The 67921-nt window shown below is 53.2% G+C and overlaps 4 protein-coding genes across 9 annotated transcripts; 2 read left to right on the top strand and 2 right to left on the bottom strand.

The window, feature by feature from the left end:
* The first annotated feature begins 13300 nt into the window (after positions 1 to 13300).
* TULP1 (TUB like protein 1) lies at positions 13301 to 25346 on the top strand. The gene is made up of 15 exons (XM_045074849.1): positions 13301 to 13311; positions 13588 to 13771; positions 14173 to 14299; positions 14568 to 14723; positions 15304 to 15453; positions 16191 to 16292; positions 16367 to 16486; positions 16778 to 16896; positions 19504 to 19509; positions 19613 to 19783; positions 19966 to 20078; positions 20964 to 21078; positions 21183 to 21281; positions 23303 to 23474; positions 25074 to 25346. The coding sequence occupies exons 1-15, from the start codon at positions 13301 to 13303 to the stop codon at positions 25205 to 25207; spliced, it is 1779 nt and encodes a 592-aa protein (XP_044930784.1). The 3' UTR covers positions 25208 to 25346.
* Positions 25347 to 26247: 901 nt separating this feature from the next.
* TEAD3 (TEA domain transcription factor 3) lies at positions 26248 to 46790 on the top strand. Of its 4 annotated transcripts, none has more exons than XM_045074761.1 (13): positions 26248 to 26348; positions 35577 to 35828; positions 37558 to 37622; positions 41074 to 41136; positions 41944 to 41955; positions 42535 to 42672; positions 42795 to 42844; positions 43387 to 43448; positions 44017 to 44150; positions 44333 to 44506; positions 44739 to 44879; positions 44957 to 45109; positions 45326 to 46790. In XM_045074761.1, the coding sequence occupies exons 2-13, from the start codon at positions 35822 to 35824 to the stop codon at positions 45437 to 45439; spliced, it is 1113 nt and encodes a 370-aa protein (XP_044930696.1). In that variant the 5' UTR covers positions 26248 to 26348; positions 35577 to 35821; the 3' UTR covers positions 45440 to 46790. The 4 variants fall into 4 exon arrangements, with proteins under 4 accessions (XP_044930696.1, XP_044930697.1, XP_044930695.1 ...); XM_045074762.1 differs by lacking the exon at positions 41074 to 41136 and adding an exon at positions 40833 to 40895 and having other exon boundaries at positions 26250 to 26348; positions 44047 to 44150; XM_045074760.1 differs by lacking the exon at positions 41074 to 41136 and adding an exon at positions 40833 to 40895 and having other exon boundaries at positions 26250 to 26348.
* Positions 46791 to 51142: 4352 nt separating this feature from the next.
* Positions 51143 to 53660, bottom strand: RPL10A (ribosomal protein L10a). The gene is made up of 6 exons (XM_045074765.1): positions 53511 to 53660; positions 53111 to 53185; positions 52955 to 53035; positions 52447 to 52595; positions 51651 to 51823; positions 51143 to 51346 (listed from the first exon to the last, which is right to left on the bottom strand). The coding sequence occupies exons 1-6, from the start codon at positions 53513 to 53515 to the stop codon at positions 51176 to 51178; spliced, it is 654 nt and encodes a 217-aa protein (XP_044930700.1). The 5' UTR covers positions 53516 to 53660; the 3' UTR covers positions 51143 to 51175.
* An 847-nt stretch (positions 53661 to 54507) lies between these two features.
* FANCE (FA complementation group E) lies at positions 54508 to 67116 on the bottom strand. 3 transcript variants are annotated; one of them, XM_045074758.1, is made up of 10 exons: positions 66652 to 67116; positions 62463 to 63087; positions 61841 to 61885; positions 61504 to 61563; positions 61078 to 61221; positions 60550 to 60673; positions 60263 to 60341; positions 58605 to 58671; positions 56627 to 56752; positions 54508 to 55136 (listed from the first exon to the last, which is right to left on the bottom strand). In XM_045074758.1, the coding sequence occupies exons 1-10, from the start codon at positions 66897 to 66899 to the stop codon at positions 55035 to 55037; spliced, it is 1620 nt and encodes a 539-aa protein (XP_044930693.1). In that variant the 5' UTR covers positions 66900 to 67116; the 3' UTR covers positions 54508 to 55034. The 3 variants fall into 3 exon arrangements, 2 of the variants coding, with proteins under 2 accessions (XP_044930693.1, XP_044930694.1); XM_045074759.1 differs by having other exon boundaries at positions 55077 to 55206; XR_006605189.1 differs by lacking the exon at positions 60263 to 60341 and having other exon boundaries at positions 55114 to 55136.
* Positions 67117 to 67921: the final 805 nt, after the last annotated feature.

The raw sequence follows: 67921 nt of genomic DNA, 5'->3' as shown, positions 1-67921 counted from the left end.
CCTCATAGTTGTGAACAGGATGTTCAGAGTCCCTTACCTCATGGAGCTTGCCATCCACAGCTGGAGAGATGAGTCCACAACCCAGAGAAGCGCGGAGAACTGCCCAAGAGTTCAGTCTTTTCTTGAAGGCCTCCCAGAGACGGTGCTGTTTTTCAGTGATTCTCCAATTTGAGTGGGCATGAGAATCCCCCAGAGGGGTGCTAGAATGCTGATCGCTGCCCACCCCCATCCCCCTGCGCCCCAGCTGCTGAGAGTCAGTGGTAAGGTCTGAGAACGAGCATTTCCAGTATGTTCCCAAGTGACGCTGATGCTGCTGGGCCAGGGACCCCACTTTGAAAACCACTACTTAGCCAAGAGGATTAATTTAAAGACTGAGGAATTCAGGCCCCACAGATGGCTCTGATTGTCCAAGGAACTTTTAAAATGCCATCTGTCCAAGCCCCACTGCACAATAATTAACTCAGAATTTCTGGGAGATAACGCCAATCATCAGTGTTTTAAAACAAAACTCCTGAGTGGGGTGCCTGGCTGGTTCAGTTGGAAGAGCATGCAACTCTTGATCTCAGGATCATGAGTTTGAGCCCCATATTGGATATAGAGATTACAAAAAAAATGAATAAATTAGTAAATGCACTTTAAAAAAACACTGAATGATTCCAATTCATGGTTGGACACCATGGCCCCCAAAGTTACCCAAACAGCCTGGCCCCAAGCTCTAAGGATATCCAACTCTCCCAGTTGATCTCCGCTTGGGAACCACTGCATCAGATGCTAACCTTAGAACCAGCCATATCCCAGAACCCCTAAGTGCCCATTTCTCAGTGTACCAGACACGTCCAGTGACCCCAAGGCCAACCCTGGCACTCTTCCCATTTCTGACCTGAAATCCAACCCTGGTCTAAATTGCAGCCCCAAGCCTCACTCCAGCCTGACTCTCACCATGATCAAATCCCAAAACTGCTAGTTAAACTAACGCCAACCTCACAACCTTCCTAAAACTTGATGTCCAGACCCAGTCCTTCAGATGCTGTCATTGAGCCAAGACTTAACTACGCATCCTCACTTCTGCTGTCTCCTTCGTGTGTTCTAACTTACTCTCCACAGCCTCTCTGGACATCCAGTTCCTGTCAGCCTGTATCCTATTCAACAACTTTCAAAAGCATCCTAGCATCCACCAATACCCGCTAGCACTAAATGTCATTTTTAGTACAACCCAAACATAACTTTCCACTTGGAACCATTAGCGTTAAGTTTAATTACAAGTAATAGACAATCTCCATGTTGGGGCACCTGAGTGGCTCACTTGGTTAAGCATCTGACTTCAGCTCAGGTCCTAATCTCAGGGTCCTAGGATTGAGCCCTGGTGTCTGGCATCTGTGATTTAACACGGAATCTACTGTCCCTCTGCCCCTGCCATCCTCCCTCATGTCCCTTCCCCTGCTTGTGCTCTCTCTCACAAATAAATAAAGAAATAAAATCTTAAAAAAATAAAATCTCCATGTCACAGTGACTTAAACAAGATGAGTTTCTTTTCTTGTCCTCTCTCTCTCAAATCAAGGCTTCTAGCTGGTGGCTCCACAGTCACAGCTCACTTTCTCAAAGTTACCTCATGGTTCAAAATAGCTGCGAGAGCTCCAGCCATTAGGCCCTCTTGCCAACCCAAGGGAAGGAAAAAATAACCAAGTACGGTACACACCCCCCATAAGAACACTTTGAGGCAGTGGCATGCACATTGCCACTTACATCCTAACGGCCAGAATTTGGCCCCATGGCCACATGATTGTAAAGAAAGCTGGGAAATGTGTTTTTCTGGGTATCCTTATGCTTAGCTACAAATCAGAGGCTTATTGTTAAGGAAGAAGACATATTAGAGGACAAGTAGATGCTCCCAGACAATTATCTGTCCCTCCCTAGAAGGACCTCAGTTTTGAATCTCATATCACCAGACTACACCATTTTATTTTATTTTTTATTTATTTTCAGCGTAACAGTATTCATTGTTTTTGCACCACACCCAGTGCTCCATGCATTCCGTGCTCTCTCCAATATCCACCACCTGGTTCCCCCAACCTGCCACCCCCCGCCCCTTCAAAACCCTCAGATTGTTTTTCAGAGTCCACAGTCTCTCATGGTTCACCTCCCCTTATCAATTTCCCTCAACTCCCTTCTCCTCTCCATCTCCCCTTGTCCTCCATGCTATTTGTTATGCTCCACAAGTGAAACCAGATGATAATTGACTCTCTCTGCTTGACTTATTTCACTCAGCATAATCTCTTCCAATCCCGTCCATGTTGCTACAGAAGTTGGCTATTCATCCTTTCTGATGGAGGCGTAATACTCCATAGTGTATATGGACCACATCTTCCTTACCCATTCGTCTGTTGAAGGGCATCTTGGTTCTTTCCACAGTTTGGTGACCGTGGCCATTGCTCCTATAAACATTGGGGTACAGATGGCCCTTCTTTTCACTACATCAGTATCTTTGGGGTAAATACCCAGTAGTGCAATTGCAGGGTCCTAGGGAAGCTCTATTTTTAATTTCTTGAGGAATCTCCACACTGTTCTCCAAAGAGGCTGCACCAACTTGCATTCCCACCAACAGTGTAAGAGGGTTCCCCTTTCTCCACATCCCCTCCAACACATGTTGTTTCCTGTCTTGCTAATTTTGGCCATTCTAACAGGTGTAAGGTGGTATCTCAATGTGTTTTTAATTTGAATCTCCCCAGGGCACCTGGGTGGCTCAGTGGGTTAAGCCACTGCCTTCAGCTCAGGTCATGATCTCAGGGTCCTGGAATTGAGTCCCTCATCGGCCTCTCTGCTCAGCAGGGAGCCTGCTTCTCTCTCTCTCTCTCTCTCTCCTCTCTCCCTCCTGCCTCTCCTCTACTTGTGATCTCTCTCTGTCAAAATAAATAAATAAAATCTTCAATTTGAATCTCCCTGATGGCTAGTGACAGATACACCATTCTTTGAAGATTTGGTTCCTGCCTCACTGACATTCCCCTATGTCCCTGTGCTAATTCTTGGTCATTTCCATATCTAAGTAAACCTTTCCAATGCCCACCCCAGCCTGTCTCTTGGCCTCCTTTCCTTTCTCAACTTGCCCTCCGCCACTGGAGTGTATCATCACCATGTCACCGCTGACCCTGGGGATCTCCATCTCATCCCCCCGACTTTCTTTTTTTTTTTTTTAATTAATTTATTTTTTCAGTGTAACAGTATTCATTGTTTTTGCACCACACCCAGTGCTCCATGCAATCCGTGCCCTCTCTAATACTCACCACCTGGTCCCCCCAACCTCCCACCCATCCCCCCCACTTTCTGACCCAGCTCACTTCCTCTGGCCCCCCCAACTCCCACTATCTTTCAACTTCACCAGAAGCTACATATACTGGAGGATCTGTCACCTTTCCCTGTTCCTTTAGCTTACAAATATGTTATTTCTCCTAATTTAAAACACTTCCCACTCCAATCAGCTCCCCCACGAGGTACCACCCCATTTCCCCGCTGCCCTGGCCCTCCCCACTTTCTTTCTTCCCACTCAGTCCAAGCTGCCCCCACCCAACTCCTCCAGCAATGCCTGCACCACCAGCAACCTCCATGGTGGGACAGCCACCAGCCAGCTTCCTTGCTCACCTACCGCAGCCATACCTGTCGCCTGCCTGGGACAGCCCTGGTTTATGTCTGTTGCACCAGTGTGATTATGAATAGCTCCGCCTCTACTCCCAGGTGTATGGGCCTCCACAATAAATGAGCCCTTCCTCTCAGCTGCACCTGACACGATTGCTTGCTCCCCCTCTCACACTGCAGCGTTTCCTCCTCCCTCCCTGGCTTTTCCTCCTCAGCCTCCCTGTTTGGTCCCTCCTCATGTCCCGGCACCTTCTAACATTGTGGTGCCCCTGTGCTCAGTCCTTAGACCCCCTCTGCTCTATCTTCACTTGTTCCCTCAGTCATTCCAGCCGGGTGTTTGACTGTAACTATGATAAACGGGGCTGTGATTCCCAATGTCATATCTCTAGCCCAGACCTTGTGTCCAGCTGCCCTGTGACATCACACAGGCCCATCCAATGGGCACTTCACTTTTTAAAAATTCTTATTTATTCATTTGCATAATCCCTACACCTAACATGGAGCTAGAACTCATGACCTTTAAATCCAGAGTCACAGGTTCTTCCAACTGAGTGAGCCAGGTGCCCTTTAATTGGCACTTTTTCTTTTTCTATTTTTTTTTTTAGATTTTAGTTATTGGGACACCTGGGTGGCTCCGTTGTTAAGCGGATGCCTTTGGCTCAGGTCATGATCCCAGGGTCATGGGATCAAGCCCCACATTGGGCTCCCTGCTCAGAGGGAAGCCTGCTTCTCCCTCTCCCACTCCCCCTGTTTGTGCTCCCTCTCTCGCTGTGTCTCTTTCTGTAAATTAAACAAATAAAATCTTTTTTTTAAATTTATTTTATTTATCTGAGAGAGAGAGAGAGAGAGCACAAGTAGGGGGAGGGGCAGAAGGAGAAGCAGACCCCCCCCACACAGAGTGGGAAGTCTGATGCAGGGCTTGATCCCTGGACTCTGGGATCACAACCTGAGCTGAAGGCAGACGCTTAACCCACTGAGCCACCCAGGCGCCCTTCAATTGGTACTTAAAACTGAACGCATCCAACACTAGACTCCCGACCTCCCACACATGACACTCCAAGGTCCTTCTCACCTAGTCAATGGAATCTCCAGGCCTCGAGTTGCTCAAGCCAAAGCCTGAGTGCCACCCTCACCCTACAACCCCAAAAGTAATGAGCTAGGGTAGCCTGTCTTGCCCCCCACCTTCTCACCTGGCCACTGCCTGGTGAACTGCTGGCCTCCTTGCCTCCCCAACCCTCCTGAATGTTAATAAGAGTGGTCTTATTAAAATTTGCTCAAAACCCTCCAATGTTCCCCGGTTCTCACTAAGTAGAGCTAAATGTTACCTTAATTCCCTTGCTCTTCGGCCTCCATTACACCCTAACTATCTCTATGACCTTGTCTACTGCTCTCCCCTTCACCCACTCTCTTCCAGCCTTACTGTTCCTCAAATGTGGCTGAGCACCTTCCTACCTCAGGGCCTTTGCACATGCTGTTTCATCTGTCTGAAATGCTCTGCCTCCAGATACTGATGCAGCTCACCTGTCACCTCTTCAGATCTTTATTCAGATGTCACCTTCCCAATGATACCTTTCCTGATCACTCTAGTATTCAATCCCTGCTCCCCTCATACTTTTAACCTTTCCCCCCTTTTTCTGCTTTTATTTTCTGTATCACATTCTTTCATTTTTCTTTTCTTTTCTTTTCTTTTCTTTTATAGAGGTAGAGAGAGAGAGAGACTCTTAATCTCCATGTAGGCCCAGCATGGAACCCGATGTGCGGCTCAATCTCACAATGTGGAGATCATGACCTGAGCCAAAATCAAGAGTTAGGTGCTTCACCCACTGACCCACGCAGATGCCCCTGTCTCACCTTTTAACACACTGTATAATAGGTTAGAATGTCAGCATTACGAGGTCAGGGGGTTGGCACATTCTGTTCACTAACACATGTCAAATACCCAGAACAGTGCTTGGCACACAGTATAGTCTCAATGAATAGTTATTGAATGAACTCTCATTCTGGACCCCTGATTCTGCTGGGGGCCATACGGCATGACCCGTTGAGCCCTTAAGGCCCAGATGTACAACAATTCTGCAAAAAGCCATGAAGTCCCGCAATAACATCATTGTCACACTAGACTTTCTAGAGTGGATGTCAGTGCCCTGTTTCATTCTCTGCCCTCCCCACCCCCCATTCCACCACCTCTGCCGCCAAGCAACACTTCTCCCTCAGGCTGTGAGCTCCACCCTGATGAAAACTGAACGTGAACCCCATTTTCAGCTTCTGCAGCTAGCACCCAGTAGGCACCTAGAGCTTCACTCAGCAAACACCCCAAAAGCTCCTCTGTGAGGGCGCCTGGGTGGCTCAGTGGGTTAAAGCCTTTGCCTTCGGCTCAGGTCATGATCCCAGGGTCCTAGGATCGAGCCCTGCATTGGGCTTCTCTGCTCAGTGGGGAGCCTGCTTCCTCCTCTCTCTCTCTGCCTGCCTCTCTGCCTACCTCTCTCTGTCAAATAAATAAATAAAATCTTTAAAAAAAAAAAAAAAAAAAAATAGCTCCTCTGTGGGCCCCCGTGGTGTTCTTCCAGGGCTCTGAGCTCCGAAGGCTGGTCTGCGTCCTACTCACTCACAGTCCACCTGTGAAACTCTGGACGCTGACTTAGCCTTTCTGAACCTCTGTCCCCTTATCTGAAAAGCAGTGCTATGGCTAGGACCCCGGCACTGGAAGTCTAGGGTTCACTGAGAGAAACTTTTTTGGGGGAACAGTCTGCCAGGAGCCACATGACACTGACAGAACCTTGATGGATGAAAGAAGTCCCAGACAACTTCAGCAAAATACAGCTGGCAGGGGTGCCTGGGCAGCTCAGTCGGTTGAGCGTCTGCCTTTGGCTTGTCATGATCCCAGAGTCCTGGGATGGAGCCCCACATCAGGCTTCCTGCTTGGGCTATGAGTCTACCTCTGCCTCTCCCCATGCTTGTCTTCTGTCTTTCACTTGCTCTCTCTCTCAAATAAATAAAATAAAATCTTAAAAAAAAAAAAAAGTAAAGCTGGCAAAAAGTGGTCATTTCAAAGCTCAGGCCTGTTTTCTATTTTGCCAGAGCCTGGACACACCTTCAGGCCGTGGGGTTCCCAGGTTTCTGATAAGCCTGCCTGAGTGGATCCTTTCCTGGTGCACATCTACCTCGACCCGTCAAGAAGTTGAGGTCAGGGGCAAGATATTTTAAGCCAGAGGGAAAGCTTGCCCCAGGTACCTCAGGTGGGATGTGGTGAACCAGGACTATTTCTGGGTAAAATCTCTAGCTCTTAACCACTGCTTCAGACTTTCCCAAGATGCCCTCTTTTCACCACTGCACCGCCTACACTGACCCAAAATTCCCTGGGTTTGAGCCCCTCAGAGACTTGGGCTTCCCATTGGTCCATCTGTGAAATGAAGATAAACCGATATTCAGTGACATCAACAGGGCACCTTCTCTGCGCTCAGCACTGTGCCAAGCGCCTACACGTATCAGTCCATTCAATTCTGGAAACTTCCCTAATGCCACGTACCATGATTGTCACCACTTTACTGGCTAGAAAACTGGGCCACAGGGAGGTGAAACCACGTGCCCAGCCACCTCTCAAAGTTTCCACAGGGACTAGAGATAACACAAGTAAATATCGGGCACAGAGTGGGTGTTTAGTCAACAGTATGGCCCCACATTACTTGGGCAAGTCGTTTAGCTTCTCTGAGCTGAAGCCAGGCAAGCCCTACTGTGAGGATGAACTGTGCTTGGCATGTGGTAGGAGTCACTATTTATCAGCGTCCCCAGCTGGTGGTGGTGGTGAATTTCTGTCTTCTGAAGGTAGATTTAATTTTAGGGGCACCTGGGTGGCTCATTTGGTTAAGCACCCAACTTGATCTCAGGGTCGTGTGTTCGAGTCCCATGTTGAGCTCCACACTGGGTATGGAGTCTACAGAAAGAAAAAAAAAAAGAAGACCTAATTTTAGAAAATGGCTAAAATTCATGTGGAATTGAATCTGGTGACTAATGCCAATGATCAGGCTAAAAACTGTCATTTTTAGACCAAAACAAGGTGTAATTAGGGAGACTTGAGACTGTGTTTCTTTGGAGTAAGGCCTGTTGCAATGGTGTTAGGTCAGAAGGTATTAGAAGTTATCCGTATTCCTGATCTTATTTTTATTCCTAAACTGACCCTCATTTTACTTATTTTTTAAAATTTTTATTTATTTATTTGACACAGAGAGAGAGAGCAAGCACATGGATGGGGAGGGGTAGACAGAGCAGGAGAAGCAGGCTCCTTGCTGGGGGTCCTGGGACCATGACCTGAGTAGAAGGCAGACACCCAACAGACTGAGCCACCCAGGCGCCCTCCCAGACCTTCATTTTAACCAAAATCTTGATCCTCAATCCTGAATCCAGACCTGACCCAAATCTGAATATTTATATACTGTCTCTAAATTCCCCACACATGCTCACCAAATCTAGCATCACCAAGACCCAGACATTTCCTTTCATTTTTTTTCCGAGTTCCACTTTGCTACTTTCTGTTCCTCTCATGATCTGGACCTGCATTAATTTTTAATATACTTTTAAAAGATTTTGTTTATTTATTTGACAGAGAGAGAGAGATCACAAGTAGGCAGAGAGGCAGGCAGAGATGGGGGGGGGGGGGGGAGCAGGTTCCCTGCCGAGCAGAGAGCCCAATGTGGGCCTCAATCCCAGGATCCTGAGATCATGACCCAAGCCCAAGGCAGAGGCTTAACCCACTAAGCCACCCAGGCGACCTCTTGAAGGATTTTTAAAAACATAATTGCAGGAGCGTGGGTGGCTCAGGTTGTGATCTCAGAGTCCTCGGATTCCCATGATGGGCTCTCTTCTGGAGGGAGATCTTGCCTCTCCCTCTGCCTCTGCTGCTCCCCTGCTTGTGTGCTCTCTCTCTCTGTCAAATAAATAAAATCTTTAAAAATATATAATTGCATTCAAAGCATACAAAATATGAATACATTCTCCTCAAAAGTAGGAATAAAAATGTAAAACAAAAACAAACAAACAAAAAAACAGCCTTTTCAGGGACACCTAGGTAACTCAGTTGGTTAAGCACCAGACTCTGGATTTCAGCTCCAGTCACAATCTCAGGGTCATGAGATCAAGTCCCCTGCCAGGCTCCCCAGTCAGCATGGAGTCTGGTTGAGATTTTGTCCCTCCCTCTCTTTTTGCCCCTCCCTCCATTTTCTCTCCCTCTCTCTAAAATAAATGAATAAAAACACTTTTAAAAACAAAATTAACTCGGGATGCCTGGGTGACTCAGTTGGTTGGGTATCTGCCTTTGGCTCAGGTCATGATCCCAGTGTCCAGGAACAAGCCCCTTATGCGGCGGCTCCCTGCTCAGCAGAGAGTCTGCTTCTCCCTCTCCCTCTGCCCCTTCCTCCAGCTTGTTCTCTCTTTCTTTCTCAAATAAATAAATAAACCCTTTAATAAATTAAGGAAAGAAACCTTAAAAAAAAAAAAACGATTTTATTTATTTATTTGACAGACAGAGATCACAAGTGCAGAGAGGCAGGCCAAAAGAGGGGATTGGGGGAAGCAGGCTCCCCACTGAGCAGACAGCCTGATGCGGGGCTTGATCCCAGGATCCTGGGATCATGACCTGAGCTGAAGGCAGAGGCTTTAACCCACTGAGCCACCCAGGTGCCCCTAAAGAAAGAAACCTTTTTAATAAAGTTATTTTTCACATGCTTTCAAAAGTGACTTTCCTCACATTCAAAATTATGTATTAAAATTTAAAGGCAAATATGTTTTCTAATTAATAAGTGGCAAAATGTAGGGATACCTGGGTGGTTCAGTGGGTTGAGCCTCTGCCTTCGGCTCAGGTGGTGGTCTTGGGGTCCTGGGATGGAGCCCCCACATCGGGATCTCTGCTCAGCAGGGAGCCTGCTTCCCCCTCTCCCTCTGCCTGCCTCTCTGCCTACTTGTGATCTCTCTCTGCCAAATAAATAAATAAAATCTTTTAAAAATATATTTTAAAAAATAAGTAGCAAAATGTAATTGAATTTAAATAGTTTCAGACATTTTAATTCCATCTTATTATATATGTTTAGGAAAACAGAACTGTTCCCAAAACAGCATCTGATGCGTCAATCTGAGGAACAGCAATCGCATCTCACACATTGTCCTGACCTACATATATACAAATTTAAGAGTCAATATGAATTGTTTTTAATATTATAAAACGTTCCTCAGTCGCCACGTGCACCTTTAAGATTACCAGTGCTGATTCAGGAGAACCTTCAGAACGTGAAAAGAAGCACAAGAACCCGAGGCTTTACTACTTGAGAACCTATCACATCCCTGCAACCTGAGAGAAGAGGTCTGAGAAATGCATTCATCTTTTCTTTCACTTGGAAGCGCCTGCTGTTCACACCGGCCCACACTCCAAAGCCATGTCCTCTGACCTGGGTGGTCACCCAACCCACCTTCAGTCCAGCGCAGACAGCTCTGGTTTGGAGAACAGGGAGCAAGATATGAGGCCCCCCTGACCCCCGCCCGACACCTCCAACACCCCCCAACACCTGACTCCTCCCCCCTCCTCCTTAGAACACAGATATGTCAGTTTCCACTTCACCTGATCAGATCAGCCCTGAGCCTCAGGTGCCCTCTGGTTCCTAGTCATGTGTTTGTCTGGGCTTTTTGATCCTCAGGAACCCTCTAAAGGATGGTCTTGGGGGCCTGGTCAAGGGGTGCCCCTGCCCTATTATGCAAAGTGCTTTGGTTGCTTGGAAATTTTTGCACAAGCTGTGCCTTATGCCTGGAATGTTCTCATTCCTAGTCTCTGAAAGCCTTCAGGTCTCCGTTTGTTTTAGTATATATTTATTAACTAAACTCTGCCACCAAAATAGAGTCCAAATGCGTGATCCCAAGATCAAGAGTGGCACACTTTACTGACTGAGCCAGCCAGGAACCCTGTCAGGGCTCAGCTTAAAGATTCTCTTCTTGGGGGGCACCTGGGTGGCTCAGTGGGTTAAGCCTCTGCCCTCAGCTCAGGTCATGATCCCAGGGTCCTGGGATCGAGCCCCATATTGGGCTCCCAGCTCTGCAGGGAATCTGCTTCTCCCTCTGACCTTCTCCCCCCTCATGCTCTCTCTCACTCTTTCTCTCTCTCTCAAATAAATAAATAAATAAATAAATAAATAAAATCTTTTTTTTAAATGTTTCCTTCTTGGTGGCTTAGTCAGTTGAGCATCTGACTTCAGCTCAGGTCATGATCCCAAGGTTCTGGGATCGGGCCCTACATGGGGCTCCCTGCTCGATGGGGAGGCTCCTTCTCCTTCTCCCTATGCTGTTCCACCCACTTGTGCGTGAGCTCTGTGTGTGTGTGTGTGTGAAATAAATAAAATCTCTGAAAGGAAAAAACTTTCTTCTCAGACAGTCTTGGGTTAAGGGTCTGCCTTCCGCTCAGGTCGTGATCCCAGGCTCTCTACTCATCACGGAGCCCTGCTTCTCTCTCTGCCTCTGCTGCTCCCCCTGCTTGTGCTGTCTTTCCCTGTCAGATAAATAAATAAAATCTTATCAATCAATCGATCAATCAGTCCCGCCTGGATCCCACCTGCTGTTCTCACGGAATCCAGTTATTTTCGTTCTTGGTATTAAGTACCATTAATAACAGCGAGATCACACATCAATGAATTAGTGTACTTATGTCTTTACTCTGTGTCTTCCTCAGAAGAAGGTCAGCTCCGTGAGGCAGGGACCACATCCTTTTGCCCGTCACTGTATGACCTGGACTTAGCATACTGCTTGGCACAAAGTCAGTATGTTCTGGAAATATTCGTTGACCGACTCTCAGCCATGAGTTTCCTTACCTTTGATATCAGGGTGTTAATGTCTGACTTATAAACATTCTTGTGAGGGTGGGGAGAGAAGGGGAGCAGCGAGACTGACACACAGGGGCTGGTCAATAAATGCTGCTATTATTACTATTATTACTACTACTACTACTATTATTACTGTTATTGTTACTATGTATTCTGAGGCCAAAGAGGATCGAGGAATCTTGGAGGTGGCAACTTGAGGCCTATTTAGAATGGGACAGGTTTCTTGGAATAAGCTGGGCATTCCAGATGGGAACAGCTTAAGCAAAGGTGTGGAAGAGAGAGAATATAAAGGCTTTATGCACACCAATGTGACTGGATGAATAGTAGGGCTGGGGATAGCCCTGCAGTTAGAAAGGCAGACTGGGGACAGACCAGAGAGAGTCTTGTATACCAACCCAGCCCATTTCAATTCGATCCTTAGGCAGCAGGGAGCCACTGAAAGTTTTTGAGCAGAGGTGTCAGCTGAAGAAGGGGTATTTTAGGAAGACTGATTAGGGCCCATCTGGATCAAGTGGACCAAGCAATGAAAAACAAAAAGCCTGTTTCATTCATAGCCCTTCTCTAACCCTTGTGATGGCGTAAAACATGCAAGGGTTAGGAGTAAAAGCTCTGACAGGAGTCAGATCTGGATTCACGAAGTGACCTTACAATCTGGCTGAACTTGAGCACTCCCTGAGCACTCACGTCACCTCCCTGAGCCTCAGTTCGTCCATCTGTAAAATAGAGATAATCATCTCTACCCTGCTTATCTCACTGGTTCCTGGTGTGATTTGAATGAAATAAAAAACTCATTAACTCACTGAAAAAATGAACCCCACTCATGTATCAAGTCGTGTTGCAAATGCTGAAGAGACAGGGATGAAATGGGACTGCAGTGAAAAGAGGCACATAATTCCCAATTATTGAGTGCCCACTGCATGCTCCTTTCTACCTGTCATCTCAGAGTCTGTCACAATGCCGGGCTGGAACTCACGACCCTGAGAAACCAAGAGTCGGAGGCTTAACTGACTGAGCCACCCAGATGCCCCTCATCTCAATGAATCTAACAGTATCCTTACCAGGTCGAGCCCATTTTATAAAAGAGGAACTCGAGGCTCAGAGGACTAAGTAAGTCACCGAAGGGCCTTTAGGCCTTAAGTGACAGAGCTCAGGTTGCGGGCTCAGGGCTGACCCAATGGGTGAACCCTGCCTCCTAGCACTAAACCTTTGAACACATCTGGCTATTTCCAACTTCCAGGCCTCTATCTTGTTCCCTTACCAGGTGACATATCCCACTTTTATTTTTGCCTGTGTAACTCCTTATTCACCATCTTTTAAATTTTAGATGGGGCTTCAGGAAGCCCCAGGACAGCTGACTGGGACCCCTCCTCTGGGCTTCCTCAGCATTTAACTAAACTTCTCCCATGATATTAATCACATCAACACTATATCCTTGGGGGGCACCGGGCAGGCTGAGTTGGTGGATCGCGTGACTCTTGATCTCTGGGTCATGAATGGCTCTTGAGTGGGGTCATGAGTTTGTGTCCCACCTTGGGCATAGCGATTACTTAAAAACAAACAAAAAACTATACCCCTGGTCTCTAAACTTTTTAAAAAGCATGTTCTCTATCAGTAAAAAAAAAAAAATCTTAAGTGTACACCCATAATTAGGCATTATACTGTGTATACACCTGCTTCTGTCAGTCCATGTATACTAAATATCAGCAAACATTGGTTCTTGTTTTTTATGAAAAAAAAAAAAAAAGATAAATACAGGATCTACCTAATATTTTCTTCCCACACCCCACTGACCCCTGACAAATGACAAAGTGATACGTTAAATGGAGGCTGGGTAGGGGATGGTGGGACTGGTGGTCTGGGAACTTGGGAGTTCAGCCTTTTCCCCGCAGGGGGCTGGACCTGGGGTGGGGGGAGTCCTGGGCTGCCTCCCCCCCTCCCCAGCTGCCACCCTCTTGAGCCAGCGGGAGGTGGGGTGAAGTTGAGCCTGGATTAGCGAGGGAGGGCAGGGAGGCTTCCTGGAGCCGCAGGGTGGGCAGAGAAGGGGTGCGGATAGAGGAAGGCACCATGCCCCTGCAGGACGACACCCTCCGAGAGGTGTGGGCCTCAGACAGGTCCGGAAGTGCCCCCCCCACCACCTCAACCTACCTGAACCCTGGGGAACCCTGGAGGGCCCAGAGGGAGGGGCGGGGGGGGCGCAGAACAGGGGTGTAAAACAGACTGATTCCTTTGCTAACATCAGTGGACACGAGGAGGAAAGCCAGAGCCCGGAGGTCCAGCCGCGCCTTAAGCAGGTACGCGCCACCCCTGCTTGGAAAGGAGGCAGGGAGAACCCGCCATTGCGTGTAAACCCACGCAAGGGAGGGGATCTGGGAGTGGATCACGTCCTCCTCAGCAGCGTCTGAGGTTGCTTCCTTCCTTGTAATCTTTTTTTTTTTTTTTTTTTTTTTTTTTTTTTTTTTTTGGGAAGGGGTGTTTTGGGGCATGGGATATCCAGGGGAAGAACTGGGACTTTGTGGTTTGGACGTAGCCATGATGCATGGGAGAGGGTCACCGTTCCCCACCCCAAGACGACGACTGCGGTTCCCCTCCCGATAATCCGCGGTTATTTCTGGCGGCTCAAGGGATTAGAGGGTCACGGACCTCAGAGCCCCCCTTTCCTTCTTCTCCTCCTTCTTGACCCCCCACTCCGCAGCGACCCGTCAAGGGGCAGAAGTTGAGGAAGAAGAGGACGGAGGCCCCGGAGTCCCCGGGCCCTAAGGGATCCAAGCCCCGGAGACCTGGAGGCGGGCTGGGCACCGAGCCCGGGAGCGCTCTCCAGGGTGAGGGACGCGGGAGGGGTGCGGCTGTCCTGGAATCCTGGGGGTGGGGGCAGTGGGGGGGGGGGGACCTGGAGGGGTGGCAGCGGGCTGGGGTTGAAGCGGTTAGGGGCTAGGAGGGATGTATGAAAACCAGGGGATGGGGTGCGAAAGTGTAAAGAGCGCCCAGGGGGACCCTCACGGAGAGGAACCCGAGGAGGACAGGGTCCGGGGCTCGGGCGCCGTTGGAGGAGGGGGTCCGACCCTGCCTGACCCCGGCCTCTCGGCTCAGCCGGGCGGAGGGGGAAGCCGCGGGAGGATCCGGCCCCGCAGCCCCCAGAGGCCCGGCCGCCGCGCACCGTCTACGCCAAGTTCCTCAGGGACCCCGAGGTCAAGCGCGACCCGCGGGAAACCTTCCTGGTAGCGCGAGCCCCGGACGCGGCTGACGGTGAGACAGGGGCCGGCGGGGAGGCCGGGAGGCGGGCACTGGGGATAAGGAGCTAGGTGGCCACACGGGAACCGCGACAGGGAGGCGGAAAACTCGGGGGAAAAACCTCCCCTGCTCTGGCCTTCTCTTAGAGTCAGAAAAGAACCTAATTCTCTTGTTCTTTACTCTGTTTTCCAGATGGGGAAACTGAGGCACAGAGCAGTTAAGAGTTTTGCCTTTAACTACAGCTAGGGGCCAGAGGTAGCCCAGATGGGTCTGGCTGGAGGTCAGAAAGGGACAAGGCCAGGGAGAAGCAGAGGGTCCTGGAGGGGACAGAGAAAGCCTTACAGAGAAGGGCATTTCCCCCAGAACAGGATTGTGAAGGCCCTTGCATTCCCCCAACCCCAGCTGACTCCCCTGAACACCTTAGGGTGTCACCCCCAGGGTTTGAGGAAGGTGCTGGAACTGTGTTCCTCCTCCTGTTCCTGTTCCAGAAGGGGAGCCTCCCCCACCATAACCACTTCCCAACAATCTGGGGGGACTGGGCTCCCAGATAACGGGGCCTATGCCAGCCCCCATTATGAGAAGTTTCTACCTATAGAGGATGAGGAGGAATCAGACAAGGACCAGAAAGAGGAAGAGGAGGCAGAGGAAAAGAAACGGAAAACCCCTCTGCCACCCAAAAAGCCTCCTAAAGAGAAGACTTCTGCGGGTATCAAGGAGAGGAAGGCCAAGGCCCAGGGACAGAAGGGTGAGTGCTGAGGGTACAGAGGGCACCCACAGACTCGGAAAAGTAGCCTTGTCCTTCAGGGCTAGGCGAGAGTTGAGACATCAGGAAGTTACCCAGTACCTGGATGCAAGAGTTTCTTTCTCTGGTGTCTTCCCCGTGATGGTCCTTAAGTACCTAGATCACGATGTATCAACCACCCTCCTCCCCCCGCCGCCCCCCTGCCTGCCCAGGAGGCTCTGTGAGCCAGGGAGGAGGGAGGATTTTAGTTTTTTTTGGTAACTCAATATAAATTATTGTTATAATTTTCATAAAAGTATCAAAGTGATTACGGTGCAAATCAGTCAATGAAATAAATGCTGTCATGGCTCCCTGGCCTGGGCTACAGGTACTGCAGGCTGATCTAAAGGGGAAGAGGGAGCTAGGACCTTGGGCCTCTGTGGGAGCGACAGTGCGCTGTCTGTAGCACCTGCTGGAGGAAGTCTCCTGGGGGAGATGGGGTGGGAGCTGGGAATCAGAGGCTCAGTTAGAAGGCCTGGCATTCATTCATTCACTCATTCATTCTGTAATGCCTATGAAGTTCCTGGTATTTGTCCTGCTCTTTATGGACTCGGGATTAAAGCACAACAAGCAGAAGACAAATCCTGGGACCTTGTCAGGCCTTTAGCCTCCCTGGGGACTGAAGGAATGATGAGTGGGTTGGAAGGCGGCCTTCAGGTTCAACAGGCTCTTCTTTGTCTAACCCCTCCTTCCATATCCAGGGGACCTGGGAAGCCCTGTCCCCCCAGCCAAACCTCTGCGCCTTAAGAAGAAGGAGGCACCAGCGGGGGAGGGGCCCAGGATGAGAAGGACGAAGAAGAAAGGTGAGACTGGTCTCCGAAGGAACAGGGGACTCTGGGTGTGGTGGACTGTGTCTCCTTCACATCCACCCACACAGGATCTGGGGAGACTGACAGGGACCCCTCAGGGAGCCCGGCCAGAGTGAGAAAGAAGACTCCAGCAGCCTTGTTTCTGGTCCGGGAAGAACGCTCAGCTGATAAAGCTCCAAAGAAGAAAGGTGGGTGGCTGTGGGCTCGTGTACCCTGACGTCGAGAGGCCGTCCTGGAGGTTGGGAGCCAGGACACAGGGATCAGGGTCGGGTGAGGAGCAGGTTCTGGGGTCAGACAACTTGACGGCCATCTTGCTCTGCACTTGAACAGCTGTGTGGCCTCAGTCAGGCCTTTCTGAGTCTCTGATAACAGTAACACGGGAATACTCTCTTGTATTTGTGGGGAGGGTCCATTAAGATGTGGGGGTTAGTGCTCCGCAGGGTCAGGGGCTTACAGGCTTGCTCCCCCTCCATGCCCAGGCACTTCCAAAGGCCCAGAAGAGGCCCAGAAGGAGGACGAGGAAGAGGCGGAAGAAGGGGCAGCCGTGGGGACCAAGAACAGCAATCAGAAGGGCAAAGCGAAAGGAAAAGCCAAAAAGGTTGGGATCCAGAGGGGAAGGGGGCTGAGGCCCCTTCAGGGAGCAGGGGCCTAGGTTTGGGGGACTAGAGGATGGAACCTCATGGAGTGGGGGCACAGGGCTGGGGTTAGAATCTTGGTTCCCTCCCTGATAACATGATAGGAGGACAAAGGGCACCAGACTTGTGAGAACAGAGAAGGCGGCTGAGGGGTCACTGGGCTGGGATAGGCTCCCTGAGGGCCTGATGTTATCTGGGCTCTAAGCCCTCCCCTCTGCGGCCTAACCAGCAGCCCCAGCCAGAGATGCTCACACAGCTGCCACACGAAGGGACCAGACTGGTAGACCACACAGGCAGAGCATGTTCACTGAGTTGTTAAAATGTTCTCACACTACTGCTCTGGGGCCCCAAGTGTTTTCCGCTAGCACACCCGGGATGGCCCAACCTTCTGGCAGCTGAAGGGTTAACAGGCCCACCAGGGTCCATTCAGACCCAGGGGCATTCTCAGGGGCAGAACAGTTTACTAACTATTTTGAATATTGCTCTTCCTCACAAAAAGGACTCAGGCACCAACATGGACAAGCTGGAGTTAAGCAGGAGAGGGGGGTCAAACTGGAGAGAGAAAGGGATGAAAGGCTTTGAGAAACTGGTTTCCACAAGTGGAGAGATCATGCTGAGGGTAGGGCTAGGATCTGAGCCATGTGGGTTTATTGGTTCATTCAGGAGTGGTCAGGTCTTATGGGACTGACTCACATTAGTCAACCTTACCAGATTCCGATATATATACTGAAAGGCCAGTTTCTTATCTCCCACAGGGAATATAACCGCAGTGCTACCTCCTATACAGTAGGCCCTAGAAATTCACAGCTGTGGAACTGTTTGAGTAAGCTCTGGCTTTCTCCACATCACATTCCAAACATAGTCTTACATTTCCCAAGTTTCTTCAGGAGCAGCTCAGAGTGGAGAGGAGATGCTCCCTGGCCCCACGGGCTACCGGCCTGCTCACCAACATCAGCCTCACTTCACATGCAATCCAAACCTGCCCTTGGCAAAAATGGCCAACCGCAGCCTATCAGGGATTCCTCGTGGCTTTCCTATAGCCCCTTCTCTTCCCTAGTGGGAAAGTTGGGGTTGGAATCTTGGCTCTCCCTCTTAGGAGAGGGATAGAACATGAGGGCGGAGGACACTAGGTTTGTGGGGTCACCAGGCTGGGCCTAGGCCACCCTAAGGGGGAATGCCACCAAACTGTGATTCAGAGTTTTTCTATGAGCGAGATAAGCTTTTTTATTCATTCATTGTCTGACCTCTGTATTGCCATCTGACAAAGCACCCCCAAAACTTAGTGCCTTAAGAAAACAAACATTTCTTTTCTTAGTTTCTGGAATTCAGGAATCTAGGAGGGGCCTAGCAAGATACTCTGGGCTTGGGGGGTCTGTCCCTACATTGCTGTCAAGATGTCAGTTGGGTCAGCAGTCACTCGGAAAGCTTGGCCGGAAAGAGAGGATCCACTTTGAAAATGGTTCTCTGTCATGGTTGTTGGCCGGGGCCCTCTCCATAGGGTGGCTTGAATGGTCTAATGACATAGCAGCCAACTTCACCCAGGGCTTAAGAGTGGCCCAAGGGAGACAGCAAGGAGAGGCCACCATATCTTCTATGACCAGGCCTTAGAAATTACCCCCCATCACTTGGGCTATATTCCATTGGTCAGAGAGACCAAACTCTGATAAGATGTAGAAGGGGGACTACATGACGTGTAAATACCAGGAGGCGGGGATCACTGGGCCTCATCTTGGAGGCTGGCTACTACAGTCATTGATATTTACCAGACACTGTAATGATAGCAGTGGCTAATACTCTAGAACACAGCAGTTCATACCTTTGGCCCCACCTCAGTTCACCCCTTGAGACAGTGTCCACACGGAAGTTCTTTCTAAAGCTCTGGTTCTAACAGGTACCATTTAAAGCCCAGTTCCAGGGCACCTGGGTGGCTCAGTGGGTTAAACCTCTGCCTTTGGCTCAGGTCATGATCTCAGGGTCCTGGGATCGAGCCCCACATTGGGCTCTCTGCTTAGCGGGTAGCCCACTTACTCCTCTCTCTGCCTGCCTCTCTGCCTACTTGTGATCTCTCTCTGTCAAATAAATAAATAAAATCTTAAAAAAAAAATAAATGAAGCCCAGTTCTACTTCTTACTAACTGTGTGAACTTGGGCAAATTGCTTAACCTCTCTGAGCCTCAACTTCCTCAGTAAATTTGGACAACAACTTCAGTAGTTACCTAAGGGAATTGAATTAGTTAATATTTAGAAGATACTTAGAGCAATGCCCAGCGCATTGGTAGACTTTATATGAGTGTTTGTTAAATACAGAGATGAAGTAAGGTCTCTCCCGGGTATCCAGCCCCAACCTCTGCATTTCTCTGGTGAAAAAACTGAGTCATATGGTGTTTCAAGTGAAAGATGACCGAGTTAGTGGTGGAACCAGGATTTGAACCCAAGCTGTCTTGCTCCAGAGCCCAGGCTCTTAACCAGAAGCCAAACAAAATAATAATAAAATGCCAAACTCCCCAGAGCCTGGGGAAGCGTGGGGGCCCAACCCACCGTAGCTGGCCCATGTGTTCTCTTCCCACACAGAAAGCGGTGAGTTGTCCTGCCTGTCCTGCCTGTGTCCCAGTACTGGGGACCTGCTGAGAGCAGGGGAGCCAGTGCTTCCGGGCCTGATACACGCTCTGCCCCAAACCAGAAGGAGGAGAGAGCCCCATCCCCACCCATGGAAGTGGATGAGCCCCGGGAGTTTGTGCTCCAGCCTGCGCCCCAGGGCCGGACAGTACGCTGCAGGCTGACCCGGGACAAGAAGGGCATGGATCGGGGCCTGTATCCCTCCTACTTCCTGCACCTGGACACCGAGAAGAAGGTGGGTAGGGGGGAGGCGGCAGGGGAGACAGACTGTAGGTCTCAGCACCCAGGCTCGGGGAGCGGGGGCGGAGGGGGGTGCCTAGAGCCAAAATGCCAGGGAGTGGGTGGAGTCCAACACAAACAGGCCTTCCTTTCCCTCTCACACGCCTCCTTCCTTCACCTGTGTCCCCCTCTCCCCAGGTGTTTCTCCTGGCTGGCAGGAAACGGAAACGTAGCAAGACGGCCAATTACCTCATCTCCAGTGACCCCACCAATCTGTCCCGAGGAGGGGAGAATTTCATCGGGAAGCTGAGGTGGGGCTGGGAGGCCCGGGGCCATAAGAATGCCACGGCGAGTCGCTTCTGTCTCCCTGTGCCTGGCAGTGTCCGCCACAGTGGGCACTCTAAAAATGTCCCCTGCCCCAGGGCTTCCCACACGTGAATGTGCACAGATCACTTGGAAGCGTTGTTAAAATGGCCCAGTGGGTCTGGGTGTGGGGCAAGACTCTTCATTCCTAACAAGCCCCCAGGTGATGCCCAGGCTGCTGGACCAAGGACCTCACTTGACATAGGTCATAAAGTCCATGAGGGCAGGGATGGTCGGTGCCTGTTTGGTTCGTGGCTGAATTCCCAGCACCTGGTACATAGTAGCAACTCAATAAAACATTGACTAAGTGAATGCATAAACAAATATCCAGCACCTACCCTGTGCTGTGTCCCCCCATATATCTCATCTAATCCTCACTGCACATCTGAGAGGTAAGGGCAAGGGGACCCCCGAGTCATGCCTTATTTCTTATATTTATATACTTAACAAATGCTTATGAAAGGCCTACCTATGTGTCAGGCATCGTTCTAACTTCCAAATATGAATCCATTCAGTCCCCTTCTTGACCAAGTGAGTTAGATACTGCCATTAGGCCCATTTTACAGAAGGGAAAGTTGAGGCTCAGAGTTTAGCCTGCCTAGGGTCACGCAGTAAGAGATGGAGCTGAGATCTGAAGGTTGTCCAGTGTCCTCCCAGATCCAGCTTCTAAAAAGACCTCATGAGGAGCCCCTGGGACAGGGGACAAGAGTTATTCTGTCCTAAGACACCCACACCCTTGACACAGGAAGCTCTCCAAACTGTCGGTGAGGAAGGGTCTTGGAGCAGGGGTGTGGAATCCCCCAGCCCCGCCCCCAGCTCCGCCCTGTTTGCAGGTCCAATCTCCTGGGCAACCGCTTTACCGTCTTTGACAATGGGCAGAACCCGCATCGTGGAGGAGGCAGCACTAATGTAGGAAGCCTTCGGCAGGAACTGGCAGCTGTGATCTATGTGAGAATCCCCCTGGGCGCACCCCGCAGGTCACTCCCCTTCACAGGGGGTGGGTGGAGTCCAACACCTGTTAGGGGCCGGCATAACAGGCATCTCCCTCTCAGGAAACCAATGTCCTGGGCTTCCGGGGACCCCGGCGCATGACGGTCATCATTCCTGGCATGAATTCGGACAACGAGAGGGTCCCCATCCGGCCACGAAATGTGAGCCCAGCACCTCCCTGACGCCTCTCCCTGAGGATCCTGCTCCCATGTGACCCACCCATGACCCACTCCTGGGGTGCTGGGGGGGTTGCCGAGGGGCTCAGGTTGCCCATACCCAACTTCCTGGGCACATACATTCATTCTGGAAACTCATGGGATTAATTAGGGGGTTTTGTAATTGAATTCACTGAAACAAATACAATGTTTTTTTTTTTTTTCCAGTATGTATACCACACCATCCATTCATATATTCACTCACTGAATGAATTGCACATTGTGTATATTGTACTATCCACCTTCAGTGTATAATGAGTGCTGATTATGAATCTAGGCAACTGGAAGACATCAGTGAGTAAAAAAGATCTGCCTTCATGAAGCTGGCATTCTAGGGGAGGAGACGGACCAGACCGTAGGCAATAATTGTGCAAATAAGTAAATTGTGTAGAATGTTAGAAAGTCACAAGTAATATGGAAGAAAGAAAAAGAGTGGGCCTCATTGAAAAGGTGATGTTTAAGCAAAGACCTGAAGGAGGTGAGGGAGCAAGCTGACGGATACCTGGGGAAAGAGCACCCAGGCAGAGGGAAGAGCCAGTGCAAAGGCCCTGAGGCAGGATGGTGCCTGGTGGGTCTGAGGTGAGAGGTGAGGGTTGAGTTGCAGATAGGGCCTGTATAACTGGTTTGTACTCACAGAAACAGGAAGCCACAGCAGGGTTTTCAGGAGTGACTTGATTTGCCTTTTATTTTAAAAAGCAAAGGTTGCTTGTTTGTGTGTGAGGTCTAAGGTAATAGGGAGTGATAGCCCAGGGAGAGGTGGCCTCTGCAGTGTCAGACCCTCCCTCTGCTCCTTGGCACTATGGGTCAGTGAGCTCAGGACTGCAGAGACAGGATGACTGGCCTGCTCCATACCTGTAGTGATGTCACTACTTACAATGAAAAATAACACCGTCAGCTGATCACTCATCCTTCCATGCTGGCAAGTCACACACTGTAATCAGAGGTTCAGCCAACCCATGAGGCATGAGGCATGAAAGGCTCTAGTCTCTAGGACCTGTGGGGTCCCACAGCCACTCCTTCCGGGCCTGGACTAAACACACAAAAGCTCCAGAGACAGTGCCTCCCAGGTGTGTTTGGGCTTGGTGAGAACTCCCCAGGGCCGTTCCGGGTAACTTCATCATTTTACCGTCCATCAGAGCAATCCGACATTTACTGAGAGCATTCACTCTGGGCTGTTAACTGATCTGAATAACATGCCATGCACTATTACCTTCCTTAATCCTCACAAGACCCTGTTGTGCGGGAAACTGAGGCACGGAGCTGTCAATAAAATATGATGCCTTCCCTTTAAGTATCTAATTCTGCTTATGACAGTGTAGTGGGAGAAACAGTAAGAGCAAGGTGTTATGGAGGGAGCCTCCAGCTAAGACATCTAAATCGGACACCAGGTCAGGGAGGCTTCTCAGAAGTCATGATCTTGAACCGACTCACTCTAAGCCATGATGGGACCAGTGCCAAGGGAACTGGGGAAAGAAGCATCTGAGGAGCGCTATCCCATAGACACCACTCCTTCCTTTGAGAAACTCTCTTCTGGGACATCTTATTTTAACCACTCCATCTGTCCGTTCACCTGTCCATCTCCCCACGCGCAACTGTGAGCTCCTCAGCGAACCTAGCCTGTTTGGTGCCTTCTTGTGATCAGGTGCCAGCATGCGGCTGTTCCGAAGGCCCACTGGGGGGGTCAAGCGCATGGACGCCTACTGGGGGCCAAGTGCTACTTCCCTTCCCTCCACTTTGACATCCCACAGCGAAACCCCATTCTCACAGAGCTCCACCCTGCCCACAAGGACACCACAGAGACCAAGTGTCCTTTCGGGGATCCCCTGAATGGATGTCGATGTCCAGGCTGCATACCAGCACACACATGCGAAGGCAGGCCCAGGTCCCCAGGCCCCCTCCCCTTGGTCCTGAGATATCTCGGCCACCCCTAACTGTCCTCTCCCTAACACTCTACTTTGGCACCCCAGGCTAGCGATGGATTGCTGGTGCGCTGGCAGAACAAGACACTGGAGAGCCTCATTGAGCTGCACAACAAGCCACCTATCTGGAACGAAGACAGCGGCTCCTACACACTCAACTTCCAAGGCCGAGTCACACAAGCCTCGGTCAAGAACTTCCAGATTATCCATGCCGATGACCGTGAGTATTTGAGGCCCCAAGCTGGGTTGTTCCCCACCACCTCCAGGACCCTGACCCTCCCTCTGGCCTTTCCCCACCACCTGGCTGCCTCTCTCTCTCTCTCTCTCTCTCTCTCTCTCACACACACACACACACACACACACACACACAAGCGTGAGCGGGTGTGCACAAAGCTGTCCTTGATCTCTGGAGCCAGAACATCTAAGAAAGTCACTCCCTCCTGCATGGACATTGACAGCATGCTCCCAGGAACCTCCGATATTCCAAGCAGTTGTCTTGGGGCTCTCTGTCCCAGGCCTTCTTTCTAGCATTGACTAGAGCCTGGTGTGGATACTGGGATATTCTGGGTAAGAAAGACTATGCTGAAGGGACAGTTAGTCTGGTGGAGCTTGAGAACCACTCAAAGAGGCTGCTGAGGCTCAGAGAAGGCAGCGCCTTCCCCAGAGTCTTTCAGCAACTCCAAAAGGTCCCACTGGCCATGAGAATTTATTTCACAGATACACAGAGCCTCCTATGTGCTAGGCACTGTTCTCTAGACTTTACAGTTATTGAATCATTAAATCTTTCAACAACCCTGTCCCCCCAATACCTGAGGAAGGTATTATTATTGTCCCTACTTGGCAGATGAGAAAACTGAGGCTCAGAGAGGGACAGCTGGCATGAGAACCCAGGTGGTCTACTTCTAGGGCCCCAGGCCCCAATCGCTTCAAGATGGCTGCCTTGCAGGGCTAGGAATTATTCATCAAGCATCTTTGAATGCCTACTCTGTTGTCCTCAAGTAAGGTCAAAGGCCTGCCCTCAAGGAGTTAGGGAAACAAGATATGCCCAGAACACAAGTAAGTAAAAATGTCCCTGTTACAGGCCTGGGGGACAGGTTCCCACTAGGGTGAAGAAGTTTGGGGTGGAAAGGTACCTCCCAAGGGACTATGGGTTCCCAGGATTGGCTGACACCGAGCAACTTCTCCATCCCCCACTCCATCCTAGGGATGTGTCCCCAGTGTCACCTGTCCCAAGGCCTTAGGAAACTGCTCTCCAGATCACATTTCTGGTGGAGCCTGGTCTACAGAGATCAGGGGTATTTTTAGCAACTTCCTGTTCCTATGGATGCTGGGGGAGGTGTTGGGACTGGGGATGGGATCCTGGACCAGATATCGGATGGAACTGAGTGGAGCCACTCAATAAGATAGAGACTCAGGGGCCAGTGAAGGGATAGAGCCTGGCAGTCTAAGACGGGACTTTGGGGCTCGGGATCGAAGAAGGAATGAGGCCGCAGCCACTGGAAAAGGACTCTAGGCTGGGGGGAGTGTGACAGGTTCCTGTATTTAAGTGCCTGTCGTACACATAGCCCTGGGTGCCAGAAGATAAGGCAGGGTCCCTGCCCTCAGGGGCTTACAGTCAGAAGGCTGGTCAAGCTGCAGGTGGGGCCAGATGGGTCAGATAAGAAGGGGTGGATGGGTGGAGGGTGAATAATTGAGATGGAGGCTGAGGATTAGGGCCCCAAAGCAGAGGAGGGAGACTTCTCCCAAAGGTGAGGACACTGCCTGCCAGGATTGGGACCCCAGGAAATCTTGCCCCCCGCTTCTCTGTCTGTGTCCATAGCGGACTACATCGTACTGCAGTTCGGTCGCGTGGCGGAGGACGCCTTCACTCTAGACTACCGCTACCCACTGTGCGCCCTGCAGGCCTTTGCCATCGCCCTCTCCAGTTTCGACGGGAAGCTGGCCTGCGAGTGACCCCGGCAACCCCCAGCGCCCGCCAAGGATGGGGGAAGGATTCAGTGGAGGCCCGCAGGGTCCGTTCGCCAAAGCCCCCACTGAAGACTCCTCTCTTGTCCGGGGCTGACCCCTCACTGTCTCCGAGTGACCTCCACCCGCTCCCCAGCCTGGCACAGGCCGAGGCAGGGGAGGAGCTCAGAGGGCGGTCCGACAGAGATGAAGAACATCTGGAGTCGGGAGCCGCACATCTGGTCGCAGAGCTAGCCTGCGCCGCTTCACCAGCCGCCCCCCTTCTCCGCCCCGCGCCCCAGTCACTTCCTGTCCAGGAGCAGTAGTCAGTGTTGTTTTAACCCCCTCCGGGATCGTCCTAAGGGCTCCGAGGAGTGGGGCGGGCTCGGAAGAGGGGGTAGGTGTTGCGGGAGGAAGACCGGGTGCCCACATCCCCAATAAAGCCGCGTCCGGAACCCGGCGAGCAGTGGTTCTTCAGCGCGTGCCGAGAACGAGGCGGCGGGAGGGGTCCGGAGCGCGGGAGAGGTCCGGAGGGCGGGCTGGAGGCCAGCCTCCCCACCCCCCAACCCCACTCCCGCCCAGGCCCGGGGCGCTCCCGCGTCCCCTCCCCCGCGCCCAGCGCCGGTCCTACCGAAACTCGGCGGGCTCGTGGTGTCGAGACGCCCCCCGCGGGGGCCCCGGGCCGAGAGGGAGGGCCCCGGAGGTCCGGGAAGAGGGGGAAAGGGAGAAATTCGAGAAACAAGCCTCTCGGGGAGAACCAGACAAACCGGGTCCGGGCAGGGCGGGCGCAGTCGCCAGGGCGGGGCGGGGTCTGGGGCCCGGAGAGTTGGGGGCGGGTTCCCGGGCGGGAGAGGGCGCTCCACCTCGGCCGCACCGGACTGGGGCGTGGGTAGGGAGCCCCAAGGCCCGTGCGCTCCGGCTCCGCGGGGTCCCTCGTGACGCGGCACCCCGACGGGAGTCCAGCGGGCTAGGCGGGAGCTCCGCCCTCGGCCCCGCCCAGGCCTGAGCCCCAAAACTGTGGTCGGGTCCTGGGCAGGTGGGGTAAGACCCGGCGTGCAGGGGGAGGTTGAGAGCATGGCACAGGAAGGCGAGGAGGGGAGCGCCTAGGCGCGGGAAGGCCGGGAGCAGCCACGGGTCGCGAAGCAGCGGGGTGAGCAGCCCGAGCGCCGACTGGGGGCGGCCTCGCGCGGCCCCGCCCCTCCCGGTCGGTGTCCGCCCCCCTGCGCGCCCCGCCCCCTCCTTCCCCTCAGCCCCCACCCCCCGCCCCGGCTCCTCAACACAAACTTTCCGTCCCGCTCGCTCCCTCCTCCGCGCCCGGCGCCTCCCGCTCCAGCCCGGCTCATTCCGCACATTCCGGCCAGCCCCCTCCCCAAGACCCCCCTTCCCCTGTCCCCCTCTCAGCTCCTTCGGGTCCGGCGGAGCGGCCCGGCCGGAGCGCCCCCCCGAGCTCGGACCAGGTAAGCCGGGCAGACGCGGGGAGGAGGCCCTGCTGGGAGAGGTGGTTTGGTTGGCTGGTTCTGGACTGGGGGGGCACTCAAGGGGGGCTGGGTCCCCGAGCTATTGTCCAGCTCGAGCCCGAGCCCCGGATCTGGGTGCCGGGAAGTTTAGAGGGAGGGGGGGGGGAGCTCTCCGGGAAGCCCCGCCCACCCCTCCCACCCCAACCCCCCCCCCGGCGACCCGGACGAGTTGGTCGGGGGAGGTCGGGGAGCCGGGAGAGTGTCCCCGGTGCCATCGCCTGTCCCTCGACACCCCAAACGTCCGCGTTTGGGGTGTCGAGGCAGGGGTCTGGGGGCCGCACGTTTTGGGGGGCCTGCCATCGGGGAGCTCGTACCCGGGATTCCCAGTCCCGGGCCCCGCCGCCCTTTGGACTCCCGGCTCGCGCGCTCTTAGAGCCGGCCCGGCCCCAGCTCCACGCAGGCCTAGGGCCCGGCCTCCCGACGCCCAGGCCGGCTCCTGCGCGCGGTGCCTGTAGCTGCGCTGGATTGTGGAGTGTGTCTGGGAGCGGAGCTGCGTGCCCTGGGCGTGCGCCCCCTGAGAAGCTGGGGCTTCAGCTCCTTTCAGTTCTGCCGCCCCTGTTGGGGTGGAGGTTCGGAGTCCAGACCAGGGCTCTGGGAGCCTGGCTCCAAAGAGGGCTGGCTTTGGGGCCTTATTTTCGTTACACTTCCTTAGAGCCCTTGTTTAGACTTTAGAGGGTTGGAAGGAGGCTTGTCCCCTCCACTACCACCACCACTGGGGAGGGAAGGCCAGGAGTGCCTGCCTGCATCCAGTTTTTAGCTAGCCAGGCCCCAGGGCAGTGTCATTGAGACCCCACTCTGTCACCTTTTTGGGAGATCTGCCCAGGGCTCAGAGATTTTTTCTGGACAAGAGGGAATGAGGCCTTGCGGGAGGACTTCTCAAGGGGCACTTCCTTCTGTGTTTTCTCTCCAGGTAGAGGCAGAACCAGGTCAGGCCTGGACTTGTAGACCAGGAAAGCAAGGGATGGGGGTAGGGACTGGACACAGCTTGAGGGGCTGGAGCTCAGGGCAGCTCAATGTATCCTGTCTCCTGTGGCCTGTGTATACACGTCTCACCCCAGTGCAGGGGGCCTGGACCTCCTTGGCTAGAAAGTCGGGGGCAGCCTGGGGCAAAAAGGAAATCTAGAGTCCCCCAAAGTTGGACATTTAGGGGGATTATGTGCTCCTCCCTTCCAGATTCTTGTAGCTCCTTTTCCAAGACCCTCCCCCAGGAGGGTGTCATTCCAGGACATCCTTCTGCGGTCTTGTGGATCCCTGCTCACCCTTTGGGCAGGGGACGGACAGATGTAACTTCTAGGAACTGGCTCACCGGTGAGGATGACTTCAGGGGCCCTGGATGCCCCCTCCTCAGGGAGAGGCTAAGAGCCAATGGGATTCTCAACTTCATGAGCCTTCCCCCACCCCCCTAGGGAGGGAACAATAATTAATCCTAATTAGCGCATTGGGACTGGGGACTGGCTCTGTAGGATGGTCAGTGATTGGCAGGACAGAGCTGTGTGTGTGTGTGTCCCCGTGTGGTCCCCCCCCCCCCCAGTCTGTCTGTGTGCTCCCATCCTCGCTCAGGTTTGTGGACCCTTTGTATTCTGGAAATATTAGAACCATTAGAACCAGGAGGGGACATCTCAGAGAGGATGTCAAGAAATTAGAGATCTGGTCCCAGCTGAGCCTTTAACCACCTGTGTCATCTTGGGCCTCAGTTTCCCTGCTCAAAACAAATGACTTCTCAGGTCCCCTATCTCTGAGCTCCTTCCAGTGTCTCGGTCTTCTAGTCAGTGGGCCTTGCTCCTTCCATTATGGACCATGAACCTGGTGAGGTCTGGAGAGGTGAGTGGACAATCAGTGATCTAAGGAAGAAAGTGAGGACAAACCAGGGGGTGACTGAGCAGTTTGTAAGTCTGGTGAAGTATGGCTGAAAAGGTTGCAGGCAGCAGGCATCGAGCAACAGGGAAGCCAGGTGGAGCTGGGGGAACTTGCCCTCTGCAGTGACCCTGGGGTCTGGCAAGGCTGGCCGGGGTGAATTGTGTTGCGAGCTCACATGGATGGCCTGCCTCTCTGCCTGACTCCCAGACCCTCTGAAGGGCTCAGTGTGGAAGCTGGAAGGGAACTGAAGCTATCAGTCTTGCCTACCTCCTCACTTAGGAAGTCTTGAGGAGCAGAGGGGTCCACCCACGATGAGGAGAGTGGGAAAGGGATCTGGGGTGCCAGACCCCAGGTTGCTGGGGAGCCTTGAGGAGAACCCTAAATGCTGCAGCTTTCTGTGGCAGTAGCTAAGAGGTTGCTGTCTCTTCCTATGTGGGAACTGCAGAAGTTGTGGGGTCCAGGTCTCCATGGACCTCAGAGGCAGCCCTGGAGCCATGGCGGGAGCCTCTCTGGTCTGAGGTCAGCAGATCACACTCAGCCCCATTCTCAGGGCCTTGCCCTGCCCTCACCTCTGTCCTGGTGTCATGCCAGCCTGGGCTTGTCTGCAAGAGAGGTGCTGCCCCTCAGGGGAGGACCGGAGAGGGGAACAGACTTTGCCTGTCCTTGAAGGGTCCCACAGGAGGCTGGAGGCCAGAGAATCCCTGTCCCTCCACAGGTCCCCAAAGCCTCAGCCCTTGAGGTTTCCTAGAGTGCTGATTGTTTCCTGTGCTCCCTGCCAGGCCTGAAAGGACAGGAAGCGATAGAGGGAAATGAGAGTGCAACCGTGTGTGACGCTGGACTTGTGTGAGAGAGAAACTGAGTGGGACATTCTGCGTGGGTGACCGGGACGGTGGGGGGTGCATGTGTGAGAGAACCGGCTAAAACCAGTTCTTGTGACTGCATGTGAGGCTGGACTTGTACAGGACAGAAACTGTGTGACACTGCCCGTGACTTTAGAACACTGGTGTGTGTGACTGATACTGTATGTACGTGGGAGCCACCATGAGTGATGTCCTGTGTGTGTGTGTGTGTGAAAGAAGTTGTACGCATGGTCTCTATGAGTGGCCACCACAGGGGACATGGCTTCTCAGTGACCAGCAGCGTGAGCCTGGGTCTGACCCCGCAGGGATCCTGATGCTCTGTGTGTGTGAGGGACACTGCGATTGTTCGAGAACGGGTGTCATTCTGTGTGACATCAGGTGCTGAGGGGTGAGCGCATATGATACTGTGCGTGCTTGTGTGTGTGTATATGTGTGTGTGTGTGTGTGCAGCACATGAAGTGGTCTCAGGTTTTTGGAGCTCTGACAGGCTGTGTGCAACTGTACGGGACACGTGTAAAACTTAGGACGGTGTGTGGCGTGTGTGAGGAGATGCATGGTGACATGCCGCTAAGCAGCTGTGTGAGAAGCTGAGTGAGGAAGAAAGTGTGTGGGGGGGACCCTGGCCTCTAGACCCTGCCCCTGCAGCCCTACACATCAGGGGACTGGTGTGGGGGACTTGGGGGCCTCCGTGGGTGGGCACTCTCTGTGGTTGCTGGGACCCGGGGCCAGCATGGGTGACAGCCATCAGGGCTGAGTCAGGCATGCCTGGGAGACCGTGTGTGACATATTTGGAGGCCCATGACCCTGATGCCTGGGGCATCTGCGCGGAGGACGGTGAACCCTTAAAAACAAAGAAAGAAAGTACTTAATGCCACTGATGTGCGCTTAAAAATGGTAAAGGGGATGTTACATGTGTTAGCGCAATGAAAAGCTTAAGAAGGAACAGGATAGGGACAGGTCACCGTGGATGTGCTGGACGGTGGCAGGCGAGCATGTGTGTGTGAGCGAGCAGAGCCACGAGGAAGCCTGGGTGTTTGTAGAGGACACTGTGACTATCGCAGTGGTGGGGGATCAGCCGAATGATGGGTGGCAGCTCGGCGGGTGACGCAGAGTACCAGAGGCTGGGGCAGGCTAAGAGGAGACCCTCGGGCGTGGCAGTGGACAACTGTGAAACCCGCTTAACCAAGCTACCCATGGGCTGCCGCCCCCACCCCCAGGCTGGACACCCGGCCCTCACTGGCGTGGGACAAGAGGAGACAGAAGGCGCCTGGCTGGCTCAGTTGGTAGAGTGTGCAACTCTCAATCTCGGGGTTGTGGTTTTGAGTACCACAGTGGGCATAGAGGTGACTGAGTTTAAAAAAAAAAAAAAAAAATGAGATGGGACAGAGTCCTAGAGTAGGGGTGAAGGGACATTTCCTACTGCCGGCGTTCCTCTCTCTCCTCCCTCCTCTCTGCGGAGGTTTGAGGGTTTGGAGACTCTACCTCCCACTCTCCTACACTGGTGAGGGGGTGGTGACAGTGAGGATGAGCTTTGGACAAGAAAGGCTGGGGGGGGGCATCCTGCCCCTTCTGGTCCACTAGGAAGCCTGTGCCCTGAGTAGTGGGAGTGGGTGGGTGCAGAGTCTTGATTCACAAATTGGAAGCACATTAATAAGCGGGAGAGAGGGGAGGAGGCTTCCCCACCTCCCTCCTAGTGGGCTCTGCAAATTGCTTCCTCCTGTAAAAATCTCGGCCCTGCCCCAGGGAGGAGGGTACTCCCTCCCCAGCCTGGCAGGGTGTGGCCACTTGGCAGGGTCCCCCAGGGGTCCTTGTGCTAAAGGCAGACACCATCCCCCTCCTGCCCCCTCTGCAGTCCCAACCAGAGCATGGCTCCTTCTAGGGTGGGAGCCTCTGGCAGCTGGAGAACAGCTGGCCCCGCTGTGGGGGCGGGTGAGAAGGAAGAAGGGAAAGGGAGAGGGGGTGGGGAGCTTCCCTCCCCATCCTCAACCCCCTAGTGGGTCAGCCCAGCCCAGGTTTGGGGTGGGAGATTCGGGATGCAACTGCTGATTTCACTAATCTTCCTTCATTTTGAGTGACTGTTCTCCCTCCAAATGAGAGCTGTGGGCCCTGCAGGAGTGGACAGCTGCTGGCCAGTAGACCCAGGAGGGTCACTGGGCTCAGTGTGTCCTCCCAGTGGGACTGGTATGGAAGGAAGGGTAGCCAGGGACTTGGGGATGACACCCACCTTCCTTGACTGGCCTTGTCTCCGTCCCCGTCAGAGCAGAGGGCTGGGGGAGCCCAAGCTTCAGGCCAGTCTCCCCTACTCCTTTGAAAGGGAGGTGTAGGGCTGGGTGGTCTGGAGGCTGCCGCTGCCGCGGCCTGGGGTGGGGGTTGGGGGTGGGAGGGAGCTAGGACCTGTGCAGCTGCCCAGGGCAGGCCTCCATCACTGGAGCTGTCCAGCCAGTTATTCCAGCAGTCTGGCCCCAGGGTGGGGAGTGGGCAGCAAGGGGCCCCTTATCTCCCCCGGGGGCCCCAGAGCCTGCTCACCAAGCCTCCTAGCTCCCATCCCTGCCGCCACCCAGAGGCACCTTCTGACCTCAGAAAGCTGAGGGCCCTCACAGAGGTGAAGCCGGAATGGCTGGTCTGACGGAGGATAGAGGCAGAGTGGGCCCCAGGTCCAGGGGTGGGGGCCTGCAGCCTTTGGTAATAACGGGCCTCTGAAGAGAGACATAGGAGGTGGTCTTGAAGACGTGGGACAGATGGGACAGGAGTGGGGTGTCCTGGACATGGCCCTGTTGTGGCTGACCCTGGGCCCCAGCAATGGCTTTCCTGACACTCCTTCCTTCTAGGGTCTGTCCTGAACTCTGGGCTCTGTTGTCGGCTTATATGTACATAACTCTCTCTCTCTTTCCCTCTCTCCTCCCTCACTGACTGCATCTGAGTTTATTGATCTTCCCCCTTCCTGCCCTTTTTAGCCCACTAGCTATGTACTTCCATCTCTCTCGGTCTTGGTCTCCGTCTGTCTGGGTCTGTCAGCCATGATTCCGGCCTCCACCATCTCTGGATCCAACTCTCTTTAGCACCCTCCCTGTTCTGTCAGCCTGCCTCTCTCTGGATCTCTCCTCTGGGGCTCACTCCGAGGTTTTGTGGGGATTTTGTCTCTGGGTATTCTCTGGGACTCTCCTGTCTCCCTTGTCTATTTTCTTATCTGCCTGGCGGGGTCTGTCTCCCTCTCTTGACCCCACCCCCAAGTCCCTCCCAGGCTCCACCCCCTCGTCCCTCACTTGGGTCCTCCTCCCAGTCTCCCACCCCTCTGGGTGGCACAGCCCAGCACATAGAGGTTCAGGACAGCAGCATGAGCACCAGTAGGCAGCTAGGGGACTCCCACCCCTGCCAGCCCTGCTCTGTACGGTGGGGATGATGTGATGGTCAGCCCTAGGCTGGGGCCACCATCTCCCCTGCAGGGTGCCTGAGCCCCGCGTTTGTCCAGGCCAACCTGCAGCTGTCCAAAGAGCCCGCAGTCCCCCAGGCTGGGTCCCCAGCAGTGTGAGGGTTTAAAGAGAAGGGGGTGGGCAGGTTTCAGTGCCCCTCCCACAACCTCCAGCCTGACTCCTGAGCGCTGCAGCAGGACAAGGACCCCAGTTCAGTGCCCTGCCCGGCACAGCTGCCCACTCGCCGTTACCCACAGGGGTGCCTGGGCCCCGGGGTACAAAAAGTTATCATCCGGATGTCAGTCCGGGCCCCCACAAGGCATACTTGCCTACGTGGGCTCCAGTGCCTGGTTGTGCGGGGTTGGGGGGGTCACCTGTGTGCCCCTGTGTTGGTGCCTTTGCCCACAGGAGTGTTCCTAGAAAGTGAGTCTTGCATGTGCCCGTGAGCCAGCGGAAGGGACGGTGGTCCCACTTGTCTCCTTGACTCGTCCTTGCAGCCGCCCCCTGGGCTCCCCTCCCCCTCACCAGCTGCCAGCGGTCCCAGCCAGGGGCCGCCTCCCCGCGCCCCCCCCCCCAGTCTGTCCCAGCTCCCAAGCCCTGCTGTGTTCGCCATATTTGGCCACAGTGCTCCTGCGGGGGGCGGGGCGGGGTTGACATCACCCTGAGAAGGGGGGGGCACTGCCTGGAAGAGGGGAGGCGGGAAAGTTGCTTTGCAAAGTCTGGGGCTGCCAGGGCCCCCCATGCACTGGGCCCCTGCTGCTCTGAGGGAGGCCTCAAGAAAGGATTTGGGGGGAATGGGTTGAGGACTCTGCTGGGAGGGGTTGTAGAGCACCGCAGCCCCTCTCCTGCCTCCCCTCTGACAGCCTGTGGCAGTGTCATATCCTGGGGGAGGCTCTCAACTACCTCAATATGGGCGCCCCTGGGCTCCCAGAGTCTCTGTGCCCTCACATTTTTATTCCAAGAACTTGGCCTCAGGAGTTGAGGAGGGGATAGGGATCTAGCTTCCTGGGGGGTGGGGGGGCTTGGGGAGAATGGCCTGGGAATGGAGGAGTATGGCCCCTCTCATTGGTCAGGAGCAAGGCTTCCCCTCTCCCTGGCTGCCTCTGGTGTGGGAGAGCTCTTCCTCCTGGTCTTGGGGGCCTCACAGAAAGGGCTACAGCTGGGTGGGGGTCCTTGAAGCAGCTCCAGCCTCTGGGCTAGAGGGGAGGCCCAGAGCTGGGCCCCCTGGGCGGGCTCAGGGTGGTTGCCTCCTTTCTCGCTCCAGGTGGTGAAGCTTCTCGGCTTCATTCCCTCTGGTTAGAAGACTAAAGCCAGAGTGCCCGGCTCAGAACCCAGCTCTAGCTCTTCCAAGCTGTGTGTCAGACAAGTTGCTTAACCTCTCTGTTCTCTGGTTTCCTCCTCTGTAAAGTGAGGCTAATAATAGTCTCCACCGCATAGGTTATCGTGAGGATTAAATGAGTCAATGTGTATAAAATCCCAGAACAGGGCCTGATGTGGGGCAGGTGTTCTCATTAGAGTAATAGTCTTGACTCTGTTCCATCTGATAATCCGGCCCCCTAGACCCTCCCCATCCCATGCCACTAGCGATGCTCGTCAAGCCTCCCTAAATAAGCAGGTGGCCCAGCACAGAGGACCCCTATCCATTTGGCAGGACCTGGAATTCTTGTCTGAGGGGAAAGAATTCCTTTCCACAGCTTCCGAAGGATCTCCCACCCCTCTACCCTGCCCACCCCCCCGACCCCACCCTAGCTCTCCCTGCAGACCAGAGCCAAGTCCCTGGATCTAGCCATCTGGGGCTCCTAAGCTCCCCGGACACTGGGCATGCAGAGTCCGAGGCTGAAGGGGGTGTGGGGCTAGCCTTGGAGCTACGTGTGTTGGGGGGCCTGCCGGGTGTGGTCTCGGTTAATAACCCAGCCTGGCATGTGCAGGGAACTCGGAGCTTAGAGAGCCCTGGCTCTTCTGCGATGTGGGCCAGGGCAGGGGCGGGCGTGTGGGTGGTTTATGGGCTGCTGTGGGGCGGGAGGTGCAGGAACAGGAAGTGGGATGGAGAAGCCAGTGGGGTTGAGCAAGGCTGCAGGCCCGGCACCTTCTCGGCTGCTCCCTTGCCGGCCAGCATCGCTCCCTCCTTGCGATTCCTGGGCGTCTCTGCCCACTGTTTAGGTTCTGCTGGGCTCCTGGGAGTTATCTTTTAGGGAAGTCAAAACCATACCCTTCCTGGGTCCCAGGCCCTCCCCCTCCCACAGGGGGTCCTCAGCAGGGTTGCACTGAGGCTAGGGGCGAGAATGAGGGGGCTGGGGGTCTGGGGCTGCCATCGGGGAAAGATCTGGCAAAGTCAGAGCCAAGCAATCTTCCTGGCAACTCTGTTCATCACGACTGTAAGCCCCAGTGTCCCTTCTGAATAATGGGTATCACTCCTTGCCCTCCCTGCCTTAGTTTTGAGGATTAAGTGAACACGAATATGCTTTGTGCCCGCAGAAGTGCTGTGTAGATATGAGGTATTGTGGTTGGTCCTTTGTCTGACCTCATTTAATTTTAAGCCTCACAACCTCAAGGAGACCTTTTCCCCCTCTTAGGGGACCAAAGCTAAGAGAGGTGAGGTAACTCATTAAGGCTGCAAAGCACGGAATAAGCCTGGTTGCCTCCACCTCCCCAACTGCAGCACCTGTCCCCCGGCTGGGAGATGACTGTGGTCTGGGAGAGCCCCGGCCCTCACCCGTCTGTGTCTGCCCTGCAGGCTCCGGCGGCCCAGTGGGCTCAGGCCCAGAGCCCAGAGCAACCAGCACAATAGCGTCCAACAGCTGGAATGCCAGCAGCAGCCCCGGGGAGGCCCGGGAGGATGGGCCTGAGGGCCTGGACAAGGGGCTGGACAACGACGCAGAGGGCGTGTGGAGCCCCGACATCGAGCAGAGCTTCCAGGAGGCCCTGGCCATCTACCCACCCTGCGGCCGCCGCAAGATCATCCTGTCAGACGAGGGCAAGATGTACGGTGCGTGTAGGGAGACACGGGACACTGGCTGTGGCTGGAGGAGGCAGCCTGGCCCTCCCGCCCCTCCCCCTGCTCTCTGCCCCCTCACCCAACCGGTTTGGCGAAGTCCTGTGGGGCCGCCTGCCAGCCCGCCACGGGCGAGTCTGGGCGTGTGAGCCTGTGTGTCTGGGTCCTCCTCATAAACAAGCCAGGCTGGCCCCCTCCACCAGATTGGGGCCCACACCTTGACACCCCGTCTGCTCCTCCTCTCCTCCCCCTGCTGGCCTGCAGGTTTCAGGGTGACTCAGTGGACATAGGAAACTGGGTCAGAGCCTGGTGCTCCAGAAAGGCCTGGGAGGGGGTCCCTTCCCACATGTGGGGAAGCCCGAGGGGTGAGACCGGGGTGTCCTACTGGCGAGTTCTGTCCAGCGTATGGATATGGGGTCAGAGCAGGCCACGCTGTGACAAGGGCCTGTGTTAGGAAGAGGGCTGAAGGGACACGGGGACTCCTTCATTCCTCAGACACCCCCCCCACCCCAGCTCTCTCTTGCTCTCCTGGCCTGCTGTCTGCCACCTTGCCCATCTCTTGCCTCCAGAAGGGAGTGTCCCCCTCTTGTCCAGCCCTGAGAGGGCTCTCCCAGAGCTGCATTTTTGGGATAACTCAACCCTTCTGGGCCTGGCTGCTTGCCAGCTCCCTCCAACCCTCCATGGCAGCCTATGGCTGAGTGAGGCAGGCCCTGGGCCTGTCCCATCCTGGCGGCTAATATCGTGGTGGGGTGTGGAAAGGAGACAGCTGGGCCAAGTGGTAAGGGCTGCCGCAGCCCCTGTCCCCAGCAACTGTGCCGCGCCCACTGGAGCCCTGGAGCCCCCTCCCAAGGCAGGCAGATGTCCCCGGGTGCTTCCCCGATGGCTACCTCCCAGATGGCCGGGGCAGCCCCACAGGGTATGTTTAGACAGGGCGGAGGGAGTGGGGTGGAGAGGGGCAGGCAGGAAGGGAGGAGCAGTGGGGCTGGTTCTGTCATGGAGGAGGAATCTGGAGAATGTGGCCCTTATGGGGAGCTTGTGGGGTTGGGGTCTGGGGGCCTGGACTGGGGGGATAAAAGGTATTGAATCAGCATCTGTCAGCACCTCACAGGGCAGGAGAGACACTGGTAAGCCGGGACATGGGGGTGACAGGCTCAGGGACACAGTGATGGGCTCAGGGACATCCTAACACAGGCCATCTGTGTGAGAGGTATGCTGAACACACTGAGCCCTTCCTGCCCATTTCGCCAGAGAAGGGAGGGGACTTGTCCAGGGTGTCCCCTCATTGCAAGGACATCTAGGACAGGAACCCATCTTTCAGACTTTTGGGGACATGTGCAGCAGGCCTCGATCGCACACAGATGCTTACACTTAGAGATTCCGAACTCCCGTCGTGCACAGAGGGGGATGGAGGTGCCACCAGGTCTAGGAGTGAGCAGCCCAGCTATCTTTCTGCAGGGAAACCTGTTGGGCCCCTGACCTTGTCCCCTCCCACCCTGCTGTCCCCTACTCACACCTCCCTCAGCCAACAGCCGCCCAGGTCCTAGGGCTCCCCGCCACCTCTCACACACCTGCGTGTGCCTCCTGAAGTGAAGAGGGTGGGGAGGGGGCAGGAGGGTGGTGATGGGGGAGGGGGTCTGTGTGTTTTGCAACAGAGGGTGTGGGGTCTGCAGCCACCAGCAGCCCCCCGTGGCCAACTCTTCATTTTTCTCTCACCCCATGCCAGGTCGAAATGAGCTGATTGCACGCTACATTAAACTGAGGACCGGGAAGACTCGGACAAGAAAACAGGTAGGGAGAGGAGGATGCGCGCTCCGGGCCCTCTGCCCACGTGCGCACCCTCATCTGCCACCATCGGCCCCTCCCTGTCCCCCTTCCTCTCCTGAGGGACTTCACACTCCCCGGCCTGTAGAGAAGGAGACGCCGCCCTCTCTAAGCAGCCACCACGCCGCCCAAGGCCTTGGGGGTCAGTGACCAGAGATGAGCCCCATGGGGCAGGCCGGTGTGGTCACTGCCCGGAGTGGCCCCCTGACCAGTCAGCGAGGCAGACGGTGATAGTGACACACGGGTGCAGAGCAGGGCAGCATGGCCAAGCCCAGAGTGAGTGTGTGTTGTCAGAGCCTAGACCCGGTAGGGGAAGGGAGGAGGGGGTTGCTGTGCATTTTTAAGACGGAATTTGGGGTTCAGCCTGGCAGAGAAAAGGGGAGAGGTTCTAGCAGGCTGAGGAAGTCAGATATCCTTTGAATCCCTGAACCCCCAGGGTGCTTAAGGTTATGTGAATCTGTGTATTCCTTGCAGCAGCCTCGGAGGTAGGTCTAGTAATCCTTTCCATCTTCCAGATGAAGACATGGGGGCAGGGGGGCATTAAGTAACTTCCTCCAGGTCACTCAGCTGGTAGGCAGTGGATCCAGGATTGAGTCCACTGGGCGGAAAGAGCCATCCGTCAGCAGTGCGGTGCATGGAGAGAGGGGTGGGAAGTGCTGAGGACAGGGAGAGAGGTTGGCCAGAGGCCTGAGGGACAGCTTTCCCCCCGGGGCAGCTGGGTGCCATGGAAGGGACTAGAACAGGGAGTGGCAGGTGGCAGCTGTCGAGGAATGCTGGCCCGGGAGCAGCTGGGGCAACGGATGAGGGAGAGCCAGGCAGAGGCAGGGACAGAAGTCCGCTGTGGTGGTGGCCAGTGTGGTGGCAAGGTTGAGGGAGGCAGTGGTGGCAGGGAGAGATGACTGGGCGGCTTCCCATCCTGCAGGAAACCCAGAAAGGGGGCTGCTTGGGGTGGCTGATGTGCAGGGGTGCCCGGGAGAGAGGCAGGCTAGGCGCAGAGACTGGAGGACCAGAGGGTGCCTCTGATCCTCGGCCCTCCCACCCTCCCTGTCTGGTGGGGTTTGGACCTGGCACCCCCACTTTGCCAGATCCCTACATGTGCAGATGACAAAGCCGACCCGTCCCATCCCACCATCTCGAAGGTTCTGAGTCCACGCCCTCGTTATGGGAGCAGGGGCCTCCCCCATTTGCTCCGGCGTTTATCAATCTTTCTCCTGGGGCAGTGTTTATTCAGTGAGCAAATTCTAGAGCTCTGCCTCTGTGCTTGGCGCTAGGGATACAGCAGGGGGACCCCACCCACAGGGGCCCTGTTCCTGCAGCCTGGGACTGTAGTGGGGAGGGCTGACTCATCAAATCCCCAAGTTCAAATACCCTCACCCCCACCTGTGAGCAAGGGGTGCCTTCCCCTCAGTTTCTGTTCCTCGGCCATTAAATTAGCTAATATGGGAAGACACTTAGAACAGAGTAAGCATGATGGAAGAATGTGCCGCTGCTATTGTCATTAATGTTACATCTTGAAGAGCAGAAAGCCAGAGCGCCTGGCTGGCTAGTCAGTAGAGCAGATGACTCTTCATCTTGGGGTCATGAGTTTGAGTCCCACATAGGGTATAGAAATTACTTTAAATAATGAAGTCTTAAGAAAAATTAGATAAGTCAGTAGGTAGATAGATAGGACAGACAGACCCATCCTATGTTTGCGAGGACAGAGCACATCTTTATGTGTTGCAAAGAGCAACCAGATGACAGACCAGGGTTTTTGTCTCACTTTTGGTTGAAAAAATGCAGTGTTAGGGTTTTTAGAGATACATACAGCAATTAATAGCAAATGCAATGCCTCCATGCTGGAAAAACAGCTAAATATTACATTAGGATTAAGTCCCATGTGACTTTCAGCTGTCACAGTCTTGACCGTTTGGCAGTGGTCCTCTGTGCTAAGGGTCAGAAGAATCCTGGGAGCATAGCTTGGTGGTGGAGCAAGTTGGCTCGGGAGTCAGGCCGCCTAGGTTCAAACCCTAGCTCCAGCCCTCCACTGTGGGACCTTGGATAAACTGCTTAACTGCTCTGTGCTCGGGTTTCTTCATCTGTAACTTGGGGGATTATTTTAGGACTGACTTCTTAGTACAGGTCAGATGAGGTATGTGTAAAATGCTGAGAACAGTCTAGTGCCTCAGTAAATGTCACCGTTGTCATCATAGGAAGTGACAGGTAACCCTGCTGGACAAACATCTGATTCTGGGGCCCAATGAGGTAGACTGAGGCACAGCCATCTGGGTCCTAACCAGCTAGTGGTGGTGGGGCGCTGTGGGGAAACAACAGACATAGTAACTTTCAGGTTATGATTAAAAAGCAAAAGAAGCTGTATCTTAGTGGGGATAAAAACAACTTTGCAGAGAAAGCCCACAGCCATTGTATATCAGGAGCTCAAGTGAAGCAGCCTTGGGGATCCATGTGTTCCCTTCTGTTTTCCTGGGGAAAATAGGTTCTTTGAGGCTTAAGGGTCAGACCCTTGACCATGTCCTGGCAGTGGGGCAGGGAGAGCTTTCATGGAAGCCATGGCCCAGATGGATGATCTGATGTCCAGCAGGAGCTGTTGGTTATGGCTGTTATGTTATGGCTGTTGGTGATGCCAGTCAGAGAAAAGTATCTCAGGGCGCCTGGCCAGCTCAGGCAGTAGAGCCAGGGTTGTGAGTTTGAGCCCTGCATTGGGTGTTAAGATGACTTGAATAAATAAAGAACCTTGAAAGAAGAAAAAAAGATAAGAAAAAGGTGCCCCTCTAAGAATATCAGTGAAAAAAAGTCATTCATCTTGGAAAAATAAAAAGATATCCCTTCTCTGGGTTAAATGGCAGCCTGGCACCACGGCACATAACTTAAGTGGCAGAGCTTGGGCTGGATTTTAGCCCTTACTGGGTTAGATCCTCTTGTGCAGTGAATGACCTGTACAACTGTACGCAGTGGTCCTAGAGGCTATGGCAGGCTCTTGATCAAAATAGGGCCAAGAAGAGAGCAGAGAATTAGCAGGGTTCAGGGATGTCTGCTTACAAGGGCCCCATGGTTCCCCCTGGCTTCCATTTGGTCCCAGAGACAAGGGCTGGGATGCTCCTTGCCCATGACCACCCCATGCCGTGCCTCCTCACTGTCTGTGTTTTCCTCTCTGGCGGGGCGCGGGGCGGCCCCTAGGTGTCCAGCCACATACAGGTTCTAGCTCGGAAGAAGGTGCGGGAGTACCAGGTTGGCATCAAGGTATGTTGGGCACCTGACCAGGGCCTCCGGTCCCTCCTTGGCGCCTCCACCGCTATCTCTGCACAGCTCAGGCCTCTGCTACGGCCGGCTCTCACTATGCCTCTTTTCTGGCTGAAGCTCTATTCTTGCCTCTTCTGCCCTTTCTTCTCTTTTTCTCTCTTTCTCTCTCTTTCTACAGGTCTCTAGCCACTTGCAGGTTCTAGCCAGGCGGAAATCTCGAGAGATTCAGTCCAAGCTAAAGGTAGGGGTTCCCCTGCCACTTGGCCTGGCCCTGCTGCTTTCTGAGCGCAGGGCAGAGAGGCAGCTGGAGGGCTATGGTGGGTTGGAGGGTGTCTCAAACGCAAACAGCAGCATGAAGCCCAAAGGCCACTTCTGGCTACAGAGGGTCTCAGCCCTTGGAGACTAAGCAGAAGCCCAGGGTGACAGCCAGCCCTATAGTGAGGGAGAGGAAGACCATCCGGGGGCCACTAAGGCCCACCTCTCTTCTTCCTTTTCCTTTTCCTCCTTCCTAATTGCTGCTTGTTAATTGCACGGGGCCTTCAGATGGGCAGGAGGAGACACGGGCACACTGGCCAGTAGAGCTGCTGTGGTGGCCCTGGCTCTTCCTTGCACTGGATGCTCAATCCTGGCTGCCCTGCAGCAGAGGATCTCAAAGCACAGGCTCAGGGCCCCTGTAAACTGTGGCTTCTCCCTGCTTCTCGGCTGCACAGCAGGCTGGGCCTCGCGCTCCAGGCCCCTGGGCCTGTATCACAGCTCCAGAGGACACGGACAGACCCCCGGGGGCACCAGCGTGGTCCGCCTTCTAGGTCTCCAGCCTGCCCTCCCTCAAATCCTGCCCTTTGCAGGGCACCCCCAGCTAGCAAGCCCTCCCCTTGGGTAGCAGTGGGGAGGTGGGAGGAGGGTCCACAACTGCCTCTGAGCTCCTCTGGGATCCTGAGACCCAAGAGGCTAGTGGCTGTTGAGTGGATGGGGGTGGAGGAGGTCGCGTCCCTACCCTATGTCACCCTCTTGTGTGCCTCTTCTAATCTACCTTCCCTCTCCTTTGCAGGCCATGAACCTGGTGAGTAGTCTGCCCCTCCCCTGGGGGATGAGGTCAGGGGGAGAGCACCTAACACAGGATTTCCAAAGTATGAATTGTGAAATCAACTTAATAGGGTTGGCAACCAGCACTGTTTAAAAATGAGATAGAGTGGTTCTCAAACTTTAGCACGCATCAGAATTGCTGGGAGGGCTGGTGAAGACAGATTTCTGGGCTTCCCCTGCAGAGTTTTTGAATCAGTGGGTCTGGGCTGGGGCCCGAGAATTTGCATTTCTAAGCTTCCAAGTGATGCTGGTACCATCTGTCCACAGACCATACTTTGAGAACCAGTGATGACACAGAATAGGAAATAGAGGAGTGCATGACAGATAACATAAGGGGAAATGTTTGGGTATATACTGGGTTATGGAATAAAATAAAATAATGTCTCAAAATGGACTGTGCTCAGAGGGGTGATGTACTCAGGAGATAGGCCCCGGCAGGGGCTGAGACTCTCCTGAGCCAACACAACAGAGCTCTAGGACCTGGGAGGGGCCCCAAGGCAAGCCCTAGCCCCATCTCTGACCTGGCCCATCCTCACACGGCCTCTCTCCTCCCCAGGACCAGGTCTCCAAGGACAAAGCCCTCCAGAGCATGGCCTCCATGTCATCCGCCCAGATTGTCTCCGCCAGCGTCCTACAGAACAAGTTCAGCCCACCCTCCCCTCTGCCCCAAGCCGTCTTCTCCACTTCCTCACGGGTACAGGGGGCCTGGGAGGGGTGGGGGTTGCTGAGGTGAGGGAGGGCCTTTGGGGCTGGGCGGTGGCGGTAGGTCTTGGATGCTGAGGGGCCGGGCCCCTGGTCTTTGTCCCCTCTCTCTAGTTCTGGAGCAACCCCCCTCTCCTGGGACAGCAGCCTGGACCCTCTCAGGAGTGAGTATTGTGGCCCATCCCTCTCACACCCTCGCCACTGGGATGTCCTCTTTGAGCTGGCTTCCAAGCTTTAGTTCAAAAATAGAGGATGGGGAGCACCCGGAAGAGAGCCACACATCTGTCTGTTCTCTCATGTGTTTGTTCATTCATCCACCTCCTCGTCCACTTGCCGTCCGTTTGCCCTTTGGTCACTTCTCCCTCGGTTGCTCCCTGGGTCAGTCTCCGAGTCAGCACATGGGGGAGTTGAATGTGCTGGGTTCCCTCAGTTCTAAGAGGACTTTCATCCTCAGACACACCCTCAGTTTCATGGGCAGCTCTCAGGGTGGGGTTTAAAGGCCGCATTCAGCGTGCACCTCAGTTGTAAGATGCAGCAGGGTTTCATAAAAGCTCAAGTGTGGAGAAAAACCCAAAGCGGGAGATTTAGCCTCTCTACATGCACTTCTGGGCCTTTGCAGATAGGTGGGGTGGCTCCCTGTGGAGACCAGATCAGGGTGGTGTTGGGGGGGAGTGACCCTCTAACCAGGCTGCACTCCTGTCTGCAGCATCAAGCCCTTTGCACAGCCAGCCTACCCCATCCAGCCACCCCTGCCGCCGACGCTCAGCAGTAAGTCCCCTGCACAAGACCCTTAATGCCCCTGCACACCCACTCAGCTGCTCAGAAGGCGGGGGGGGGGGGGGGGTGGCCAAGGCCTGCATGTGTTTATAGGGGGAGGGAGAGGGGCGTGGTATTGATAGGGCATTGGGACCGTCAGGGACAGGCCCCTTACCTTTTGCAATGTCGTACATATCAGTGAAGATACTACATTTATGTATGTTTATAAAATTCTTCTCCAGAGATACACCAAAATCTTAACAGAGGAGCACTCTGTCTGGGTATTGGGATTCAGGATAGTTTTTATTTTTCCCTTTTTACTTTTCCGTTTGAATACACATTAACAGTGACCTCTAAACTACCCCCCGCCTATGTATAGTACCTGGGGCCACCGTGCACAGTTGTGCGGGTTGTACACTGCATAAGGAGATGGGGCAGAGGGGTGGGGGTGCCGCCCATGTTCCTACCCGAAAAGGGCCCCATATTGTAGTTAGCACAATGGCTCGGCTCACTGCAGCCGGGGGCAGCTCCGGATGTGAGCACACGCCCATGCAGTTGAGGGTCCATCTCGCCCTCCCAGGTTACGAGCCCCTGACCCCGCTCCCCCCAGCTGCTGCCTCCGTGCCCGTGTGGCAGGACCGCACCATCGCCTCCTCCCGGCTGCGGCTCCTTGAATATTCCGCCTTCATGGAGGTGCAGCGAGACCCCGACACGGTAACGTGCCTGAGGGTGGGGGTGAGGATTTGCGCAAGCCTGGGAGACCCCGGCGTGGTGGGCCAGGGCCACGGCTCTGGGGGCCCGGGCCGGGGAAGCCCCGGGGCAGTCGTGTCCCAGTGCAGCCCTCAGGCCCGCGGCCCCGCGTGTTCTCCTGACCCCGTCCCGGGCCCTCCCCACAGTACAGCAAACACCTCTTCGTGCACATCGGCCAGACGAACCCCGCCTTCTCCGACCCGCCGCTGGAGGCTGTCGATGTGCGACAGATCTATGACAAGTTCCCCGAGAAGAAAGGTGGACTGAAGGAACTCTATGAGAAGGGACCCTCTAACGCCTTCTTCCTCGTTAAGTTCTGGGTGAGCTGCCCTCTCTGCTCCCGACCACCTCTTCCCCAACCCATTCAGCGCACCAGGCCTACCCCGCCCACAGGGGACCCTGTGGCCTGTGGGCAGGGCGCTGGCCTTAATGATGGGCCCTGGGGTGGAACACCGATGTGGCTCGGCGAGCCTCCCCTGTCCTCGGCAAAGCCTCCCCTGGCCTTGGCCCACACCTGACGCTGGCCTGGCTCACACCTCCACCCCTTCCCAGGCGGACCTCAACAGCACCATCCAGGAGGGCCCCGGAGCCTTCTATGGGGTCAGCTCTCAGTACAGCTCGGCCGACAGCATGACCATCAGCGTCTCCACCAAGGTGTGCTCCTTTGGCAAGCAGGTGGTGGAGAAGGTAGAGGTGAGTGGGGGCCCGGGGTGGCGCAGAGGGGCAGGGAGCAGGCCCGTTGGGTGACGCCTTCCCTGTGCCACACACAGACGGAGTACGCCAGGCTGGAGAACGGCCGCTTCGTGTACCGCATCCATCGCTCCCCCATGTGCGAGTACATGATCAATTTCATCCACAAGCTGAAGCACCTGCCGGAGAAGTACATGATGAACAGCGTGCTGGAGAATTTCACCATCCTGCAGGTTGGGGGCGGGTATAGGGTGCGTGGGGGGCACGGGGGCCTCACTTAAGGTGGGGGGCAGCCCCAGTGCTCGGTTGAGAAGACTGCTGTCCAGAAAGGAGAAGGGTCTTCTCAGGCTCAGGCCCAATCCCACCCACCTCCCCCTAGTCCTCCTACCCCCTTGGCCAGCGGTGGCCCTGTGCCACCTGATCCCTTGCATCCTCCTATTGGCCCCCAGGTGGTCACCAGCCGGGACTCCCAGGAGACCCTGCTCGTCATTGCTTTCGTCTTCGAAGTCTCCACCAGCGAGCATGGGGCCCAGCACCATGTCTACAAGCTCGTCAAAGACTAGGCCACTCTTGGCCCCAGTACCAGGATCCAGGACAAGCATCTTTTCCACACACCTGCCTGGCCCCCCACCCCCACCCAACTCCCACCTCCAGAGGTCTGGGATTGAGGACTCATCCTGCCTACCAGGCCTCAGGCCCAGGACCCAGGAGGCCTCCCCACCTGCCACCCAGCACACACACTCCCTGCCACTGTTCTGCGCTTTAATTGTGGGAGAAGAGAGGAGGGCTCTGTGGTGGGGCAGCCCGCTCCGGATGCTGAACCATCACCCAGCTCTGCCCAGCCTCCAATGAGCGGGCTCCAACCCCTTCGGGCTCAGGCATGTGTGGCCGGCAGGGGAGGGTAGAATGGAGATCAAGGGGGTCAGAGTGCAGAGGCTCCAGGAAGGAGAGTGTTGAGTTGGGGCTATGGTGAGAAGATGAGAGAGGGGCCCACACCTTCTTGTACCTGCACTGTGCCTGGCCCTGTTCTCAGACCCTGCAAGGTGAGCATGGGTCTGGATGTCTCATGTGATGGGCTGAGACTCCGAGAAGTTGAGAGACCGGTGCAAGGGGGGCAGAGTTGGAATTCTTACCCGGGGCTGCCTGTCCCCAGAGCCCAGGTATACACTACCTCCCTGGAGTGGGAGAGCAGCCACAGGGGGTGAGAGACAGGGTCTGTACAGGGGGCTGGAGCCAGCCAGGTTGGGGGGCACCTTTCAGGGGAGCAGCTGCTTCTGACCAGCAGGAAAAGAGGAGCAGCAGGTACTTGGCACCTGTTAGGTGCCCTCTGTCAGCCCGTAGTGTGGCCAGGGCCTCAGGAGCCCCTATGCGGACCTCCTCCAAGCTGCCCCAGCCCACATCTGGGACCTGAGCCCCTCAGCACCTTCCTGACCAGAGAAGGCCCCCAGGGGCAGGCTCCAAAATAGCTCGGCGGGTCAAGTAGGAAGCTGGAGTCCCCGCCTATGGGCAGACCAGCGTTCCAGGGACAAGGGGTAGCAGGAGGATTTGGTATTTTCAGATGGCCAAGACATGGATTTGGTGAACCCTCGGTGCGTTCACTCCCTTACGTTTCTCTCCACCTCCAGTTTCCCAGGCCTGGAGCAGCAGCTCCCCAGACCCAGTTTTGGGACTGAAGGTTCACCCTTTCCCTGCTGCCCCTCTCCAACACCCAGGCCCCTCAGCCGGCCTGGCCTGTCTACCAGCCGCCTCTGGGCATTTACGAGTTTCATATGAAGTACTGTGCCCCTTCCCTTCCTTACATGGCCTGCCCCTGAGCTTCCTGAAGGTCCTCACAGTTTGCATATCGCTCAGGCCACTTCCAACCCCAACCTAGGTTTTATAATGTATATTATATTTTTTTGTGTATTTTTTAAATCCAGCTGTGATGGGTTATATCGTAAACATGGCACAGGGCTGGGGCAGGGGTCCTCAAGGCCCGGCTCCTGCTCCAAAAAAAAAAAAAAAAAAAAAGAAAAAGAAAAAAAATTAAAGTTATTTGTTTGTGGGTTAGTTGTGTGACCAGTGTGTGACAGACTTCTCCAGATTGGATTATCTTCATGTTGGTGCTCCTGCCAGATTAGATCCTGATGTGTCACCCCACCCACTTACCCTTGCCCATCTTGGCTTGTGGGGGGGCATCCATACCCACACTCAAAATAGGTATGATTCAAAGATCCCTTAAAGTTTTGCAGACTCCTTTCTCTGACGCCTTCCTGCTGGGAGTTGAATGCTAAAATGTGCCCAGTGCTGGCCTAGGTTCAGTTGTTAATTGTCTCTTTGAAGTGACTTGCCCAAGGTCACACACTTCTGAGATGGAGCCCCTGCTCAATCCCCAGTCTTCATGTGGCTACTCCTGGTTCTCACTGGATAGCAGAGAAGAGAGCCTCAGGGAGGATGAGTGCTTTCCTGAGGGAATGGCTGCTAACAGAAGCCAGATTCCAACATGTTCCTGTCTGCCTGGCTGAGCCCTGCTCTCCCCGCTGAGCCGGCTTGTACTCATACAGCAGGGACCAGAGAAAGGGGAGGGTAAGGGGACATAAGTTATTTATCTAAGGCTTAGATTTAAGTGAACATCCTATATTTCCATTTGCTCAACCAAGTTTGCAGATGAAGTTAAAGGTTCTCTTCATTGAACCGGTCACTGGCTATATACCAAGATTTGAATCTGGTCAGCCTGACTCTCAAGTCCATGCACCTGGTAGACTAAATCATCAAGTAGCTTTTTGTTGTCACTTGCAAGATGGGGACAGTGCCTAGAACTCCAGGCAGGTGGGTGGGGGGTCGTGGAGTCAGAAAGTGGTTTATGAAGGACCCTAGGCCAGACCATGTGCTGACCTAGGACTGGATGCAAAATCCAATCTCTGGGCTAACAGGTAATTCTATTTACTGGGTGCTTGAGGCATCATCACGTGTGTTGTGGCTTTCACTATCCCGGAGTAAACAGCCTTCGGTTAATTTCTTTTAAAATCATATAGGTCTCATGCAGAGAACTCAACTGAGATAGGAGTTGAGTTTGCTTGTCTCCCCCAACCCCACCCTGCTCTGCCCCATCCCCTCCTCCTCCCCCGACACAAATATATGAGAGCCAGAAGTCAGAGATCCGTGATGACTAATTTCAAGGTCCTGAAGGAAGGACCCAGAGTAAGTTGTCTCATGAGCCCAAGGCCCTCTCCCAGAAGTGACTCTCCCCTTCTCAGGGTTCTGTGGGAAGCTACAAGGAAGGGCCAAGATGGCTGGACCCCAACAACCAGGATGGTAGTTCTGTCTTTCCTGCCCCATTCCCATTCTGATGTTCCCAGGAAAGAGGGAATGCCATTTTTTTAGCCAGTTCCACGGTCAAAGCCTAGGCACTGAGGTTTCACCCGAGCTCTTTATTTCCCTGTAGCATAAATGCCTGAGAAATGGGGTTCCCCAGATACCTGAACCCTGAAAATTCACTCAGGTGCACACTAAGCTTTAGACTGATGGTTAAAATAGCCAACTTCATTCACAGTGGAATCAGTTGGCCTCCACACGTGTTTTCCCTTTGCTTTCCCTTCTGCTGCCTACTCTTTATTGTGGTAATTTGAGCCTCTGGGGAGCAGGTCCCAGGGCTCTAGATTCCCCACAGCCCAGCAAAAGTAGTGAGTCAGCATTTGCTTAGTATAGTGGGTTTTTAAGGACTCCTACCCCAGTACCTAAGGCTTGATAGAATGGGTAGAATTTAAATCCAGGTGACTCAAGTTCCCAAGTAATTTTCTAAAAACGCCCACTTACCTTCCCCCCAAGTTTCCAGAACTTTTAAAAAACGTTTAATCCTTGGCTCAGTTCAAACAGGAGGGCAGGACTAATTTTGAAGCCACCTTGTTCTCCCCATTCATCAGCACCTAATGAACCAAGCAAGTAGGTATTTGCATGCTGGGGCTGGAACCCAACTTTCTGCAGCCATCTTGCACCTGCTGTTTGAGCACCAAGAGCCTGGCACTGTGCAAAGCATCAGCATTTAGTCCTACTGTCTTTTAGGTGGGTGCCATCAGATTTCGAATGAGACAATTTGAGAGAATGGACTCATTCAGGCTCACATGCCTCCCGAATGGGAGAAGCGGGATTCAAACTCAGGGAGTGGAAGGGGTTCTAGCCACAGGCAAATCACAGGCCGTCTCCTCACGCCCGGTAAATAGTGGGAGTATGCATGGGAGGTTGGGAGAAACCACCTCTAAAACCCTTGGCTTGGGCACCTGGGTGGCTCAGTGGGTTAAAGCCTGTCTTTGGCTCAGGTCCTCCTGGGATCGAGGCCCACATTGAGCTCGCTCTCTGCTCTTCTGCCTCTCTGCCTATTTGTGATCTCTATCAAATAAGATCTTTAAAACAAAAACAAAAAACCCCTTGTTTTTTTTGGTCTCGTGTTTTCGAAACAGCACCGTGGCTGGTGTAACAGAAATGGTCTCTCTGGTCTTGGGCTCAGAACCCTGTCCACTGAGGCCCTCAGGATTGGTTGCCAGAGGTGCAGTTGTGGCCCAACTCAGCCAGCTTGAGAGGGTTTGTTCTGCCGGTGGCTCTCAGGCCTGCTGTATTCAGTGCCTGAGTGCACACAGTGAGACCAGGCAGATGTCAATCCTGATTACATTCCTTCTGTCGTCAAAATATCTTTGTTTCGTTAGTATTTTTTTTCCTTCTGATTACGAAGATCACATAACTTCAGAAAATCCCAGATAATAATTTCCCTCTGAGTTAAACATGGCCAACATATGTAAACTCCCAATCACTTTTACTTTGCATAAAGCTTCTTCCAATAAAACTGGGTCCTAAGTTTCATATGCCAGCTTTTTTCCCCTCCCTCTGGACCACTGTCTGACAAGCCTAGGTATTTTATCACTCCTAATACTCTGGTAACAGACCAGAGGAAGGAGCAAACTACACCTATCAACCCTGAGAACCCAAATTCAAGGTTCATTCCAAGATTAGATTGTACCCATTTTACCTTTAAGCAAAATTACTATAACTTAAAAGCTAAAATTGGTGATTGGTGAGAATCTTGTTTATCATTCATGGCTCAAGCTTGTTTTGAGGTACATTCTGATTATGCTTTGGATTTAAAAAAAAAATTTTTTTTTAATTTTTTAAAAAAATTTTTTAAAAATTTTTTTTAAAAAAGTCTACCCATTCATTTTAGTGAACGGGAGGGGCAAAGGGATAATCCTACGTGCCCATTAAAGGGCTCAATCCCCCGACCTAAACCAAAATTAAGCTTCAGCTATATTAAGATGGAGGGATGAACTTGTTATTTTACCAAAGTTAAATGAAGCAGACTTAAGTCAAGTTACAGGTATGTTCTGCACCAAAACCCACCTTCCCGTACTGGGTGCAGGAGGCAAGAACTCCAATAGGAAAAGATGCCCGGTGCCTCAGACTGCCTTTGGCTCAGGTCATGATCCCAATGTTCTGGATTGAGCAGTGCCTCGCCTTGCCTCATCCCCCACCCCCACCCTTCCACTGGGGAGTCTGCTTCTCCTTCCTCAGGTAAAATCTTAAAAAAACAAACACAAAACCTCCACCAGGGTAGGGCATCAGGTCAAGGGCGGGGAGGCTACTTGGAGAGCAGAGGGTCTGGAAGGATCCACAGCCCATTTGCTAAGCTTGCCTAGGAAACAGGGGCAATTACAATATTGTACAGGTCTACCTACTACTTGTGTCTTCCTAAGCATCTCAGAGTAAATTACTGCTCTGAATATAAGAGTATTTAAATTTAGGGTCAGACAGACAAATCAAGTGCACCACTCCCATATGAAGAATCTAGGAACCCAATCTCCATTTGGAACAGTTTTTGTGATCCCTACCAAGAACCAAGATGTACAACTTAGAGGGACACAACAAGAAACCCACGGAATCAAAGCATGATGTACAGAAAAGCAACTTCAGGTTAAACATACTTCAGGCTAAGCAGCATGCTGCCTAGAGCTGAATCCATGTCCTCAGTGTTAAGGTCCTACCCCTCTCCTTCCACTAGTACACAGTGGAAGCACTACAGGCTGGAGTCTTAGCCCAGATCTTCCCTTCTCAAGGTTCAGCAGCCCTACTATTAATAGTTATAAAATATCCAAATATAAGACTATATGGTTTTGAAGACAGAATGTACACTTCCTTTTTTGCAGTATGGAGAACATGACCACCCACCAGGGGGTGCCAGAAACTGCACCCGATGTCAGCTCACAAAGCACCTCCCTCTCCCTAGTCACAGGAAGCCCAGGTAACAGTAGCACTAGGATTTATTGAACTGTGCCTTAGTACAGGCGCTGGGGCTTGCCCATGGTGCTCTTGATGTACAAAGCCCGGACGTTCTGCCAATTCTTCTTGAGCAAGGACACCAGGAAATTGACTGCTAAGTGGATGTTGTACACGAGCTCATCATCTGTCATCTTCACGTGGCCAACAGCCACTGCTAGACACAGCACCTGCGGGAAGGGTAAAGTCAAATCAGGCTGGTGGCTAGATGGAAAAGAACCAGAGCAGACATATCTACAGGCTCCACCCATTCCTCCCCCAACTCCAGTGACCCTAATGAACAGGAACAACCCCAGGCCAAAAGACCAGGGCTATGTGCAAAGCTTCAGTTCTGCTCAGGGACTGTCACATGTCCTAAGTATCCACAGAAATTCTGCAAATCAGAGCTCCCATTCAGAGAATGGGGGTAAACTTCAGGACTGGTACTGCCTACCATCACCAAGACTTAACCGCATGGTAGTCAGACCTCCTTACCTTCTTCATCTGGAATTTGATGGTAGACTTCACTTCATCCACTTTGGCCACCATGTTCTCATTGTGGGTCAGCAAGGAAGGAAACTTGCCAGCCTTATTCAGGCCTGGGCCCAGGATTCGTGGGATCTGCTTGATCAGAGATTCTGAAGCCAAAAAGGCATCATACTTCTTGGCTGGTAAAAAGAAGCCACTGGATCTTAGGAACTGGCCCCCAAAGGCAACCTTCAAACAGCTGTCAACCAACCACGAAAGTGGCCTCTAACCACCAAACTCTATTCCCTCCCCGGCCCCACATACCAAGTCTTTTTAACCCTCTCCTTATTCCAGCTTATCTCTATCCTTTGGACTTTTACTGGCTCAACATTTACATGAACTTGTTGTCAGAAGCTCAGGCTGACCCATTCCCATGTTCTAATAGCAAATGCACACACTGGTTAAAACTCCAGGAGTTCAAATACTGCCTACTTCCTAGTTACAGGATAACCAGAGTACCAGTTTCCTCTCTGTGAAATGCTTACACCGGGTAAAGATGAAGAAAAGAAAGAAGGGAGCTTTAAGCATAAATCCTAACTCACCTGACTGGTGAGCTTAGAGGAGCTCACCTGCTTATAAAGAATCCTCAAAGCAAATATAGGTTAAAACTATCACTTAAGTCAACTCACCACAACACGTCTTTTCCATGATTCTCTGCCCCCTCTTCCATCATTTTAAAATCCAAATGGCAGCCACGTCTCTTCTCTACCAGTCCCATGACAACAGTCTGGCCAAATACAAAACCAACCCAAGCCACACTCACCCAGCTTCTTGACTAACTTCTTATTCTTGTTGAGTTTCTTCAGCGCCTCAATGTCCATGTGGGGAATATCCACTGCCTTGGCCTCATCACAGTGCTGCTGGTCCCCCAAAACACACACGGAGAACTTGGGGCGGGGAGTGGACTTAAGCCTGCGTTTTAGGGGACAGAACAGGTCAAGCCCCGCCTGGGTTTCCAAAGCAGGTGAAGGGGTCTGGGGCCGCGGCAGCCACGGAGCCTTACCCAGAACGTCCACATTCACCAACAGCTAGCCTGGCTTCTCAAACTAGCCGGCGGGCTCGGCCAAGGCCTCCCCACGCCTCCCCTCTTATTTTAAGACCCAGGGTGGGGGTCCGTCCAGCCACGCCTGCCCGGGGCAGGGGGTCTGAACTACCCAAGCGCGTCCGTGCCGCCATGGCCGTCCGCCCGCCTTCAGCTCAACAGGGGCCTAGAAGGTGGCGAAAGGCACGGCGGGGCAAGGAGGGCTGGGTGGGGTCAGAGCGGTGCCAACCTGACGGTGCCCGAGAAGCGTTTGTCCTTCTGAGGGTCGTAGTTCTTCAGGCTGATCTGCAGCTCCACCGTCTCCAAAAACCTTAGAGAAGGCGACAGAGTGAGGACGCCGCCCGCGGCTCGCACGCCGCTGCCCTCCCCATCAAGCCCCGCTTACTTCCGGCGCTTGCGCTGGTTCCCGTGCAGGACTTCCCGCACCGCCTCGTACAGGGTGTCGCGGGACACTTTGCTGCTGCGAGAGAGAAACAAGACGAGCTCTCAGCACCTGCGAGGCCCGGATTGGCACCTGGAAGCTTCGGTGTGATCGGAAGCCTCGGGCCTTCAAAAGCACCCCGCGGGCATTCCGGACACCACGTCAGGCCTTTTGAGTGCGACTTCGATGCAAGTCCCAGAGAGTCGGACTCGAACGCCAGGCAGCGCAGGACGACGCCCGGCGAGAAATGCCCCTCAGCGAAGCAGGGGCAAAAACCACCACCGATTCAGCCGGCAAGTCCCCCTCCCTACCACGGTGCCAGGAGTCGCGGATGACGGTGGATAGCTTCCCAAGCGCCACTCACCTCATGATTCTCGCGCCGCAGTAACCGGAAAAGAGAGTAAGGAAACTGGCGCATGCGCTCAAATAAGGCTCTTGTTCTCGCGAGATGCCTACTCCTGTAGCTCCCTCTCCCACCGCGCAGCTAGGCTCGAGCGCTCAACCCCGGGTAGCACCGCGTCTGCGGCCGCTAGAGGGCGCTGCCGCGCGCTGCACAACTAGACTGGCTCAAAGGCGAGGAGGTGCCGTCCTGGGCGCCCCGTGGCTCAGAACACCCCGCTTTGCGCCAGCTACTGCTAGGCCCTTAAAGAGGCTGGTCCTGGGCACCGCAGCGTGATGGCCGCCGACAGCGTGCAGCTCCCGCGTTTTTGCCCCTCCACCCTTTTCTGCCCACCTCCTCCGGCCCTCCACACCTGCTTCGTGTCTCAACAGCAGGCTTTACTCTGACCTCTCCCTTATCATCTTGCTCTGGGGCTCATGGTTTCAGAGAAGGGAGATGCAGAAAGTTCTGCTCCCGCTCCCTCGATGCCTGCAGTGAGGAAGAGCTGGGAAGGTACTTGATAGTTGATTGAATCACACCTACCCGTTAAATGTTTACCACGAACAAACCTTCTCTGACTCCAGAGAGCTTCGCCCACCTTCCAGGCCCCACTCCCTGTAGTCAGTGTCATAGTCACCTACTCAGCAGACAGCTCTGATGGGGCTGAGAGGAGTGGTCTCACACAACACTGCCCAGAACGTGAATGAATGAACTAGAGATCTCTGTCACCTTCCCCTCACAGAAACTTTCACCAGGAAAAAGATGCCCCTTGTCATTGAGTAGGGTGGGAGATGGCAGGGTCTGTTAGTTCTCAAAAAATACCCAGAGTTCGTAAGAAGGCAGATACTGACTCAAAGAAAACATTAAACTTCCTACTTGTTTTTTTTTAAGATTTTATTTATTTGACAGACAGAGATCACAAGTAGGCAGAGAGTCAGGCAGAGAGGAGGGGGTGGAAGCGGGCTCCAGAGAGCCCGATGTGGGGCTCGATCCCAGAACCCTGGGATCATGACCTGAGCCAAAGGCAAAGACTTTAATCCACTGAGCCACCCAGGTGCCCCAAACTTCCTACTTTTTAATAAATTATTATCCAAGTCAGAACACAGAAGGTAATAACATACACTTGAGTGCAAGATATTTGTGCACAGGACACAGGTCACCTCAGGGCTCCTGAAGCATCATTCATCTACCCGGGTCTGCTTTGACCCTACTGAGGTCTTTCAGAAAGTTTCCAACCACACAGTCTGAAGCAAAAGTGACAAAGAGTGAGCCCAAGGTCAGCATCCCTTGGAAATAAAGCTCATCAAGCCTGCTTAGCCCAGGACCTTCTCTGCTGGCTAGGAGGCCAAGATGTTTTCTCTGCATCCTGGAGCAGGGAGGCAGCAGACCCTTGGCATGGCCAGGCTCTGCCTTTACCCCCAGGCAACGAGTCAGAGTGAGGCACTGACTGAGAGCAGAAGCATCCTTCAGGCAGCTGGAGAAGTATCCTTCAGGCTCCAGGAGTGATGGTCAGGGGGCCAGATGTCTCAGGGCAGCCTGTAGGGGCTTCCTCAGGAAAGTGGTGTTGAGCTCTAGGGCTGCGGCCAGGCCCAGCCTGTGGATCTCAGTGATCTGGGGACAGGGAAGAATCATATCAGGACTCCAGCAACTGATCCTTCCCCTTTCTCCTCTGCCCATGGCCCTGTTTAGGAAGGAGAGAGTAATCAGGATATAAGGACAATGGAGGAGATATCTAAATGCATTACTTCACCATGATTATGCAAGGTCTTCAGGTTCAAGTGGACCTGGGTCAGATATTAACTGTGCAACTTATGAAGAGAGCCACATCAATGACAGTTGACTATTATTGGGTGCTCACCATGTGGCAACTTTATAAACCTAGCTTCATGTAACCTGCACAACCCTCCATTTTACCGATGAGAAAACTGAGGGTCGGAGATACTCCACAGTGGCTGTCACAACTCCTTCTATGCCACACTGTTTCTTCTATGACCTGTGGGATCCTGACAGATCTTTACCCTGTATCTTCTCTCCAATCCCCACTCCTTACAGATACCAGAGGCTCCTTTACAAAATGCAAATCTGACCAAATCACTCCAGCTTCAGCTGGGCCCTGGGGTAACTTCTGATGTCTCATATTGGAGGCCCTTCTTCTAGGATCATCAGGCTCTCCAGAGGATCCAGGAGCCTCCTGAAAATGTGCATAAATGTGTGTTCAGATTTTCATTTTTCTGGGAGGATCTATAGCTTTCATCAAATCATCAAATGGGCCTGTGACTCCCCAAAAAAGGCAAAGAGCCAACAGCCAAGGACACCTGACCTTCAAGATAAAGCCCATGCTCCTCATCATACCCTACAGGGTCTTCCATAGATATTAGCATGGCCTGACCATGTGACCTTGGGTAGGTCACTTTAACCTCTCTGAGTCTCAATTTCCTCATCTATAAAATGGAGCTAATAATAGTATCTTCTCATGGGTCTAACACATGGAATAAACTAGCAAGTTAATGTAGGCAAAGGGCTTTAAACAGTGCCTAAGACCTAGCAGGGCTCAGTGTTTAAACTCTGACCTCTAACCTCACCCCTACCATCATCCATTCTCATGTTTTTAGGCTTCAGTTAATACCTGTAGATCCTTGCTTATACTGTTTCCTTGGCCTGAAATGCCCTTTCCTCAGTCTTGGGCCTTGGCCACCACTCACCCTTTCAGAGCTGAGAAGCCTGTCTTAACTCCCAAACACAAGGTTTAGTTGCCCCCTCTTGCTCTGCAACCAAATGCCCCGCACACACCTCTCACCTGGTTCCTTCCAGATTATTAGGCTGATCTGGTTACCACCTCTCTCCCACCTCACTGGCACTGGTGGAGAGGTCAAGTCAAGGACAGGACTGTTGATTCCCCAGTGCACCATACAGCATCTGGCCCACAGCGATGTAGGCTGGATGCGCGAATTCCTAAGCAGTCTCATTCCCCAGTCTGGGGCTTGAACTTATAGTTGGCCTCGCTAACACTCAGGGGTCTTCCCCAGCAAACATCTAGATGTACATGCTTGTGGCGCACTCACAGTAGCGGGATCAACCCTCATGGCCCTACCAATACTCACACTGGCCTGATACTTGGTCATCACCGTCAGCATGAGCTTGGCATAGGCCACAGATGCGGTGGCCGCTGGCCCCTCTTTACAGAGTTTCTCCATCAACACACTGAACTTCTCAGGGGTCATCTCCACCTGCACACATTGGGAGATGGGATAAGAGAATAAGAAAGGGCCCCAGATTCAATTCCAAACTCTACCACTTTCTAACTAAGTAAGCCTGGACAGGTCACATAACCAAAGCCTCAATTTCTGCATCTGTAAAATGGTTCTCATGATACCTAACGCTAAAGACAGTGAAAAGAATTAAATGAGATAAGGCACATAGAGCCTGGTGCATAGGTCTCAGCCTTGCTTGGTGGCCAAAGATATAAAGAAGTGAGGAGTCCCAAGGGTACCGTCAGCATAAGAGCATCAGCTCTCCTTCATAATAACTGAATTAATGCTTGTTATACATCAGGCACTGTTCTGAGCATTTTCCACCAATTATCTACTTCCACCTCACCCCAGCCTTGGGCAGTACTTACTATCATCACTCCCCTTTTGTAAACGGGAAAACTGAGGCATAAAGAGGTTAGGTCAGCTATCTAAGTTATAAACAAATGAGGCAGAACTTTAGGCAGTCATATGGAAAACTGCCAAAATATACTGTAAGTTAAAAAAGCAATGTAAGGGGGTGCCTGGGTGACTCAGTCGATTAAGCGTCTGCCTTCGGCTTAGGTCATGATCCCAGAGTCCTGGGATCAAGCCCTGCGTCAGGCACCCTGCTCATGGGGAAGCCTGCTTCTCCCTCTCCTACTCCCCCTGCTTGTGTTCCCTTTCTCACTGTGTCTCTCTCGGTCAAATAAGTAAAATCTTTATTAAAAAAAAAAAAAAGCAAAGGACAGAGCACTGAGCTCAGCGTGTTGATCTACGTAAAAAGTAGGCAAAAAGTCAACTTAAACACGGGTCCTTGTATATAAAAGCATCTCTGGGAGAGTTCCCCTGAAACTACTAATACTGATTAGTCCTGGAGAAGGGAATCTGGATGGCAGGGGTAATATTTTTCACTCTAGCTTTTGAGCTTTAAAATTTGTGAACATAGAGGCACCTGAGTCACTCAGTGGGTTAATCATCTGACTCTTGGTTTCAGCTCAGGTCATGATCTCAGGATCATGGGATTGAGCCCCAAGTAGGGCCCTGCACTGAGTGGGGAGTCTGCTTGGGATTCTCTCTCCCTCCCCCTCCACCCCTCTCCACACTCGCACATATGCACTCTCTTTCTCAAATTAATAAAATCTTTGCTTCCATTGGTTAAGTGTCTGCCTTCAGCTCAGGTCATGATCCCAGTGTCCTGGGATCGGGCCCCACATCAGGCTCCCTGCTTAGCGGGGGGAGTCTGTTTCTCCCTCTCCTACCGGCTTGTGATATCTGTCTCTCTCTCAAATAAATAAACAAAATCTTTTAAAAAAAAATTGTGAACCTATGAATTTATAACCTATTCAAAAATTAAATTAAATCCAAGGTGCCTGGATGGCTCAGTCAGTTAACTGTCTGACTCTTGGTTCTGCTCAGGTCACAACCCCAGGATTATGAGCCCCATGTCAGGCTTCATGCTCAGCATGGAGTCTGCTTCAGATTCTCTCTCCTGCACTCATTTGCTCTCTCTCAAATAAATAAATAAATAAAACTTTCATAAATAAAATAAAATTAAGTTAAATTTCACACACATAACCCCAAAAGTCCCTCTCTAAGGCCACACAGCTAAGAAGAGGCACAGCGTGGGCTCTACCATGCAGTCTGCTCTCAGCTACCAGCCTTTCAAGCTCCAGGACTCACCTGCTGTCATGGCCCCGCTTGCTGCAGGGCAGCTGTCCTGTTTGCCTCCATCCCTGGAGGGACCTGAAACCCAGGGGGCCCATGCCCACCAGCCACCGCACACCCAGCACACACGGCGATGGCACTGCCACACTTCCGCATCCACCCTTCCTTAAGGCAGCCTGCTCACCTGCCGCTCCAGCAGGGACTGCAACACCACGAAAGTGTCCTCTTTCCAGGGCAGCTCCAAGATCTGTCTGCAAGAAGCAGAGGTCCCACTGAGAACAGCCCACGACTGGATATCTACGGCTCCTACCCCCAAGGCAGTGCAAGACCCTGGAGACAGCCAAGGCTCCCCCAGCCAACACAGCAAGTCCTCAGAGCCCTCTCCCACCCCCGCCACCCAAGGCTGGCGGCCACCCAGTAGCCAGCCCACACTTGGTGCTGGGAAGGCTATGACCCAAGACGCCTGGGGCGGTGGATCATGAAAGATTTGGCATGAGGTGTACCAAGGTTCCCTGAAAAATAGCAGGAATGGAGAGTGCATTGTGAGGACAGAAGGTGAGGGTGACCCAGGGCAGAGGATCATGGCCCATTGAGAGGTCCATGAGGCTTGCCAAAAGGCAGCCTTCCCTGCAGCGCCCAGCCCATGGCGACTGCCACTCCAGCTGTGCCTCCTAGGCTAGGGAGCAATCCCCTGCTCGTGTGGAAAGGCAGCATTGTCACATGGGAGCAGTGTGGCTTCTCAGATGCACAGCCTAGAGTCTGATCCCAGGGTTTACCACTTGCCGTCTGTGTGACCTTTGGCCCACACCCCATAATGAACATGAGCTTCAGGCTTTCCGTCTCTAGGGCGGCCACAGCACCCACCTCACAGCACTGTGTGAGGACTAATGGAGAGAACTAAAAGTACAGAGAAAGGACTCAATCAGAGGTGGCTGATGTTACTTTTCAGACCCTCCTCTTCTCCTGTGAGAGTCTCCATTTTATAGTTCGCATTAGGATCATGGGGTCTTAGCTACTTACTTGTTTCTGTGTCTGGATTTTTTTTTTTTAAAGATTTTATTTATTTGACAGAGAGAGAGAGAGAGAGACAGTGAGAGAGGGAACACAACCAGGGGGAGTGGAACAGAGAAGCAGGCCTCCTGCCAAGCAGGGAGCCCGATGTGGGGCTCAATCCCGGGACCCTGGGATCATGACCTGAGCCAAAGGCAGATGCTTAACAACTGACCCACCCAGGCGCCCTATGTGTCTGGATCTTGACTCCCCAGTTTTAATACCCAAATTGAACACCAATTTAATAACAATTTTTGAGCACTGACTTGAGCCAAGTACTGTGCTGTGGTCTACGTGCATTACCAAATTTAACATCTAGAAAAATCCTTCCGGGGAAACATTATCCCCATTTCTTATATGAGGAAACAAGCTCAGAGAGATGGAGAAGGCTGCTGGAATCGACACAGGGCAAGGCTGAGATTTGAAATCCTGTCCACCTGGCTCCAGAGCCAGACTCTTAACTGCCAGCCAGGCTCTAGCTATGCTGTAAACTGCTCCAGTGGAGACCACCAGCCTCTTCCCTGCGCTCCCCAAGGCACCTGGCCCAGAAGACTGGAACCGAGGGCTTGGGAAGGGTCCCAGGATGGCAACTTGTACAAGCATAAGGGGGGTGGGAGCGGGGGAGGCACAAGCCAGGCTCAGGCCACAGCAAGAGAGGCATCCGCTATGCTGCGGCCCCTGCTTCAGGCTCAGGGCCCGCTCCCCAGCCGACTCCAGCTCCAGGAGGCCAGGAACGGGCTGGGCCCGTGCGAGGGGGTGGAGTAGGGGCAGCAGGGAGGGCTGTATGCTCACCCCAGCATCAGAACCTGCGTGTCCGGTGCCAGGGCCTCATCCTTCAGAAGGCAACACAGTAACTCCGTTTGAGCTGGGCCTACGTAGGGGACAGCAGAGGGGGGAGGTGTGGGGGCAAAGGGCAGGAGAGGATGGAACAAAATGCCTGGCTCATTATAGGGGGGCATCATCAGGGAAGGAAGGTATCTTTACTGACTGAATACACAATGGCCAGGGTCGCCTGGAATGAAGGGTGCTGGGAAACGAGAGGGCAGAGCTACCAGGCCTGGGGCTGTTTCTAGAATTACCTGTTTCTGGGGCCTGGAGCACCGGGCCAAGAAGGGCTCTGCAGACAGGATAGGCGTACTTGGCACAGAAGGAGGTCAGGGCCATGATGAGCAGGCGGGAGGCCGAGGAAGTCAGGGAGAGAATCTACAGCCAACAGGGAGGAAAATATTAATCACCCATTTCTTTTTCCCTTTAATAAATGTTTATTAGACACGTATTTCAGATGGTGATACATGTTACAAAGAAAAAACAAAAGTTCTTTTATCTCAGACTCACATGGATTCACCCATTGGAAAAGATACAAAGCTCAGCTCCCCAGCTCCAAAACCCTTTCAGCTTCTGGAAGGGTCTGGGACCCAAGAAGGAGGAAGTCGATGCCATGTGATGGATGGCCTGGAGGTCCATGCCCTTCCCTTGCCCCACACTGCCTTGACTGGCCAGACACATTATAAGGTTGGAAACCCCCTCTCCCAAGCTCCACCCTTCCAAGGGCTCAGATTCTCCCCCACAAAGTGCCTAGCATGCCAAGTATATGACAACACACCTACCCGTCTAAGAAAGAGGCTCCTGGTCAGAATGGTCGCATTGCTAAGGCTAAGATCTGGTGAAAGGGACAGGAGCCAGGTGCAGAGCTGCAGGAGAGCTGGGTCCGAGAGCTGTGGGAGCTGCAGCTGGGCACACAGCAGGTCCATCTGCCAAGTAGGAGGGAGGACACAGACACACTCAGTCTGCCTCTGCTAGGCTGTCTCAAGCTAACAGGGCAGCAGAATGGGTAGGGCAAGGATATTCCAAGGTAGGTTGAGGCTGGGAGAGCTGCCCCCATGGTGAGGATCCAAGGGCTAAAAGAAAGCACACAGGGTGAAAAACCCCAGCAAGATCCCCTTCTCCATTCCCACATGAGGCAAGGAAACACAGACTTAAATGGAAAAAGGCTGGGGAGAGGGGATGTATCCTCAGGGTCTTAAGGGACTCACCTGGCTGGGACTGCATTCATGGAGAAGCTGTAGCTCAAGTGGGGGAGCACCCTCCAACCCCTAGAAAGGCAAATCCCATGTTAGGGCAGGCAGAGCCCTTGATGATGAGTCAGAGACCACCCCTTTGTCTGGCACAGTGGGTGGATGAGGACCCTGGATGCTATAAGAGGAGAGGGACTTGTCTGAGGTTAGATGACCTATCTGTCCTTGGGCCAAGACAAGCCCCTGCAGTGACTGTCCTCTGACGGCCACTCCGACCCCCGCCATCCAAACAACCTGTGCTTCCCTGGGCAGGGCTGAGGTCTAGGCGGGGCAACAGTGAGCAGGGGCCACTTACCTCCCCAAAGGTCTTGAGCAGCTGCTGCAGCCTGGGAACCTGGTCCTGAAGAGGAGAGTCCAGTCACTGCCAAGTCCCTACCAGCACAGTGTGGCCCCAGGCCCAGCCCTAACCCCCTCTTCCGAGAAGGCCCCAGATCAGTGAGAGCTAGCAGGCAAGGATGATTCCAGGGAGTCAAGAGCTCGAAACCTAAACCTTGAGAGGTGCTTAAGAATTCAAAGGCAACGAGGTCCATGGAAATGCAGCTGCCTAGACTTGTCCTCTCTGCACCCACCCTCATGGGGGCAGACCTAGGTCTGGGATTGGGAGGACAGGCGGGAAGCTGGCATGATTCCACTCCTTCCACAGTATAGCCCTGGAGCTTCTCTTCTTGTGTGGCAATGCTTTAACTTCGTATTGTCGATCATTAAGGCCAAAGGTTTCCGCCCTCCTATACCTCCCTTCCCACCCCCTCCTCAGAGTCTGTAGGGTAGAGACGGTTTCCTTAACCCTAGGCTCCTACCCCCTGCTCTGCGGATTCTAGTTATCCCAGTTGGGAAATAGTCTCCCGACCAGCTTTGGCCCTGGATAAGCCCCCTACTCCTGGGGGATCACCCTAAACCCAGCCTCCCCATTCTAGTACCTGGACAGCTTTGGGCAACTCCAAACTCTCAGCTAGGTCCTTAGCCTCCTCCAGACTCTGACCAGCCTCCCTGGGCTCGGCCAGGACAAGCTGGTTCTCCATGGGTGAGGCACCTCCTCCGTCTGCCGGGGGCTCCAAAGACTCAGGTTCATGTGTCTCCTCTTCCTGACCTCCTTCCTCTTCCCTTTCCAAATGCCGGAACCTTTTGGGGGCCCGTCCGCCTTCAGGACTGGCAGGCTCTTCCTCTGGCCCCTTTCTGCGTTTCCCAGGCCGTGGGGAATCCTTGTCCTCCTTGCCTTCCTCTTGTTCCTCTTCGGGAACAGGAGCCTGGGCCAATTTCAGCCTCCTGCCTCCCTGGCCTAGCCGCCTACACAGGCCTTGGAGCTGTCTCTGGCAGTCTGTAGACAGTGGGGATGTCTCCTCAGTCGCTACCCCAGCGTTCAGATCCCTCCACAGCAACTCCCCCAGGGTCTGGAGCCAGGCGTCAGGGTTGGGGCTTTGGTCTTGTCGTGCAATCTGCAGCACGGGGAGTAGGCCACTCTGGGGCAGCGATGGCCCAAGAGCCATCAATAGGGACATCAGGTTCCTCTGGCATAACGGAGGCAATCGCAGCAGCAGGGGTTTCCTGGTAGCAGAAGGAGGACAAGCAGTTAAAGAGCATCTTGCTGGGAGGAGCAGAGGGCAGCTGGGATAGAGCTAGAGGTTGGATGGCCATGGACAGACAGGCAGGCACTCGGAGGTAGTACCAATAGGATGGAGGTGGTCAGCACGAGTGCCATTCAACAGACCTTCACTGAGCATGTATTTTTTTGTTGTGGTGAAGCCAGTTTGAGTTCATTTTACAATTGCTAAAAACCAAAAAAATCTCTGAGCAATTCCATTTTTTTTTTAACAATTTTTTTCTTAAAGAAAAAACAAAAACAATTTTTTTCTTTTTTTAATTGATCATGTATTGTGCTAGGCTCTGCTCTTTGACACCTCCTATTTCGGCTCAAAAAATTCACATCGAAATCTATCCTATAAAAGATCCATGCTTGTTTTATTTAAAAAAAAAAATCCCTTTCCAAACTTTATATAAAAATATACTCCAGGAGCACCTGGGTGGTTCAGTGGGTTAAGCCTCTGCCTTCAGCTCAGGTCGTGATCCCAGGGTCCTGGGATCGAGTCCCACATTGGGCTCTCTGCTCAGCAGGGAGCCTGCTCCCCAACCCCTTCTCTGCCTGCCTCTCTGCCTACTTGTGATCTCTCTCAAATAAATAAAATAAAATCTTTTTAAAAAATATGTATATATATATACATATATATATATATATGTGTGTATATATATATATATACACTCCAGGGGCCCCTGGCTGGCTGGTCAGTAGAGCATATGACTTCTTCTATTTTTTTTTTTTTAAAGATTGATTTATTTATTTAAAGTAAACTCACCACCCCAAGATCCCGAATCACATGCTCCACTGACAGAGCCAGCCAGGCGCCCCCTAGAGGTTGTGTCTTGTGATCTCAGGGTCCTGAGTTCAAGCCCCACACTGGGTGTAGAGCTTACTTAAAAAGATAAATTAGGGGTGCCTGGGTGGTTCAGTCATTAAGCGACTGCTTTCAGCTGAGGTCAGGATCCTGGGGTCCTGGGATTGAGCCCTGCATCTGGCTCCCTGCTCAGCGGGAAGCCTGCTTCTCCCTCTCCCACTCCCTCTGCTTGTGTTCCCTCTCTGGTTGTCTCTCTCTCTGTCAAATAAATAAATAAAATCTTAAAAAAAAAAAAAAAAAATAAATAAATTAAACTAAAAAAAAGTTCTACAGGATGGGCCGAGACCCAAAATAATAATAATAATAATAATAATAATAATAGTAGTAGTAGTAGTAGTAGTAGTAATACTCCAGGATGCTGTACAGTGCTTCCCATACAGCCCTATGCTCACCTTGGCTATCCCCCGGAACTTACAGGGTCACAGTTGTCTCGCTTTGACGTTCCTTTCACCCAACTGAATTGCTAAGAGGCAGAGGCAGTCTCTTCTTCCTCCATCTTCCAGTACCCAGCACAGCATCAGCCCATCGCAGGTACTGGGGGCACATTTACTGAGTGAATTAATTCTCTGAGAATAAGCGCCTGGAGATGAGCCTGGGCTACCATGGAGAAAGCAAAGGTAGCCATCTGCCATGTTGTCAACGCAAGAATCCAGATACTGTGTGACTGTGACCTGAGGCTTAGTGGGGTGGCAAACAAGCCATGGGTACATCGAGCCCACCTGCCATCACTCCTGTGCTCCTCTCTATGTGACTGTGCAGGGCTGCTTGTCATCAATACAAGGGGCACCTGGGAGGTGTGAAAGAGAAAAAAAATCTGACTTTTATTTTTTTGTGAACAATAGACATGAAGTGAGAGAAAAAAAAAGAAAGCAAAAGTTAAAAAGGTGGCCAGTTTGTGGTAGAGGATATTGAGAAGTGCTGAGGCAGGGAATACCCTACTTCAGGACTTTTAACTTTTGTGTGTGCACGGACCCCTTATCAGAATAAGTGTTAAATGTGTAAGATAAAATACATGGGCTTATGAAAGAAACCAATTATACTGGAATAAAGTTCTAACTAGGGTCCCTAGATTAAGTACCCCTCCTACTCTGGCAAGAAAAAAACCAGACAGCTGGATAAACATTTCCAAGGCCTCCAATTTGGGGGTGTGCAAAGTTCTCCTGACCCATTTCTTTCCTTCTTTTTTTAAGTAAGGTTCTACACCCAGCCTGGAGTCCAATGTGGGGCTTGAACTCAGGACCCTGAGATCAAGACCTGAGCAGAGATTAAGAGCCCCATGCTCAGCTGACTGAGCCACACAGATTCCCCTCTCCTAAACCCATTTCTCCAAAGAAATTCAAAGTGGCGTGTGGGGAAAACAATATTAGAATTTCCATTTCTCCTTATCTAAAACATAAGAAATTAAGTATTACAACTATTTAATGTATGGAATGGCCATTCATAGTCCAGTCTCCAGCCTAATTCTGAGAGAGGAGTATCTGGAAGTGCAAAGCCCCTTCTCTAGCCCCCTGGTGGCTGAAGGGGGAACCTCACTTTTTTTTTTTTTTTAACTTTGTGTCTTTTCTTTAATTTGATAATTAAACGCATTTATGGATACTGTGTTATGTCGTTTAACAAAACCAACCTCACTAAATGGACACAGGGCTTGTAAGGATGACTGAAAAGAGACTGAATACCATAGGGCGCCTGGATGGCTCAGTCGGTTAAGCGTCTGCCTTGGGCTCAGGTCATCATCCCTAGGATCAAGTTCCATATCGGCTCCCTGCTCTGGGGGAGCCTGCTTCTCCCTCTGCCTCTCCCTCTCTCTTCTCCCCCTGTCTCTCATGAATAAGTAAATAAAATATTTTTTTAAGGTTTTATTTATTTATTTGACAGACAAAGATCACAAGCAGGCAGAGAAACAGGCAGAGAGAGAGGAAGAAGAAGGCTCCCCGCTGAGCAGAGAGCCTGATGTGGGGTTCGATCCCAGGACCCTGAAATCACGACCCGATCCCAAGGCAGAGGGTTTGACCTACTGAGCCACCCAGGCACCCCAGTAAATAAAATCTTAAAAAAGAGAAAGAGAAGAAACGGAATACCAGTAATGGAAGCCCATCAAATAAGAAAATGGCAGAGCTAACCCTTCTGCTCCAAGGAGAAATTGTCAGCCACATAAAGAGGTCAAAAAAAAAAAAAAAAAAAAAAAAGTCAGAATCACTCCAAAGAACGTAAGTCATCAGGAAAGTGATTTTCTCTAAAAAATGTATACTGTGCTTTGAAAACATTATAAAACCACCCCATTAGATGTCCGGTCACCACGTTTTAAATTTCTACTTTTGTATACTTTATAACGCACATATTTTTACTCTTGTGCACACGTGGTTATACGTTAAGTATCCCTACACTGGGGGTATGGGTTCGATTTCCTTAGAGATGAAGTATGAGATCGGAATTACTCATTTACACGCGGCAGGAGGCGTGTGTCGCACCCACTCGTCCTCAGTGAAGGTCTGTTGGATGCCCCTCCATATCCCTGGGGTGCGCGGCAGGGACGCCTGGCTGTGGGGACCTAGTGAAGCTCTCCGGGCCTCGGTCTCATCTGGAAAAGTGGGGTGGCGCCAGCCCCTGCCTGACACGACGTGGAGGATGAAACGCGGCGCCCCGCGACCAGACGACTTACAGCTCCAGGCGACAGTCCGGACCCTCCACGGCGGGTTCCTCCCGGCACAGCGCCTCCAGGACGCAGCCCCAGCCGAAGGGCTCCCCGCCGCGACTGCCCAGCGCCCGCAGCAGCCCCAGGCCGCGCCACGCCCCCTCCGGCCCCAACTGCAGGGCCTGCATCAGGCACCGGGCGGGGGCCTCCAGATGTGCCCAGGGCGCCGAGTCCGCGCCCTCAGCCACAGCGGGCACCTCCTCCGAGGCCGCCATGCCTAGGGCTACGGGGCTGCGCCGGCCGCTGCTCTGGTTCCTGACCTCAGTCTCGAGAACAGGCGAAAGGGGGCAGAACGCCAGCGCCAGCCCGGACGCCGCTACGACCCTTCTCCCGCATGCGCCCAGCCGGGGTCGGCGTTCGGAGCCAGCTTCGGAGCCACTCCGCCGGGAGCCCGCCAAGATTCCCGCGCTGCTTTAGAAACGTAGATAGGGGGTGTGGTCAGGGGCGGGGCCGGACGGGAAGGGAAGAGGGCATGCCGGAAGGGGCAGGGCCATAAATGGTCCTGGCCCAAAGGACTGAGGAACGGAGTAAGGGGGCGGGACGAAAGCCGAGGGAGCTCCACGGATGGGGCGGGGCCACAACATGGGCGTTACTTGTGGGCGGGGTCATGCCGGAGATAGCGGAGTGGGGCGGGGCTTCGTGGGGCTATGGGTCGTTGTCTGCTGACCTTCATCTACCTTCCTGCACTGGTCCCTGACTGTAGGGGAATGAGAAGTGGATGCAGAATGTACGTCAGCGATCCTGTTGTTCTTCAGGACCCAGGCATCGTTTAATTTTTCTTGATGTCCATTTTGTATGTAGGTCATGGACTTTGCGATAGGATTTAATCAGTTTGCCACCCTACCTTGACATCACCTCTTCCACAGGCCATCAACTGTCATCACATCAGGGTTTCAGTCCTCTCCAGAAATATTTGATACACAACTACCCCTGAGAATGGGGTGGTAGTAAAACCCAACACTACCTACATGGCCAAAGGCCTTGCTGTGAACTTCCTCCGGAGGTCCAGGAAGCCGGCTTGCTCCGGTTTTTTATCAGGGGCCAAGAGGGGCTCCACCTCCCAAGGTTTCAGTATAAGGAAAGCTGCTGGAGAAGGCGGGTTTCCAGGAAAGTGGAGGGAAAGGAGAAGCAATCACTGCAGAGGATAAAAATAGAGAGGAGATGGGGTGCCTGGGTGGCTCAGATGGTTAAGCACCTGCCTTCAGCTCAGGTCATGATCTCAGGGTCCTGGGATTGA

Source organism: Mustela putorius, unplaced genomic scaffold (assembly GCF_011764305.1).
Source record: "Mustela putorius furo isolate JIRA1106 unplaced genomic scaffold, ASM1176430v1.1 tig00000135_pilon_pilon_pilon, whole genome shotgun sequence".
NCBI classification, from domain to species: Eukaryota; Metazoa; Chordata; class Mammalia; order Carnivora; family Mustelidae; genus Mustela; species Mustela putorius.
This window is presented reverse-complemented; position numbering and strand designations above follow the sequence as displayed.

Bases quoted from the DNA above. Each gene is read 5' to 3' on its own strand.
- TULP1 (XM_045074849.1), top strand. The intron at 15,454-16,190 runs GTGAGTGCTGAG...TTCCATATCCAG, and splicing joins CAAGGCCCAGGGACAGAAGG to GGGACCTGGGAAGCCCTGTC. The intron at 21,079-21,182 runs GTGAGAATCCCC...TCTCCCTCTCAG, and splicing joins AACTGGCAGCTGTGATCTAT to GAAACCAATGTCCTGGGCTT.
- TEAD3 (XM_045074761.1), top strand. The intron at 37,623-41,073 runs GTAGGGAGAGGA...CTCTTTCTACAG, and splicing joins AGACTCGGACAAGAAAACAG to GTCTCTAGCCACTTGCAGGT. The intron at 44,507-44,738 runs GTGAGCTGCCCT...ACCCCTTCCCAG, and splicing joins TCTTCCTCGTTAAGTTCTGG to GCGGACCTCAACAGCACCAT.
- RPL10A (XM_045074765.1), bottom strand. The intron at 53,036-53,110 runs GTAAGCGGGGCT...GCCTTCTCTAAG, and splicing joins AACCAGCGCAAGCGCCGGAA to GTTTTTGGAGACGGTGGAGC. The intron at 52,596-52,954 runs GTTGGCACCGCT...CCTAAAACGCAG, and splicing joins CGCTTCTCGGGCACCGTCAG to GCTTAAGTCCACTCCCCGCC.
- FANCE (XM_045074758.1), bottom strand. From the start codon at position 66,899: ATGGCGGCCTCGGAGGAGGTGCCCGCTGTGGCTGAGGGCGCGGACTCG. The intron at 63,088-66,651 runs GTAAGTCGTCTG...TTCTGCTACCAG, and splicing joins CCGGACTGTCGCCTGGAGCT to GAAACCCCTGCTGCTGCGAT. The intron at 61,564-61,840 runs GTAAGTGGCCCC...TTGCCTTTCTAG, and splicing joins TGCTCAAGACCTTTGGGGAG to GGGTTGGAGGGTGCTCCCCC.